Source organism: Lathyrus oleraceus, chromosome 5 (genome assembly GCF_024323335.1).
Source record: "Lathyrus oleraceus cultivar Zhongwan6 chromosome 5, CAAS_Psat_ZW6_1.0, whole genome shotgun sequence".
In the NCBI taxonomy this organism is placed as follows: Eukaryota; Viridiplantae; Streptophyta; class Magnoliopsida; order Fabales; family Fabaceae; genus Lathyrus; species Lathyrus oleraceus.
The window spans coordinates 600,970,144-601,042,232 of NC_066583.1; the positions used below are offsets into that span (position 1 = coordinate 600,970,144).

At 37.2% G+C, this 72,089-nt stretch overlaps 2 protein-coding genes and 1 pseudogene across 2 annotated transcripts; all 3 read left to right on the plus strand.

Annotated features, from left to right (window-relative positions):
• Positions 1-16,482: 16,482 nt before the first annotated feature.
• Positions 16,483-17,109, plus strand: LOC127086882 (histone H4). Its single transcript, XM_051027703.1, has one exon. It carries the CDS (start codon positions 16,661-16,663, stop codon positions 16,970-16,972), a length of 312 nt encoding a protein of 103 aa, XP_050883660.1. The 5' UTR covers positions 16,483-16,660; the 3' UTR covers positions 16,973-17,109.
• Positions 17,110-22,813: 5,704 nt separating this feature from the next.
• LOC127086883 (histone H4) lies at positions 22,814-23,328 on the plus strand. Its single transcript, XM_051027704.1, has one exon. It carries the CDS (start codon positions 22,880-22,882, stop codon positions 23,189-23,191), a length of 312 nt encoding a protein of 103 aa, XP_050883661.1. The 5' UTR covers positions 22,814-22,879; the 3' UTR covers positions 23,192-23,328.
• A 1,361-nt stretch (positions 23,329-24,689) lies between these two features.
• Positions 24,690-27,103, plus strand: LOC127086884 (uncharacterized; annotated as a pseudogene).
• Positions 27,104-72,089: the final 44,986 nt, after the last annotated feature.

Here is a 72,089-nt window from a genome sequence, read left to right on the forward strand (position 1 = left end):
GGGCAGCTGTAGCACCTCAAATTTGCACCTATCATTGTACATACATTTTCATATTAGGCCATAGCATATCATGGTCCATTGCATAGCATTTGCATAATCCTCAGTTGCCTCAAGAGCAAGCAATCAAGAGATTAGGTCAAACTGATCAGGAGATCAGTCAGTTAAGCAAGCAAGCACAATTTTCATTGAGCCAAGGCCTTAGGGTTTGTCCAACAAGTTCACATGACTTGGAGGTCCATTTGAAGTGTTCAGGTCAAGGGTTGAAGGCTCAGAGGTCATCAGTTCATACACAGACAGTCAAAAACCCTAAAAGTCAACTGTTGGTCAACTGTCCATTTAATCAGTGATTTGATGATGGAATTTGGTTTGAGAGAGCTCACTCATGTCCAAATAGGCCTCATATATCATGTCAAACACCATCATGGAAGAATTTGAAGCCAGATCAGAAATTTCCAAAAATGGAAACTGGACCTGTAACTGAAACTTACCAAAAATGGAAAGTCTTGATCCTCAAAATTACATCATGATACAAGCTCCAAATGAATTTTTGCCCAACATGAAAGTTGAAGATCTTGTTCTACCATTTCCAAAAAGTCCAAGAACTCTCAATTCCCATGTGTGGTTGGCAAGTTATGATCGAATCGATTTCAGAAATTCTTGAACTTCAAAAGGCCATATCTCTCAAACCGTTTGGCCAATTTTGGTGGGGTTTTTTCCTACAAGTCACATTTGATCCCCTCTTTCCAAAAATATAAATTTCATGAGCCAAAACTTCACCAATCAAAATGGATTTTTTTGATTTATCTCATTTAAATGCAAGTTTGACCAAGAGTTGACTTTTTGATTTAATCATCTTTAAACCATTTGGCCAATTAAAATAGTTCAGAAATATGGTTTTGGACATGTTTGCAAGCTCATTTCATGAAGTACATAGCCCATGCCAAGTTGCTTGGAATTTTGGAAGAAAGTACCATTTCACCATATCCATCCATACTCCCATGGACCATACTTGGTACTCTAAAGCAGCAGAGTTTACTCATCTGTTTCTGTCATGGCCAGACCTTAATAGCAACCCACATTGCACAGAAAATGACTGTTCCTAAAAAACTTCATTCACCTTGCTTTGGCATTTGAGAAGAAAAGCTGTCAAGACTCCAAAGAAAAGAGCCATGCCTTGTACTGTCCAGCAGACTTTGATCATCATTTTCTGTCAAACCAATCCTAATAGCAGGCACATAAACCACATTGGACAGCACAAACCAAGAGAACTTCATTCATTGAAAATCACTTTGGCCATTCTTTAGAAAACCTGTCAAACTGTCAAGAGAAAGCATGGCAAACAATACCAAACAGCAGACCTTATGCATGATTCTTCTGTCATTTTGAAATTCAATGGCAGCCACATAAACCATTTTGGGCTTAGGCAGAAAAACCTACTTCACTCATTTTCCCTAGAACATCATCTGGGATGCATTTCTTTTTTCTGTCCAAAAACTCACAAAGGAAACCAACCCTGCCTTGCCAACCAACAGCAGCCAACATAACACAACAACACAACCAACTTCACACTCTCTCAAGCTTCATGTGCGTGCATTCCAAAACTCTGTCCAAAACACCCTAAGAACCAAACCCTGCAGGATCAAAAGCAACACAAGACAGCAGAGGATATGATTATTTCCTGTCATTGTGAACCTTACTAGCTGCAAGAAAACCAACCAAATTCACTCATTCTCCAAAAAACTCACTCATTAGCATTTGCTCCAAAACCAGTCAAAAACTTCCAAGGGAACGAAACCTGGCCATTGCTTTTCACCATCTTTTCATCATGTTGAACCACTAGTTGCAGCCTACAAAACACATAACAAAAAACACTTGTGCTCTCATTCATAAAACACTTCATTCTTTGCATTTCCCAATTTTCTGTCAAAACTCCAAAGTCACCAAGCCTTGCTTTGCCCTGAACACAATCCAAGCACCCTTTTGAAACTGCTAGCAGCCACTTTGGAAAAGAAAAAGCAGCAAAAAACTCATATTATCAAAAAGCCATTTTCTGCATTTTTGCATTTTTCTTGAAGAAACATCAAAGAACCCTAGCCATACATATTTGTGCCATCATTCATAACCATAATGGAGGCTATTGCAAGCAAGAAGAGGCAGCTGTAGAGCCATGTTCATGGACTGTTGTGGACAAGCCTCATCAATGACAGAAATTGTTTGAGCTCACTCCAAGCCATTGCAAGCCAAACAACCTTCATCATTCATCATTTGGGACCCTAAGGTGCAACTGTTCCACTTCAAAACAACCAAACAACATCAAGAACACAACTGTCCTTCAATTTTTGGTATGGATTCGACCCCCCCCCCCTTTTGTTTAATCAATACATGCTTAGTGTAGGTCTTTTGATGCTGGTTTCATGGATGGTCTTAGTTTTAAAAATGGTCAAGTAATGGTTGAGTTATGTTGAAATGAACATTGATGATCCAAACTTATTTCGCATATTACTTAATGGATAGCTCGATTTCATGGTTTTTGATGTTAGGATGTTGATGTGTGTTGTTTGATGATCACCATGATGTCTTTGATTTGTATTTCTGGGAATTTTGATTTTTGAACTTGATTGAAGATGATGAATGAAAACTGTATGTGAAACCCTAGTTCCCAATTGCATTTTCCAGATTTTTTCCCTTTCATTCACGTGTGCATGGCCCTTTCCTCCATCAACCAATCAAAACATTTCTTTTCATGGCCAAAACGACTGTGTTTAAGTTAGTGGATTCAAATATTACAAAAATGCCATTCTTGCTTTATTAATTCATTTTACTTCTTCATTTTATTTCATTTTGATATCCAATCTTCCAAAAATCATTGTGCATCCATTTTTGATCCAAAAATCATGGGATTTTTTGTGTTGTGTTCATCATGATCTCTACTTTTTTATCATTATTTTTTCCAGAATTTTTGGATGAGTGATTTTTAAATGGCCTTAGGGTTTGTGACATGTGACCAATTTTTGTACACTTTGCCAAAGCATTTGTGAAATGATGAGAATGTATCCAATGGCTCCCAAATTTTTTGTGCTCAAACTAGACACATTCATGGTGATTTTGGTGTAGAGTTTGTGAATTTATCATTTGTGGTTTGTGAGTTATGATTTTTTGAATTAGGGTGTGACAATTTGTGTCACACCATTGATGACCAACTTCATGATTTTCATTACTATGCTTCTTGACCTCCAATTGATCCAAATTTTTGCATGAATGTACTCTTGTATGTCTAGTTTACATGTGAATTTTCTTGGAATTATTTGTGGCATTTCCTAATTGTTTGGGATTTTCTCCCCTGCTTGGTCATATGTTGACTTTTTGTGACACATGTTCCCATTTCATTTGTGAAATTCTCATAATTTATTAGATGGACATGAAATTTTACATGAGATAACTAGACATCCTCATCTTTACCATGGTTTTAGTCCCATTCATTTATCATACACCATCTCTGATTTATGATTTTTCTAAGTTGATGCATGTTTGGTTGACTTCATTGAGCATGTTCAAAATTGCCTTGACTTTCTGATTTTCATTGACTGCCTTCCACTTGTCCAAATGAGATGAAATTTGACATGCTTACCATGCTATGTGTTGTGATTGATCATGATTTATTTGATGATTTTTGGAAATGTTTAGGATTGCTTTTGATTCAAGTCTTGCTGTTGACTTCTATGAGCTTCTAAATGCCATGTTTTGACTTCTTTTGTTCATAAAATGATGATGATGATTGATATGAATGTGAAACCAATTGGGTTTGTTTCTTAAATGTTTGAACTTGATTTTGATTGGGCATTGCTTGCTGTTTTGACTTTTTCATTCATGTTTGACCCTAGGCTTGCCCTAGTGGTCCTGTTACTCACCTTTGAGCTTGTGTTTTCAGGTTGACCATCAAATGGCCATTGAGACCAATTCTTTTGATTGAGCTTGCTTAAATATCATTGTCTAACTTGTTTGTTTTGTAGGTGGCTTGGCTCACATGCCTTAAGCCTTGTGCCTTGCACATCCATGTGCCTCTAATTGACTGTTGGTGTCTGTTTCTTTTTGCTTTGTTTGAAGTTGCATACTAACATCTGCTTGACTGTTTCAGGTGCTTTTAGTTGCTTAGTTCCTTGTGAACTCTTTGCTTTGCTTTGCTTGTATAAGCAATTTGCATTGAGGTATGACTCCCTAACTTCATGTAGTCTGGAAGACCAGGCCTGTTACTTGGCCAGGCAACTGTCTGAAGTCCTCCTTAAGAGGCAATGTTTGTGGATGTTTAATTTTGTCCTTGCATAGAGTCAAAGACCTCCTAAGTGAAGAGGCAATTGGTGGAAGGTAGGGATATGCAATCTATCCCCCACTATTCAGTGTGTCATCTGCTTTGCTCACACCACTATGTTGATGCATTTCAGATACAAACCCAAGATCTTGTACAATTGTACAGTTGAGTCAGTTTTAAATGTGTAGAAGGGTTCCCACTTTCTGAACCCACACATTCTTGTCTTGAGCTCTCCCAGGCCAGGGATAAGAGCTGTGAAGTCTTATCTTCACTCACCTTTCATCTGCTTCACCTTAGTCTCTCAATGGCAAGGTTAAGAGCAACCTTTGACCCTATTCCAGTTGGCCTCGGTACCTAACCCTTGTTTGAGCCACTTGCTTGTGTATAGTGTGTGCTATCTGTGCTTGTATGTTTGTTTGACTTGCTTCCTGTGCGAGTTAGGGTTAGTTTAGACTTGCTTCCTGTGCAAGTTAGGTTTTGCTTGGCTTGCTTCCTGTGCAAGTTAAGTGTGTGTGTGGCTTGCTTCCTGTGCAAGTCATGACTAGGATAGGCTGGCTTCCTGTGCCAGTTAGCTAGAAACCTTAACTTAGGGATGATTTGCATGATAACATCTAGGCTCGAGTCGTAGTCTCCCTAGTTGTGTCTCCCTCTGTTATCTGGTTAGGCTAGTCCTTTATCCCTGCGTAGGGGAACTACATCGCCCTGATCTTCATACCAGATGAAGTATGTAGGCAGGAGATTGAGCTGATCTCTCCGGGCGCCCTTTTTCTTTTTTGTGTGTGTTGTTTGACAGTTGCTAGGCTCGAGTGCCTGACTCCTTAGCAATGTGTTGTCTGTTTGTTTGAGTGTGTGCTTGACAGTTATAGGCCCGAGTCCCCGACTCCCTATTAACTTGTTGTGTTGTTGTGTGCTTGGAAGCCGATGTAAGTCCATCGAGTGGCAGTTAGGTTCCAGTGTGCGTGTGTTTGGTTCGGATGCTGATGTAAGTCCAGTGATTGGCATTCAGGCTCCATGTTTGCCTTCTTGAGTGCGTTTTGGTTCGGATGCTGATGTAAGCCCAGTGATTGGCATTCGGGCTCCACGTTTGCCTCTGCCTGTTTTGGTTTGTGTGCTTGTCAGCCGAGCTACGAATGCTCTGATTCTTCTCTCGTCCGATAAGATACGTATGCATAGGATGCGATATCCTAGCGAGCATGTGTCGTTTCCCCAGTCCGAACTACTTCGACTCTGATGTCTATGCCTGATAGACTAAGTAGGCCCAGGATGCGATATCCTGCCGAGTCAGTTTCAGTCTGTTTCCTTGTGTCTCTTTCAGCCAGTGTGTGTGAGTATTTGAGCAGCGTTTAGCAACCAATTTTCCTTCCTTTTGTGCGTGGATCCCGTAGAGTACTACGGATGCGTAGGGGTGCTAATACCTTCCCTTCGCATAACCGACTCCCGAACCCATTCTCTTTGGTCGCGAGACCATGTCTTTTCCCAGGTTTACTCTGAGCGTTTCCTTTCCCTCTTTTGGGATAAATAACGCACGGTGGCGGCTCTGTTGTGTCTTGTTTCCCCGCCGGTTTTTCGCGTGATGCGACAATGACAAGTCAAGCTAGATGATCTTGATAGTATATCACTCAACTGGTGGATACAAGTTGTTTGACCCACTAAACAAGCAAGTTTATCAACAAGGATATGGTTATAAACAAGCTTAAGGAATGAGAAACGGCTAAAAAACATCAAAAAGGATTCGATGTGAATTCTAAGTGATGAACCAACTAGTGAAGCTGACAGAGAAGTTTGTCAAGAATAAATCATAGGTCAAACAGGCACAAGCAAGCCTCAAATAGGCCTGCAAGGTTGCATGAATGTGTGATAACACCAAATGATCTGGTAGATGATGAAGGTGAGCTAGTACATTATGCCTTCTATGCAGATATTGAACCAATCAATGTAGTTGAGGCATTAGAGCACTCAAAGTAGATGCACGTTATGGTGGAAGAGTTTAAATCCATAGAAGATAACAAAACCTGGTCACTAGTTGAAATTCCACAAGGTAAGAAGGAAATTTAGGTGAAATGGATGTACAAGGTGAAATTGAGTCTAAAGGGAGAAATGACTATACACAAGCCAATACTTGTAACAAAGGGATTTCTGTAGAAAGAAGGATGTGAAATAACTAGGTTGGTTGCTGGTATAGCAAACATGAATAACTGGTCCATGTGTCAGATGGATGTGAAATATGCATTATTGAATGACCCTCTGGATGAAGAGGTTTATGTAGCATAACTCGTTGGTTTTGTGAAGTAATGTCATGAAGGAAAAGTATACATGATTCATAAATCCCTGTAAGGACTCAAGCAAGCTCCAATGGCTTAGTATAACAAGATAGCTAACATTCTAAGGAAGAAAGAGTTTATAAAGTGCAATAATAAACATGGTGTGTATGTCATAAGAAGTAGGAGTGAGCTTCTTAAACTTTATCTTTATGTAGATGACATGTTGATAACAAGCAGTTGCAAGAAGGAGATCAAAGATTTCAAACATGACTTAAGCAAGGAGTTTGAAATGTATAACTTGGTAAATATATCATACTTTATTAGTATTGAATTCTACAATAGTAGTAGAGGCTTGGTGATGCATCAAAGAAGATATGCAGGTGAAATACTCAAAAGAACTGAGATGGAAGAATGCAATACAACTTCGATACCAACTGAAATAATATTGTAATTGATGAAAGATTAGATCGAAGATGGCGTCGATCCCTTACAATACAAAAGACTTATTGGATCATTAAGTTATCTCTATCATATAAGTCTTGACTTAGCATATAGTGTAGGCATGATAAGTAGATTCATGCAGAAGGCAAATATATCTCATCTTGCAGCCACCAAGAGGATACTAAGGTACCTCAGAGGAATACTAGATTATAGAATTTTGTTTCCTGTAGCAGATGAAGGAAAATAATGAAAACTTATGGGATACACTGACTCTAGTTAGTGTGGTGATGCTAAAGATGGAAAATCCACAATTGGTACATGTTCATGTTAGGCGATGCACCATCTGCTTGGAGTTTAAGAAAGTAACTTGTTGTAGCATTATCATCATGTGAGGTTGGATACATAACTTCCTCTTTATGTCCATGCCAAGCAACATGGATGGTGAATTTGATCGAAGAAATTACAAGGAAGAATCATTGAGCAATGATCATGAAGATCGATAACATGTCTGCGATCAACCTGGCGAAAAAATAGATATCACATCAAATTGAGATTCCATATATAAGATAACAAGTAGCGAATGGAAATTTGAGCCTGGAAGACTGCAAATTAAAAAATCAAATTGTAGACATAAAGACGAAGGTTGTGCAAGTCGAATTGTTCAATAGATTGAGAACAATGATGAATGCAGATAACTCAGGCACAAGGAATTAGATGGTGCATTAAATATGTAATCCTTTGCATTAAGTAATATTGTATTCAATAACATAGAAGGATGTATGAAGTTTTTGAAGAATTTTACTTTGACAGAAGTCTAAGAATGTGTATTTTCAACATAGTTGAATCAGCTAGATTCGACAGAGTTGGACTTAGTTTTGTTTCGTGTAACAACTTGTAAGACCCTAATTTTGACCCTAAGATCCCTAATGGCATCATATCATTTTGCTCATTACATTTTGCCTCAAGGATCATAGCATGTGTGGCTCCTTACCCTTGGGTTGGGACTTGTGTGAGTTGGTTTGAGACCACCAAGCATGCTTGAATTGTATATTATTTGCTTTTCTTATTTTGTTTACTAACCAAAAGCACAAAAATATGTCACTAACCTCTTTTGTTTTGAAGCTCAAGCAATCATGAGATCCCCTGCTCCTAGGAGGCTCTTATGCTCAATGAAGTGGCTAGATGAAGATGAGAACAAGCATGACAATGGTTCCTAAAGTTCCTAATCGTCATATATGTCTCCCAAGTATCTCAATTTGAAATTTTGATCAAGATAAACCGAAGGGCTTGAGGATTGTTTCCCAAGGAAACCCTAATTCAACTATGCATTAACTGTGCCTTGCCCATGAAACAACCTCAACATATGATCAAATAAAGTCAAGGGAAGTTCTTTCGTTAATTATCTTATGCATATATAAGCCTATGTGAGTATCCTAAATCATTCCCAAGGACCTGACTTCCTTATTTTTTATGATTTTGAGGTGAGACCAATTGAATTTGAAAGCTTATGATTTATAATTAAAATGTTATGTTGGAAAAAATTTCATAATCCTAAAATAAACACATGTGATAATACAAAACATTATAGGTCACTTTGGACCAAAACCATTGAATCTTGAAAATGTCCAACTTCAAGTGCCCATAACTTTCTCAACAAAAATACAAATGATGTAAAATTTAAGTCCAAATTTATCATATTGAAAAGATATACAACTTTGATGTTGAAGGTTTTTCCATTTGAGGCTTGCATCATTGAGACAGAAGGCTTGAAGTTGGTCACTTTTAGGAAAAAATTTCAAAGGAAACTTATACATGTTTTGTACCTCCAACTTTAAGGTCAGTTTACATAAATTTCCAAACTCCAAATGGATTTTTTCCCAACATATCTTTTGTTCCTTATGTCAATACCTTTCCAACCATTACGCACATGCCTATGTTTGGATTTTCTATGTGTGACTTTCGAAGAGGTGAATATTTATGTCCAATTATGCATTTCACTTTGAATCTTCATGCACAAGCAAACACAGGGCCAATTGCACGTCCATTTCACTTCAGAATGATATCATCTTGCAAATTTATTCAATCTTGGGCCTCACATGCGCTTGTACAGGCCCATGCATGGAGGACCCAAAGCTTCATGCACACGAGTATTTTCCCTCATTGCGTGTAGCTCAGCTATAAATACAATGCCATGCTCATTCAAAAATCAACCTCAAGGCAACCTGAAACTCTGCTGAAGTGAAAACCTAACCATACTCAAAGGAATTCCAATTTTTATTTCTCAAATTCAAGCTTGAATTTCAACAAAATCAGTTGATCTTCAAGTCTTATTCCTTAGCCTTGCATTCATATCACATCTCAAGATCAAATTGGAGGCAAAAGCTTGGAGGAATCGTGCTAATCAAAGTTGCACTTCAAAGGTTTATCATCTAACTATTTTGATCTGAATCTCATCATATAATGTGAATTGCTTGTATTCAAATGGTTTTCTGAAGTCCTCGAGCAAGAGGCAGGCTAGTGGTGGTCTTGATTTCATGTTTTTAAGCATTTCAGTTTGCATACCTGGATTTTCAAGCTCAGATTTCTCACTTGATAGAGATCTTGAGGACAATCCAAGGTTACAGGGGTGATGTACATCACCCTAACTTAATTTTGGTACCTGACTCGTGCATTTTGGTTGAGGTTCAAAAACCTGCAACTGGTGGCCGGAATCAGTTGGTCCACCGGAGAAGATGGTGGTTTCCACCACCATCCCCACGTGGTTGAACCTAGGCCCTTGGATGAGGCTCACACGATCTAATCTTGGCCATGCATTCAGTTGACTTATTTTAATTCATTTTGTTTCGCGTTTGACTTATGACCATGATACTCCAGCGCTTCTGTGCCATTGGATGTGTCCACGTCATTTAATGAATTCCATCCAACGCTCCTTGTTTTTTCATATTTTCTATTTCTGTTTTATTTTCTTTTAATTCCATTTATTTTTAAAAATTCATAACTATTTTATTTGGAGTCACAAAAATATGAGACCAATGGCAAAAAATTTCTTGAAAAATCTAGTTTCATAATCTGATTTTTAATTATTTTTGTGATTCAATTTAATATTTTTTGTGAATTATTTTGTTTTTAATAGTTTTTAATTCATTTTAATTACTTTTTGATATCCAAAAATTCCAAAAATATTTTCTTAACACATATGGATCATGATGAATCAATGAAAAATAGTCTCATCAATTTCTTAATTGATTTGAGATTCATTTGACATTTTAATTCATAATGTGTTATTCTTCTTTGTTTTTAATTGTTTTAAAATAGTTTCTGTTTTCAAAAATGTTGATAAAATTTGTCAAACCTTGTTTTACCATGTTAGACCTATGATGATTCAATTGGATTTGTTGAAGTTGATTTAAATTGAATTTGAGGTTTGACCATATTTTGACCATTTTAATTTTGCATTTATTTTAATTTCAAAAATACCAAAAAAGATGTTTGACTTGGTTGACCTCTAATCTTCATTTCCCTTCTGTTTTACATTGGTTGATGATGATTTGATTCATATTTGATCATTGTGTTTTGATTATGTCATTTGAATTCTCCTTTATCCATTTCCTTTCATCTGCATCTTCTTCTTCTTTTTATTTTGGGCAATGAGTTAATGATTTGTGGTTGGTCTTGACATATGAGAGGTTTAACCTTCTTTGATCCAAATCAAACTCAACTTGATCAAAGATCAAGTGAGTTGCTTTGTGTCCAAGATAGGTTGCTTATTGGTCAAGCAAAAAACCTAAAATCCATACAAGGCTTTCCTTCTTTTCTTTTGGCATGGCAAGTTGTAGGAGCTTGGCTTACTAGTCATGATCTCTAACTTGTGTTTCTTTTGGCATGGCAAGTTGTAGTAGTTTTAATGTGACTACTGCATTAGTCCACTTACGATTGCTTAACATATCGCTAAATTGTCTTATGACACACTAACATTAACCACTAATTACTAACTTTAATTTGAGCATTTAGTTCTTGCAATTTACTTTAATGCAATTTAATTTCTTGCTCATTTATTCATATTGCTTTTTCCTTTTGCTCACTTGAGCTCATATTTTATGTTTATGCCATTTTCCTTTTGCTCATTTGAGCATATTATTGTATATAAATATATTGTTGTCTTGTGATTGTTTTGTCTTTGTTTGTGTGAACCCAATGCAAAAAGGAGAAAGGACTTAGAATTAGGACCTTACATATGCTTAAAGGAGTTCAAGAGCAACTAGGCCTCATGCCTTTAGAATGCTAAACTTGTTGAAGAGCAACTAGGCCTCATGCCTTTAGAATGCTAAAACTGAAAATTTGACTTCAAAGGACCCCTAATCTAAACTCATTATTTGTCCATTTCTTATTGTGTTATGAACTTTTTGATGTTTGCTCTTGTGTGATAGGGATTCCATCTTGAGATAGTAAGAAGGACCATTGTCATGAGTAGCCAAGTTAAGAGAGACAAGCCAAATGGAGATCCTAGGAGCTTGAATATAATATTTGATTGATTGCTTGAGTTATTTACTAAGTCCAAAGGAAAGGAGCATATTGAATCATCTTTATGATTTCAAGAAAAGGCACTCCAAGGGTTTTATCTCTTCTCTTATCTTTGCATGTTTAGGATTAGCCCTTCTCTTCTTCTCCTCACTCTAACCCAAGCCAAACTCATTTTGTGCAAACTTTGACTTTGTTTCAAATTAGAATCCTAGACCTTATGTCTTTGATTTTTCAAACTCTTTTCATTAAATACTTATTTTGAATGAATCTTAAGTCAACTTTGACCTTATTTTGTGAATACTTCTAACTTGTAAATATAACTCACTTCAAGTTGTTTTTGTGGTTCCAATGGCCACCTTTTGTTAAATTTTTTTCATAAACATTAGCCATAGGTTTGAGTTATCATAGTGGTTGATGTAAACCTCACCTTATCCTTAGTGATTGGACTATAAGTCTTCCATACTTATTATAGGGTTAACCCCTCACTAGTATGTTGAAGCCCTCCTCACATGGTGGATTGTTGGTTTAGGTTGAGTTTTCACCCTTTGATAAAAAAAGACCTTAAGGCTTTTGATAAAATCAATTCACCAATCTTTTGAGATTTTTACCCCGAACTACGAGGTTTTGATCCTACCTTTGCGATGGTACGTAGGCAATGGGTTTATCCATTCAAACAATAAAATTGTAAATATGTATATTCTTTTCTCATCTCCCCAATCATGTTTGCACAAATATTTTCACAAATGCCAACCTACAATACACATTTTGCAAAAAGGGCTCCCTTAGAGTACTAAGGATGTTTTGGGTGCTTAAAACCTTCCCATTTCATAACCAACCCCCTTACCTAGATCTCTGACATTTTTATTAGTTTTTGATTTGATAAAACTTCTTACTTGGTTTTTGTTCGCTTTCTAACCTTTCCTTTGGATAAATAGAAGTGCGGTGGCGACTCAAATTGTATGCTTACTTTTGATTTAGTCAATAAGTCATAAGGTAACGAATACCCCGCTACACAACTGAGTTAGTTATTTTGATATTACTTGGCATGAAAGTAATCTCACTATAAATAAAAACAAACTCATCACCCTGAAAACACCTTTTGCAATACAATTCACTGCAATTGCACAATGCAATACAATATTCTTCTTCATCCAAAATATTGTATTCTCTTACACCTGGATTTATATTTTCTTTTCATCTCTTCAAATATAAGTGAAAAGTAGAATCATACTGCGACCAAGATGTGATTGATTCACTCAATTAAAAGCTGAAGAACAAGAGACACGATCAATTAGAAAGATTGATTCTGGTTTGTCATACCCTAAATTTTGCCCATGTAAAGTCATTCATCTTGATATTTTCATCTGCATATCACTTTGCATTATGACCATTTCATTTGGTCATGAAATCCCGTTTTTCATGCATGGGTCAAAATAAAGATTAAAGTTAATCCTTATTTTAGAGGTTCATTTTTGACAAGTTCATATCATCTCATACATTTGCTATTGCATTTCATTCATACATTATTGAAGTGGGGAATTCCTTTAATCATGATAGTTGCCATCAAGATAAAAGTTTGCATTTTAGATCTTTGGTTTGCTTTCAATCATATTCCATGTTCATACATTTATTCATCCATGCATATTTCTGCTTTAAATTTAGAATGTCTCCAGTGGCACACATCCACTCTTTTTTATGGGCCCAATCATTCAAAGAGTAATGTTAAAATTTTATGGGCCCTATCATCCGTTTCATGTAGTTCATTGAAGTTTTAGTTTTGGTTTGAGATTGGTTCCATATTAGGCTTTATTTCAGTTAGTTTTTTGTACAACTTTGGCTATAATTTAAGTAGAATCAAACAAGGAGGATGAGGACAGGGTTTTTTAAGGTTGTAGGTGGCGGTGATAAGTTGGTCGCAATGACTAGAGTAACAGAGGAAGTTGATGGTTCGAGAGAGAAGGACGAGGGATATAAGAGAGATCTGTTAATTGGGAATGGAAAGAAACTAGGTTTTGGGCTTGTTATTAGGGTTTGAATCGGGCCAGACTTGACTTGGGCTCCCCTTCAGCGTGACGTTTGTTTGGGCCTCTCTTCATATGCTCGGGCCCTTTTCCTTTTCATGTTACTTCCAACGCGTATTTGGGGCGCTACAACTCCAGATTTTTTTTTATAAAAATTATTTATTTGCAAAAGGAACAAATATTTTATAATGAAAAAAAGAAGAGTATAATAACAAAATATTTTCTTTTTCAGTTTTCAAATAAAAAAAAGTAGGAGATTAAAAAAATAAATTAGGTGTATAGCTTAGATTTTTATTTTGTCAAATTGTTTTCAAAAGAGACTAAAAATATTTTCTTGATTAGATTTTAGGTATTATCTTTTGTGTGCTTATTTATGTGAATATGTATGCTTGATCATTCCACTCTTTAGTCGTTTGTTTAGACCATCTTGATTGTTAACAAAATAAAAAGTGAGCATACAATAAAATCAATCCTTTTTCCAATGAGATTTAAAACCTTGATCAATATCAATGAATTTTTCATTTAAATAAAAAACAAAAAACACTTGGTCAACACCAAGTCTCCAACATGCAACTGCAAATCCATTTCAAAATCAATCAGTTTTGCCACCCATGTCACTATCAATCATTTTTAATCCATTCACAATATAGATAAAACACTTGATCCAACGTCAAGTCTTTTTCACAAAATTTCTAAAAATGACTAATAAACAACTTTGACTGTTTCAAAATTGAAAGAAAAAGACTACCTGAGTGAAAAGTTCAGTCATAGTCGTAAGTGTTAGACCCAAATTGTAAGAGCTTACAAGTCATAAACACTTGTCTTTCGCTAAAAATTTCAAATGCGTCTCTCTTTCTTAATAAATTGGAAGAACAAGACTACATGTGTGTAAGATCCAGTCATAGTCCCAAATACTAGGCCCAAGTTGTTAGAGCTTGCAAGTCATAAGTGTTTGTCTTCGCTTCAAAACACTTATAAATTTTCAAACTCTTTCATAACAAAATTGGAAGAAAAAACTACATTGGTGAAAGTTCTAGTCATAGTCCCGAGTATTGAACCCAAGTTATAAGAGCTTGAAAGTCGTAAATCCTCGTCTTCATAACTAAAAAGATATCCAAAACATTCAAAACCATTTTTCCCAAAATATTCAAACCATTTTTCCTCTTGCCCCCCCCATTCCATAATCTTTTTTAAACAAAAGATGTTTTCGTCTCGAGATGATGCAAAATAATGGTTCATCCACGATCGTGTGAGTTAAGATAAGTGATATTTTCTCGTGAATATTGATATGTAGAAATACATTCAATGTGATGCAAATGCCGACTCTTCACCTGTTTTGGATAAGTAATATTTTTTGTCGATTGCGACAAAATAGTTTTTGGTAAAATCGACCAACAAACAAACATTTTCTACCCAGAACTACGTAACCGTGAGTTCTCCATCGCACTTGGAGATACATAGGAGCGTGATCAAAGTCTCGTCAGACACCCTAATAAAAGATAAACCTTTTGGTCATATTCCTTTTCCTTTTTAATAACTCAAGAAGCCAAACATCTTTAAGTAAACACTAACACTCACAACTAACTAAATGATTTCCATTGAGTACAACATATGTGATGAGTGTTAATATCCCCCCTACGTAATCGACTCCATAACCCCAATATCATGTTAGTATTCTAAAGTAGCCGTGCGTGAATAAAGTTGAAGATAAGAAGGCGTCCTTTAACTTTTGAATGGAAAGTCATAAGGTGTTCAAGTAAGTCTTAATAGCCAATCAAAATTTATTGTATTTATTTTTGTATCATTATGTTGATATACATATTATTTGTTAAAATATATACTTTGCATTCTACTTATTATGTTATTTGTATATGACATAATAAAGTCATTAGAATAATTAATTTGCTTAATGATCTATTAAGTATGATTTTATAATGAGATCTCATTAAAGATTAAGATGTTATTCTTAAAATATTTGTAATTAAACTTTACACTTAAATAAGACAACAATAGTGCATATAAACTATTGTGTGAATAAACGGAAGACGGTGCTTCACAAATCATGAATATAAAATATGAAATTTTCATATATATAAATATTAAGAGGAATATTTATAAGAGATTAATTACTATGCATCGTTAGTATAAAAATATTTACACTGTCGATTCATCATCATCACCCGTTTAGATTATTTTATAAATTTTTAAAATAAAAGTCAAACATATTTTAATATTCAACGTCTAGGATTAACTGAGGTTGTAAAATCGTTTTACACTATCAATGTATTTCAATTAAATTCTATTTATAATTAATTGATCAACCATAAAAATACTACTTAATATGTTATATAAATATGATGAATTATTTTCATAGTGGTGTATACCATCTTTGAGTAAACCTAATTTAGATAATTTATTTTATTTATATTGGAGTGATGTAATTGTGGCTTCAAAATACTATTAAGAATCTCATAATATAAGATTCATGAAGTCTTCATAATTACCAGAATTTAAATAGAAAATAACAATAATAATTTTGATACAATCAAGTATATTTAATTATAAAAATATTAATTGAAAAATCACAAAATATTTTTGTATTCAAATACAGTAATACTCATATACATTTAAAATATAATAATAAATTTCTAAAATAAAATAAAATAAAGTAAAGTGAAAAATTAATAATAATCCTAATATTGTACTAGTATTCATATGTTTACGGGATCTTAATTTTGTATTCATATTATTAATTATATATTTATAAAATAATATTTATATGTATTTGACATATAAATACAGCATCCACCAAAAACATATAATATCACATAGGAGTGTTGATCCGCACAAGCGAAACATAAAAAAAATTGACCTTTAAATTTAGTTATCGACGTTCAATGTTATCTTGCACACAATACACGGATCTCAAATTAAGACCATTGATTAAATTGAATCCAACGATGAACATCATAGCGCAAAACTTAATTTCCTCTCTCCTCTAGCTCCCACTCGCTCCGATACATATACTCCGATCTCCTTATGTATTTCCCACTCAAATTTCAAATCCTAATCTTTAAATTTCCTTCTGTTCGTCAAATTTTCTCGCGAAAATGTCAGGGCGTGGAAAGGGTGGTAAGGGACTAGGAAAGGGAGGTGCAAAGAGGCATAGGAAGGTTCTCCGCGATAACATCCAAGGCATCACAAAACCAGCTATTCGCAGATTGGCAAGAAGAGGCGGTGTTAAGAGAATCAGTGGTTTGATCTATGAGGAAACCAGAGGAGTTCTCAAGATCTTCTTGGAAAACGTGATTCGCGATGCTGTTACTTACACTGAGCATGCGAGGAGGAAGACTGTTACCGCCATGGATGTTGTCTATGCTCTCAAGAGGCAGGGAAGAACTTTATACGGATTCGGTGGTTGATGAAGAAGCTTTCCTTTGATAATTTTATTAGATTTAGACATGTTATTGGAGTCTGTGATTGTAATATGAAATCAAAGCATACTCAATTTACGTCGGTTGAAATTGAAATCTAATGAAATCAAGTTTTTATTTATTTATTGTGATCTGTGATTCTGGTTTATCTTTTTGTTAGTCCTGTTTGCATCAAATTTTGAGTTTTTCATTACATTAACTTGTTATGAATCCTATATATTATTAATTGATCCAGCTTAAACTCATCTGTTCTGTTTCAGCAAATAATAACGATTTGCTAGTCTTCTACCAACTTGTGAGTTTTTGTTTAGAAATCTTGTTTTTAGATCTAAAAGTCGGTCAAGTTGTAAGCAGTAGGTGAATTTTAGTGATGGTTTATCCCGTTGTTGCAAAAAATATAAGCAACAAGTAGTTTATTTTTGATAATGTGGTTCTCTTGAGCAATGTGAGTTTTTATCAGGCATGTCAACTTTAGACAATGTGATAGTGGCATAAAAAATTAGCTTTAGTGTAGGATAAGAGGCAAGAAAGGAATGACAACATTGAAAGTGGATGGTAGGAAAATGTATGATATAATTGTGAGAAATTATTCCTTCCATGTCAAACATTTCTTGCATGGTCTAAGACAGGAGATCCACTCTTCCATTGACATGTTAGTTACAAACTTTTAAAAAAAAAATTGTATTTCAAAATATGACATGATGTTTATGCTATGTTCAAGATCATCTTTAATAACAATGGGGAGGTTTGCTGATCGCATCCTTAGCAAGCAAAGCTAACAACAACTCAACAAAGCAATTTGATTTACATGGCAAATCCAGTTTGAAACCTATTTTATTTCGGAATTAGAAATAGATTGAGTTGCGAAGGGTGCAGAGTAGAGTTTCTAATATATGAGTCTATATGCAAGAGTAGAGGGTATTTAAATTGTATTTGAAATTTGTTAACTGAAATTGTGTTATTCTCTATTCAAAGGGGGAGAATAACGATTTCGCTATCTTTTAAACGTGAAGTGCGAATGACCGTTGAATTGCGCTGATCCCTTATAGGAAGGTATAAAATAGTCTTGTGGTAAGGATGTAATCAAATAACTTGACTATCCGATGATGATCCCCAAATAGAAGTTATTTCAAGTCTAATCTTAAATAAACTCAAACAAGTTGATTTAACGAGCTCACCAAATTAAAAATATATTTTTTATTAAGATTATAAAAATGTTAATAATTAATAAATTTAATATAATATGTTAAAAAAAGGTCTCAGGCCGGGCGATCCAATTTCCCCATTATTTTTCGTGATATTAATGGAATACATGAAAAGATGATTGAAGAATCATAATTTCAGCTTTCTTCCAAAATTTGATAAGATAGGAATAACAAATATTTGTTTTGCAGATGACCTCATCCTCTTTTCTAGAGAGGGGATGAAATATCAATGAAGGCAAATCCCATAAAATATAAGGTTTATTTTGGTGGGGTGCATGATCAAGTGCAACAAAGTATTGTGGAAACTACAAAGTTCTGAAATGGAACATTGCCATTTAAATACTTAGGAGTTCCCCTATATATTCGTAAATTGAACATTCATCACAACCGGTCTCTGATGGATAAAATTGTAGCTAGTATTAAATATTGAACTGCTAAGTTGTTGAGTTATGCCGACAAAACGCAATTGATCAAAAGTGTGATATTTGCTATCACCACTTATTGGATGTAAGCTTTCCCGCTCCCAAACAAAGTTATTAACCCAATTGAATCTATATGTAGAAACTTTCTTTGGAGCGACACAAAGGAAATTAGCAAGAAAACACCGCTATCGTGGGATAGAGTGTGTAATTCTAAGGCAGTAGGAGAGCTTAACATCATATCATTAAGGGAATGTAAAAGAAAACTCACGGGTTGGACAAATGAAAAGAAAACGCTCATTCAAGAAACGAAGAAAAAAGATTGGAAACGAAAAATCTTAAAATATTGGTGGAGGAGACAATCTATAGCCTTTGGAGAACTAGAAATGATCATACACTCTCCAAAGCAAATAGATACTATCCTAACTAGCAACATTATCCATGCTATAGTGACTAGGTGCACAATGCATAGGAAGCTCAATATTCGTGTAAATGCTCCTACACTAAGCATTAACTGGTTTTTTTTGGAATATGTTTAGATTTTTTTCCCGGATCCATTAGGATCGGAGGTGTTCATTATTTTGGAAATGAAAATTTTTACTTTTAGAAAAAAAATAATTAATACTACAAAATGAGAATAATCTATTATAGTTAAATAAATGAAATAATAAAAATAAAGAAACTAAACAAATTGATAAATATATTAAAAAAATAAAGATTCTCAAATAATAAATTAACACAATATATCATATTAATAAAAGTAAATAAGTATAAAAATTATACATGCAGTTCGATTAAGTAAAGATTGATTTTGAAAAATTAATATGAAATCTAATCCGAACCCAACAGTTTTTACAAAATAACAATCTAACATATCCAATAATCAAATTAAAATTAAACACTAGTGGACTCTGATAAAATTAATATCCCATTGTATAATCAGACTATTTAACATTAGTGGGCTCTAATAAATTTTATTCATATTTAGTTATGGAAATTTTTACACCATACCCACGTTTATCCCTATACCCCAATAGTTTTACAAATATTCCAAATTTATCGTTGTAAATTTTCTTTTAACTTTTTAACTTTTTACTATTAAGTCATATCAGTAAAAAATTATTGTTGCGAAGCTTACGATGCTAAACGAATAACTTAAGATAAAGAAATATGGTATTTTTTAATCAAAAATCGGAAAACTTAAATGGATGATATCCGATTTTTGAATTCATCACACCAAATAACTTGTTGGTTAGTTATCCGGTTCGCATTATTTAATCCAGAAGCTTCAACCTGAGTTTTCTGGTGTATGTTTTTTAAGTTCTGGATAACTTACAATGAAGAGTTCCGATGTTGTTTTTTTCGTAACGAGATTTCTTAATAACAAGAGATCCGGAACGCATTTTTTTAAAATTTTGTCACACTTATGTTTAGAGGGTATGAATATTCCTTTGATGATATGTGATAAAAACCAAACATGTGTAGATACCAAAGATATTCTCGACTACAGGAAAGTTTGATAAACGAGAATAAGCGACTAGGTGGATTAGGGAGGTTGGAATCAGGAATAGAGTTACTGTTATAATAACCCGTTCGAATACCGAAATTGGCAACAAAGGAAGAAGTGACAAAGTTATATTTGGTAGTGATAGAGTGGAAAATACAAAGAAGGAGATACTGAAACACAAAGTGCTACCAAGAAATGTGGTTTTCCGTTCAAAATTAGGTCAACAACGTCAAAAGATGGTTATGGTTGAAAGATTGATGTAAAATGTGGACTTCACAACCATGGATTACCAAATAGATTTGAAGGTCATTCGTTTGTAGGTCGACTTAATGCTGATGAACAACAACATATTGTTGATTTGACAAAACGTCATGTTCCACCAAGACACATATTATTGTCATTACAAGAACAAGATCCGGAGAATGTGACTCGAATCACCTCAATAGATAAAAATTAGAGTAAGATTCAAAAAGACTTCAAGGGTCCTAGAAAGGAAATGCAATATTTGTTTAAGCTGATAGAGGATTCTGATCATGTTTATTGGTGTAGAAAAAAGATGAGTCAAAAGTTGTGAGAGTTATCTTTTGTGCCCATCCAGAATCACTGAAGTTGTTGAATATGTTTCATAGTGTGTTGACTATGGACAACACGTACAAAACAAATAAGTAAAGGCAACCTTTGTTTGAAGTAGTTGGTATGACATCAACCGAGTTACCATTTGTTGTTGCATTTGCCTATATGGAATATGAGCAAACAAAGATTTTTTGTTGGATATTGGATAAGTCGAAACAATTGTCCACTAAGCAAGGGTTATGGTCACAAGTAATTTTAATGGATAGTGATCTTGCTTTGATGAAAACAATTGAAATAGTATTTCCAAGGACTATCAATTCGCTTTTTCGATTTCACATCAACAAAAATGTGAAAGAAAAGTGCAAGGAGTATGTTATGAATGATATACGAGAGCCGATCGAGAAGCTATGATATGAACTTGTAAGGGCTAATGATGAGGTAAAGTATCATCAACAGTTGCAACAGCTTGAGCACGCCTGTGTGGATTTTAGATCATTTTTTATTATATGAAAGACACATGGTTGACGTCTCACATGCATAGATTTGTTGAAGCTTGGATCAATAAAGTGTTGTATTTGGGTAACACGACGACTAATAGGTAATGTGTTTGATTTTAGCCATAGTTTGTTTATCTTAATATTAAGAATACTGTTTTTTTCCGGGTTGAGTCTATGCATTGGAAACTAAAGAAGATGTTGGAGAACAATTTAGATGAACTAAGTTCTCCAAAAATCTTATAAACCGGATAACATAATGGTAAGTTATCCAGTGAAGAATAAATACGAACTAGATAACTATACCCCAAGTTATCCGGAATGTAAACTTCCCAAATAACAAACCAGATAACTCATTATAAAAATCTCCAGTGTGAAAAGTTAAAGAACCGAAAACAATATATTGTTGATTAAAATATTTTTATCTACAAAAAAAATATTATTATTATAAACGAAAACAACTTTACTACTATCCAAATATTGAATAATAGAAATTTATCGACCATTTTTTTAAATATATAAAAAAAATTAAAGGGCTTATTAAAAAGATTGACTAGATATTTAAAATTGTATTCTCTCATATAAAAAAATTATCTTATATAAGAAAAACTAAAATGGTTGTTTTAATACAACTTTTAATAGTTTTAATCTTTAATTATATTATTCTTGATATTATTGTTTACCTTTCATCTTCTATATGTATTACAATTTCAACTTAAATTACTATTATTGTTAAATTTTTTTAACTTTCAATTTTTATAACAATCTGCAAACAAATGCGCGTCAAAAATTAAATCTCACAAAAAAACGTATTCCGTATGTAGGCATGAATTTGTTATTGAAAATGATAGAAATTATGGAATTAGTTAGATTGGTTCGAGTAGATGGATTTGCGAATAGAATTTTAGAAATTCGATGTCCAAACTGATTAACATTGTATTTCATTGGGTTAGTTCAATTTTTCTCCCAAATAAAAAATGTCACACCCAAATACCATAATTTTTTTAGATTTCTATTTAATTCGTATTTGCCCGAATCAATAAACACCTATAAATTCTATCAACACATTATATCCGTAACTAGGTATCTGATTCATATATCTTTATTTTAAATGTATATACTTAATCAACATAATATTGACATTCTTTTTTTCAGCATTTAAAAAATAAGAAGCATTTGTTAAAATTAATTATCTATGTTTTTAATCATCATATAACTATTAATATTAAAAAGGGACAATTATTAAAGGGGACAATTAGACTTCAAATGTAAAATTACTTTTTTAAAACGAAGATTTAATTTTTAAAATAAAAAATGAAGAGACGAAAAAGATTTATGATCATAATCTATTAAAATAATGATATGTGTTGTTGACAAAGAAATACAGCATCCACCTAAAATACATAATAGCATATAGGAGTGTTGATCCGCATATGCGAAACAAAATGAAATCCCACCGTTTAAACTTAGTTATCAACGTTCGATATGATTCTGCGCATTACGCACGGATCTTAAATCAATACCATCGATTATATTGAATCCAACGATCAACATTAGAGCACAAAACTCAATTTCCTTTCTCCTTATCTCCCGCTCTCTCCGATACATATATACTCCGATCCCCAAATCTATTTCCCCCTCAAATTCAAATCCAAATCTAAACTGTATCTCTCAGTTTCTCAGATTTTCTCGCGAAAATGTCAGGCCGTGGAAAGGGTGGTAAGGGACTCGGAAAGGGAGGTGCAAAGAGGCATAGGAAGGTTCTCCGCGATAACATCCAAGGCATCACAAAACCAGCTATTCGCAGATTGGCAAGAAGAGGCGGTGTTAAGAGAATCAGTGGTTTGATCTATGAGGAAACCAGAGGAGTTCTCAAGATCTTCTTGGAAAACGTGATTCGCGATGCTGTTACTTACACTGAGCATGCGAGGAGGAAGACTGTTACCGCCATGGATGTTGTCTATGCTCTCAAGAGGCAGGGAAGAACTTTATACGGATTCGGTGGTTGATGAAGAAGCTATCATTTGATAATTTTATTAGATTTAGACATGTTATTGGAGTCTGCGATTGTAATATGAAATCAAAGCCTACTCAATTTCCGTGGGTTGGAATTGAAATCTAATGAAAACCAGTATTTTTTTATTAATGTTATCTATGATTCATTTTAATCTTTTATTAGTTTCATATTTGCATCAAATCTTCAAGAATTTCAATTTTCATTACATTTCAGCTTAAAGTAATTTGTTTTCTTGCAAAAATAAACCAGTTTTGCTAGTCTTCTGTCAACTTGTGTGTTTTTATTTTTATTTTTGAGAAATCTTGTTTTTAGATCTAGAGGTCGGTCAAGTTGTAAGCGATAAGTGGATGCTAGAGATGGTTTATCCAGTTCTTGAAAAGATGTAGTAAGTTTTTCAGAAAAATTCATGTATTGGCGAAACATCTTCGACAAGTAGTTTCTTAATGTGGTTACGTTGAGCAATTTGAATTTGTGTCAGGCAGTTAGGTATACTTTAGACAATGTGATTGTGTACGATATGAGGTAAGAAATGAGCGTCAACATTGAAAATAAACACTAGGAAAATGCATTGACAAAATTGACTGAAATTATTCTTGAATGTGAAACATATCTTGCATGGTCTAAGGCAGAAGGTCTACAATTTCATTGACACATTAGTCTCAAACTTTTTAAAATATGACATGTTTTTTATGCTATGTTCAACTTCATTTTTATGACATGCTTTTTATGCTATGTTCAATTTCATTTTTAATAGCAATTAGTTGGTTTGATGATCACATCTTTAGCAAGCCAAGCTAACATCTACTCAACAAAACAACTTGATTTACATGATTGATATTCTTATAAGACACTCGAGTTAGAATGTGAAAATATTTAAATTGGGTTTGAAATTTGTTATTTGAAACTGTATCATTTCTTATACATAAAGAGGAGAGTAAGGATCATGGTAGTCAAAATCGCGATCCTACTCGTAGGATGGTACGATTTTACGATCTTGCAACTATCCACCGTGCCGGAGGACGATCAAAATCGTTTTTTGGTAGGCACGGCCAGAATCGCCGTGATATCACGTGAAAACGGTAGAATCGCTGTTTTTGTTGAAAAATTCCGTTTTTGTTTAAAGCCCCCTATGAATTCGGGTTTGCGGGTCCGGTCTGCGTCCCGGTTTAGAAAAAACCTTAAAAAAATTATTTTTTAATTCTGAAATGATTATTTTCAGCCTAATAACTAGGATAAATGATAATAATTAAGAGTAATTAATACTCAGCTATCAAATAATTATGAATTTATTCCATTTCCCAAAAATATATTATGATTAGGGTAACTTTTCAAAATATATTTATTCATTCCAATTTATTCACATTAAACTATTTCATCTCTCTCCCGTTAAATAAAGTCGTTGTCTCACTTAATATTTCATTCTCTATCTTCTCTTTCACGGTTAAAATAACCTTTGATTCTCTATTAATTTTTTTTTCAACCTTTCTCCCATGACTTCAAGTTCTGCTGTTGGAACTTTAGTTGTTGGTGCTTTCACTGCTCCCCCTGCAATTGCACCACCACCACGCCAGAAAAAACTACCAAAAAAATGCTCCTGGTAACCGAACTGATATGGCATGGAAACATGACATTGCTGATCCTGATAATCCAAGAAAAATCCAATGCAAGTATTGTCAAAAAAGGTAACTAGAGGAGTCTACATGCTAAAGCATCACTTGGCTGGAACTCAAAAAGATGTTGAAGCATGTAAGGCTGTCCCAGATGAAATCAAGAGAGAAATACTGCAGGTTTGTTCAAGATTGCAAGAAAATTCGATAAAAAAACAGAGGCAATGGTGGAGGAAGAGATGTCAGAGGCGTGCTCAAAAAGAATGAGCAGTAACAACTCTGGAAACATATTTAAGAAAATGTGTTTCAGCTCACAACCTAGCATCAATGCAGTTCTAAAGAAGGATTTAAGAGATGATGCATGTCAAGCAATTGCAAGGTTTTTTTTACAATAATGCCATACCATTCAATGTAGCAAAGAGTGAGGAGTTCACTATCACGTGTGATATGATTTCAAGACATGGTAATGGATTCAAACCACCATCTTATCATGACTTGAGAATTAAGTTGTTAAATCAAGAAATTAAGTTGACACATGAAGCTTGGGAAGAACATAGAAAGGAATGGAGGAATATTGGATGCAACATAATGACCGATGGATGGACTGATCGGAAGAGGAGGACAATTTTGAATTTTTTGGTTAATAGTCCAAAGGGTACTGTATTTTTGAAGTCTGTTGATGCATCTAACATATGCAAAACAACCGACAAAATCTTTGAAATGATTGATGCTGTTGTTGAAGAGGTTAGAGAAGATAATGTCGTTCAGGTCGTGATAGATAATGCGACAAACTACAAGGCTGCCGGTGAGATACTGATGCGAAAGAGGAACAAATTATATTGGAGACCTTGTGCCGCACACTGTCTTGATTTGCTGCTTGAAGATTTGGAGAAGAAGATATCGGTTCATGAAGAGACAATTCCAAAGGGTAAAAAAATTACAACTTTTATTTATTTAAGAACTTCTCTCATTTCTATTTTGCATCATCACACGAAAAACAAAGATTTGGTGAGGCCAGGCGCTACTCGATTTGCCACGTCCTATCTTACTTTAGGGTGCTTGTATGAGAACAAGGAAGCTTTGATAAGAATGTTCACTTCCAAAGAATGGAAGTTGAGAAAATGTGCAAAGTTAAGAGATGGAAAAGCCATTGAAGATGTGATTTTGGACAAAAGTTTTTGGAAGAATATTGTTGTTTGTTTGAGGGGTGCTACACCTCTCATTAAAGTGCTTCGTTTAGTTGATTCAAATAAAAAACCAGCCATGGGATTAATCTATGAGGCAATGGACCAAGCAAAGGAGGAAATTCAAAAGAATCTTAATGGTGTAAAAAAAAGGTATATTTGTTTTATTTAATTTTATTCAAGTATTTGTGTCTGTACTTGATATCAAATGTTAAAAATAACTCAAATTATTATAATTTGTAGTTACAAGTCTATTTGGAATATCATTGATGATAGATGGGACAAAATGCTACATAGACCACTACATGCTGCAGCCTATTATCTCAACCCACAGATGCATTACGGTTCTAGATTCAAAGCTGATATTGAGGTTAGAAAAGGTTTAATGGACTGCTTAACTAAAATGGTGGATGATCCTGAAGAACAGGCTAAGATTGAAGTCCAAATGCATGACTTTAAGAAACAATTAGGGTATTTTGGCACAGAATTGGCCAAACGAACACTTGAAAAATCTACTCCGGTAGATTGGTGGGATTCAGTTGGGTTTGAGTGTCCAGAACTGCAAAGATTTGCTATCCGCATACTCAGCTTGACATGCAGTTCATCGAGTTGTAAGTGAAACTGGAGTGCTTTTGAGATGGTAAGACTTTAAGAATTTATAATTAATTGTATAAGGCTTTCATCTTGCTTATGTTAATATTTTTTCATTTACTGTAATTAAGGTCCATATAAAAAGAAGGAACCGCTTGAAACAAAAAATGATGAATGATGTTGTATTTGTCATTGCTAATTCAAGATTGTCCAAAAAAAAAGAAAGGAAGAAGAACATTTGAGATAGAGTTTGATGACCTTGGATCTGATGATGATTGGCTTATGGACGAAGATGGCGACATTGAAATTTCGGATGAAGACTTTATTCAAATGAATCAAGAACAAATTCAAGAGGATGATATTTTTGTTCATGATTTGGAAATTGAACATGATGGAGGGATAGATGAAAATGAATTTGATGATGACTTTGAAGATGAAAATGAAGATGAAGGAGATAATGAAGACAACGATGATCCATTGAATGATTATGAACAACTCCAACATGAATTGTTTGGAAATTGAGTGAATTTTCATTAAGTTTTTCTTATAAGTTTTCAATTATTATTTGTTACTATTTTGAATGTTGTGGTGTTTTAGAATTATCTTGAATTAGTTTTAATGAATATTATCCTATGAAATTTCAGTTTTTAAAAGTAATTTTAGTGTTATTTGAATTTTATTTTTATATTATGTAGTGTTATATGCATATTATTAATCTATATGCAAAATATATGTTAATTTTTAAATTTGGTAGGATCTTTCGGTCCGTGTTACGATCCCCCGATTCACGATCTAATTACCCCAACCCGATCTTGCATAGGATCTCGAGTTTAACTACCTTGGTAATGACATCGCTATCTTTTAAGTGTGGAGTGCGAAGGACTGTCAGATGTGTCTTAGACACTGATCCCCTATAGCAAGGTACATAATAGTCACGTGATAATGATAATTTTCTATAAATATGACCATGTAATCGGTTGATAGGTTTTGGCCCATTAACTGCCTATCCCAGGGTGGTTGGTCTTAGGGGGATATGGTTGACCCCAAAGACTTATCGGGAGCCCCGAATACCTAGGAGTATTTAGTGACTCGGATCGAATTTCCGAAGATCCATCTCCATCATTGCTCTGGAATTAAAATTGCTTAGAGTTTGCCGCAAAAGTGGTGGGGGACAAACACATTTATTCTATTGCCAACACGTCGCCCTAGGTATGCAGGTTAGGGAAAGATTACCCTACCTAGGGTACCTAAGTGTCTTTCAGCCTCAGGTGGATTGATGAGACAAGATGTTGATTACCCTCAGATTTTCTTTCTCATTATCTGATCTGAACTGTTGATCTTCTATCACCATTTCTTGTAAAAGCTAGTTGCTTTACTCCAATTTTATTTTTTCCCGTTGTTACCACATACCCATCTATTCTCCTCATATTACTCTCCCCGCTTTGTGAACTTAAATCTTTGCTTGACTAGTTTTAATGTCGGAGATCACGGTAGGAGATTACTCCTGAGTCGAACTAGATTATTTATCCCATAAATCTACTTTCACTCAAGGAGAAGAAATACCATCTGGTTCTTTGGAGATAAGGGTTTCCTCTGATTGAGGTATTATACTGATTTTGGATGAGAAAAGGATATTCCATAAGTTTGAAGGGTGTTCTATCCTCTTTTACCCTGTATTTTTCAGAAACTAGACGTTTGTATTCCGATAACTTCTTTTGAGAAAGAGGCTCCGAATCATCTTTGCATTCTCTTTTTGCAACTTCATCCACGTGTTTCGGCTTTTGTTCTTGTATTCCAGTATTGGTATGAATACATGGGAAAAACAGGTTCAACTTATCGAGATCTCTTTTTCCACCTTTGTGAAGTATTTCCCGCCCCTAAGGATGTTGTTGGTCACTGGCTTGTTTCTCTTTGTCGTGCTAAAAACGAGATCTTCAAGGTCTATACTGACAAATGAAAGTATTTTAAAATCGATTACTTCATGACTAAACGTATTTCTTCCCTTGCTCATGAGGAATTTTGTGTCGTTCCTCCCACCTCCACCGGGCAAATTGAGTGCACGGATCAAAGGCATCAATTATGGTATATGGACCATTTTTCTATAAGTGCCAAATATCAATGGGTTTCCCTTGAAGCTCTTAACGAGGTAGATAGGTAAATGAAATCAATTTTGCTCTCAATTTTTGATGATTTGATATCTTGTATGGAAGTGGCGAAAGCTAGTTCCACGGAGGTACGTAAAAAGGTGTTTGGTAAGTTATTTCATTTCTCCCTCTTTGTGGGTATATGTATTTATTAAGTATTCATCTATTGATCTTTATTATCTTTTCATAACAGTACAAGAAAAGTCCCATTGCTGCAATTGACCCTATAAAAGAGCCTGGTGTCCACCAATCTATTCCGATTCTTTCAGAAAGTCGGTCCAAGAAGAAACTCGATAGGGCCGATCCGAATTCCCCCGACCAAGGTCGGGTATAGAGGTCGAGACAAGTGAAATTTTTATTCGTGGTTGATGCTGCTAGAAGGGCAGTGAGTGATTCTCTTTATTTGCCTTCCATGTTGGCTGGTCCTTCCCCTTAATAACTGGGGGAAATGAATAACCTTGTGTCTGCCGGGGACTATGCCCTTGTCAACCACCTTTCTCCTTCCGGACGATGTGATACAGTAAAGGAGATAATCACTTGAGTAATGTGGACAATGCCACTCCTTAACCAGTTAGCTATCCGCCCTGGAGAGTTTTTGACGCCTTTTGCTTTATCCCAGAAGGTGGAATTATTATGGGCTTGTTGCAACCTTTTTGGGGTAAAGAAGGTAGGAATTGAGAGGGACTCCTTGGAGAAGTGTGGTCGCCTGGAAAAAACTTTTATCCTTTCAAAAGAAGAACGCCTTCATGAGTGTTCGGTTGAACTGGCTGGACATGTGAAGGATCTCAACGACCAACTTAAGAAGATGGAGGAAGATGTTTACCGTGGTGAGCTCCAAATAGAGACTGTGTATATTGTTGTTCGGGGTACTGTAGAAAAATCAGTTGGATGGGAGGAAAACTTAGCGAAAAATGAAGAAACTCTTTAGGGCCAACATGTTGCGTTGGATGCACAGTTACAAGAATATTTTGATGATAATCCTCTGAAAAAAGGAGGCATTCTGGAGTGTCTTATGCCAATTGGAGTCCCTTGCCCCTCAACTTGTTGCCTTTGCACTTCCTTCCAACTTTTTAATTATCTTTTGATGTACTATGTTATTAAGTACCTGGGCACATAATGTTATATGTGGTTATGTTTGATGTAACATGCATTTTAGATATCTTATTGTATTTAGAATTCTGACTGTTTGTGCTTTGACAATAGCGTACTTGTGTCTAGAGAGGTGGGTTATGCCTTTGTACCATGATTTGCGTCACTAAGGCTCATTCCCTGGCCGAGGATAGAGGATTCCTGTCCCTTCCCCGAGGTATAACTTAGATCGAGTTGAACATCTCCATGCTCTACCACTGACATCCCTTGGATTGTCTAGATTCGAGGTGTGTGTGTGTGTGTGTGTATGGGAGGTGGGGGGGGGGGGGGGGGGGGGGTACATCATCTACGCGCAAATGTGTGTATTTATTTGACAAAGGGTATTTGATTATTATAGTCGGACATGCAAAGCGTCTCCGATAGAACTCATGGGGGAATTGGTTGCTGTAGTCGGACGTGCAAATAGTCTTCGATAGCTCCTATGGACTCTTGAGGCATGCTCGACACTTTGGGTATTTTATTGCTATAGTCATATGCGCTAATTGTCTCTGATAGAACCTTTGGTCTTTGAGACTTCTGACGCCCTAAAGAGGGGAAAATAGACAAATAAAATGAACAATAAAAAAATAACACAAAGGAATTGTATTCAAACATTTGTCAATTTTCATAATGGCGAGGTTATTTAAAGAAAAACGTTGAGCTCTCTATTAAACTCTAATACTATTTCAATTTGGCTATGTTATATGTTCGTAGTATCAACTCTCCTTCCAGAGACTCCAACTGATATGCTCATCGTCGAGTGATTTCGTTTACCCGATGAGGTCCTTCCCAATTTTCCATCATGTGCGTACTTACCCCTGATGTAGGCCTTTCGCAGTACGAGGTTCCTTAACTGAAATCATCTATACCAGATATGACAACTGGAATTTTCTATACCAGGCATGAAAGCTGTTGGCAATAAGAACATCATCATCTTCATCATCTTGATCAACTTCCACACTCCTTTTACTTTGAGCCTCAAACTCTACATTTTGATGGTTCTCATTGAGGATATCATCAATAGAATCTTCAGTGGAGACATAGTTATCATTGAAAACTTCATCAACAAGCTTATCATTGATATGAGTATCAACATGATGACCATCAACCATGACAAGTTTATCACTAGGGTTTGCTTTAACATGTGGTACATTAGTGGATTGAGGTGGTTCACCAACTGGTACGGAAGTGGGTTCAGCCTATGGGCCACTAGATGTTAGAACAAATGTTTCAACATTTGGTTCAACATGTGAATCAACATGTGACTCAACATATGGTTCCTTAATAGTTGTTTCAACATGATCAATAAATTTGTTAATGGGGTTGGACTCAGCTTCTATAGAAACATTCATAGTTTCAACAAAATCATGAACACACAAATGGTTCCTTTTCAGAGGTACTGACCTTTTCAAATGTTTTCTTCTTAATGGTGGCAACACTCTTTGATTTATTTTTTGAAATGTCATCTGGAGAAATCATTTTTCAGAGGTTTTGGGTTTAAAAACATAATAGGTATCATTATAGCTAGATTCATAAACCCTAGTTTTCTTTGATGTTCCTCTCTCACCCATCTTTACTCCTAACATTTTGACCCCATAAGAGTTTGTAACAGGTTTGGGTTCAGAACCTTTATGGATTATTTTAGAACAAGATTGGGGGTTTTGAGAGAGATGAAGGTGGACAAATGTGCTAGCACAATATATATATATATATATATATATATATATATATATATATATATATATATATATATATATATATATATATATATATATATATATATATAGATAGATAGATAGATAGATAGATAGATAGATAGATAGATAGATAGATAGATAGATAGATATATATATATATATAGAGAGAGAGAGAGAGAGAGAGAGAGAGGTTGCTTTTGTGTGTGAGAAAGGAATGACTACAAGAAAATGTTTAATTTTAAGGGATTTCCCTTATTTATGTGTTGCAATGATCACAGGAGACAAAAAGGCTTTTCTTTTAGCCTTGCATGCCTTCCATGAGTTAATTGACATAAGATTTCACACATGAAAATACCAATTACACCACTTAGTTTTTCAATCTGAACATTATCTAAGGTCTCAGTAAAAATATCTCTTAGTTTATTATCTTGTAGACCAAGAGAGTAGGTGAAACTTCCTAGAAGACTCATCTAAACTTTAGACTGCATTTGTTGAACATAATGTTTAAATATACTATCAAACATTTCACTAAACACAAAGTCATAAATGGGGTTTCCTTTATCATTATTCACATATAGGGATTTATTTATTTTTACCCAAGCCTTTCACTTGAATGGATTCCATGAAGTTCATATGAATTAATTCCATAACCTTAGAGAAGGTAGGATGCTGGAGCTTCTTGTGGGTCATCTGGGTCTGCTTGCCTATTTGGCACTCTCTAGTGATTTTTCCTTCTTGAATCTTGAGTTTTGGCAATCCCTTGATAGCATATTCATATATGATATTTTCCATTCTCTCCTTGGATACCAGGCATGATGAGGACTGAGATATCTGCAGATAACAATTGTATTTGAACCTTGAACCCTTCATTAACACCTCTTGATCTTTGCTGTTGACAATACACCCAACCTTATTGAAGTTCACATTCAGATCTTGATCACATAGTTGTCTTATACTGATTAAGTTAGTAGTAAACCTTCTACCAGCAACACATCGTTAAGACAAGGGAAACCTGGACTAACCAATTTGCACATGCCCTTGATTTTTCCTCTATCTCCATCACCAAAAGTGGCATAACTATTTGAGTAGGGCTTAAGTCTTCAATATAACTTTTTTCACCAGTCATGTGCCTAGAACACCCACTACCAAAATACCGATCTTCTCTTGAGAAAACTCCAAGGGATGTATGAGCTATGAGACAAGTGATAACTTCCTTGGGTTTCCACTCCTTCCTTCCTTGAGTTTTCTTCCGTTTCTTTCCATTGAGCCTTGGCTGACTATAAGACTGGGGATATCCATACAATCTATATCAAAAGGGTCTTATATAACCATATCTACCATAATGGTGTCACCTCTAAAATGAGTTTTTATTGCCTCTTTTATGAGGGTACACATGTTGAGTAGGATGCTGGGATATGTAGTCCTTCATCAGAAACTCAATTTTCTTCTAAGGGGAAACAAACTTATTAGTGGGAATTTTGACCTCTTAGTTCATGGAACTATAGTCAAACCCTATAGCCTTCATATTCATAGACTTCTCCCCAACTTCCGAGATCTCATCTTACATATCAGAACCATTGTTCAACATATGTACATATTTTATCATATTGTCAAGTTTAGATTTTAACAATGTAACTTGCTCTTCCAGACCTATAATGGTTGAGCCAAGCTTCTCTTTTTCCAGAATTAGAGCACTTATAGCCTTCCTTTGTTTCTCTTATCTCAAGCAAGCCCGCTTCCACTGTTTGAACAAAATTCTGTATTTTTTAGCTAGTTATTCCTCTATGATATCTTCATCACTAGACTCACTACAAGAGTCATATTTTCAAGTGAAATCCATAACCTTATTAGCTATTAATCCTTCATTTTCATCATCAGAATCAAAACAAGTGATTGACAATCCCTTTTCCTGTTTCTTTAGAAAGGTAGGACATTCAACTTTAATGTGGCAACCCTTCACATTCATAACATCGTTCTCCTTTGCCTCTGTTAGGTTTGTGTTCACATTTGCTTTTTCTTAGAGGACTGATGTCTGAAACCTTATCTACGACATTTGTCCTCCAATTTCTATCCAACCTTCTCAAAGCTTTTATTAAACTTTCTCCTAATAAGGGATCTAACATCTGATAGATTTTCTTCACCTTGATCTTCATTCTCTTCAGTGTTAGAAAAAAAAGATATACTTTTGTTCGTCTTTTCAGACATGTCATTCAAAGCCATCTTAAAGGTTTGCAAAGAACAAATAAGTTCATCAACTTTGATGTTGCTTAAGTCCTGTGCTTCTTCAATAGTTGTGACCTTCATATCAAACTTATTAGGTAGAGACCTAAGGATATTTTTGGCCAGCTTTTCTTAGGACATCTTCTCTCTTAAGGAAAAAGAAGTGTTGGCAACGTCACATAATCTGATGTTGAAGTCAAATATCGATTCATCTTCATTCATTCTCAGATTCTCAAACTTTATAGTGAGGGGCTGCAACCTTGACATTCTAAGCTTGGATGTGCCTTCATCAGCAGTTTTGAGAATCTCTCAATCTTCTTTGGCTTCAATACATGTGTTAATCAATCTGAACATGTTCTTATCCACACCATTGAAAATAACATTCAAGGCCTTTGAATTTCCAAGAGCTTCATCATCTTCAGCATTTGTCCAACCGACTTTAGGCTTTAAGGTTGATGTTCCATCTTGAGAGGTAATCGCAAGATGTTTCCAACCTTTTGAGAAAAGAAACCATATTGGCTTTCCAATAATCATAGTTAGTTACATCCAAAATAGGTTCTTTATGACAGATCCTCCATCTTTAGTGATGTTCATTTGAACATAAAAATTATTCCCTGGAGCTCACCCAAACAGAACAAGGTGCTTGCTCCAATGCCAATTGAAATTATGTTCTTAAGGGGATAAATGTTCGACCAAATACTTAAGCCAATGTGGTCTACATCTATGTCGCATCCGCGAAAAACAACCGGCGGGCTAAAACAAAAACACAAACAGAGCCGCCATTGCGCGTTATTTATCCCAAGATAGGGAAAGGAAACGCTCAGAGAAACCTGGAAAAAGCATGGTCTCGCGACCAAAGAGAAAGGGTAAGGGAGTCGGTTACGCAAGGGGAATGTATTAGCACCCCTCACGTCCTTCGTACTCGACGGGATCCACGCTCTAAGAAAAGAAAAGGTTGCTAAAACACCACACACACACACACACCGAAGACAACACAGGTGGGGTTAAGAGGAAGAGATCTCGATAGGACGTCGCATCCTATGCCTACGTATCTCGTCTGGAACGAGAATCAGAGCTGCCGTAGTTCGGCTCACGCACGCCAAATAAGACACACACAAACTCAGGCAAACCTGGAACCCGAATGCCAATCGCTGGACTTACATCGGCTTCCGAACCAAACAAACACAATCAGGATACGGACAGCCAATCGCTGGGCTTACATCCATATCCTGACACACAAGAAGATTAACAAGCAAACGCACACAAAAAGAAAAAAAAGTGCCCGGAGAGACCTCGCACGGTCTCCTGCCTACATACCTCGTCTGGAACGAGGATCAGGGCGATGTAGTTCCCCTCAAAGGGAAAGAAATTCTAGCCAGAAACCAAGGGGAGACACGCTACCAGGGAGCTGTACTCGAGCCTAGTGTTATCATGCATCATTGCCCTATGTTATGGTTTCTACCTACTTGCACAACTGCAAGCTAATCCTATCCAGGAAAACAAGCATGCAAGCATCAACAAATCAAAACAAGCATTTCAAGCAAGTATTCACATAGCACACACTATATCCAGTCAAGTGAGGCTCAAACAAAGGGTTCGACTGCCGAAGCAAGTCATCTGTACAGAGGTAGTATTAGCTCTTAACCTTGCCATTGAGGGGCTAAGGTGAAGCTGATGAAAGGTGAGTGAAGATCAGACTTCACAGCTCTTATCCCTGTCCAGGGAGAGCTTTAGACAAAGGAGCGTGGGTTCAGAAAGATGGAACCCTTCTACGCTCAAAGACTCTGACACAACTGTACAAAGTACAAGATCTTGGGTTTGTGTCCCAATGCATCAACACAGTGGTGTGAGCAGAGGGACGACTCAACAGAATAGCGGGGGATAGATTGCATATCCCTTGGGTTCCGCCAATTGCCTCATAGAGGTCTTCACCTGCTTGGCACAAAAGTAAACAATCACAAACATCGCCTCTTAAGGAGGACTTCAGACAGTTGCCTGGCTAAATAACAAGCCAGGTCTTCCAGACTACATGAAGACAAGAGAGTCTACCTCAACTGGTTTATACAACCAAGCAGCAGCAAGCAAGTTCTTAAAGAACTGTAAGCGACTAAATGTACCTGAAATCAATCAAGTATCATCAGTACTCAGACAAACCAACAATAAACAGCACAAGTCAATCTGTACAGACAACACAAGTTAATGCACATAAGTGCAAGCCATGAGCTCAAACTCAAGCATCAAACCCTACAACACAAAACCAATGTTAGTTTACAACATCAAACAAACTCAATTTGCAACTTGCATTTATCCTTAAGCCTTTTGCACTTTTAACCTGAAAATCCAAACCAAATGTGAGAAACTAGACCACTAGGCCAAGCCTAGGGTCCAAAGGAGATAAAAAATCCTAAACAGCAAGTGAAATTTATCCAAAATCACATTCAAACAAATTAGAAGCAAATGCAATTGGTCCCATGCTCATATCAATCACCATTATCATTTCATGCACAATTTAGTATCAAACATGCAATTTGCAACTCCAAAAGACCAAATAGAACTATCTCACTCAAAAGCATATCAAGTCAATTCAATTAATTCCACAAAAATTCACACCTAAACAGGACAGATTCAATGTATAGCATGTCAATTTTCAGCTCAATTGGACAAAAGGAAGTAGGTCAATGAAAATCAAAAAGTACAGACACATTTATACAAGCCAATTCATGGCATCAACATAAGCATCAACTTCAATCAAATGCCAAACAGTGAGAACAATTAAGAAATGAATGGGACCAAAGCCAAATTAACAATGAACATGTTATGAATCACTCCATCAAATTTCACATTCATATGATATGGTATGAGCATTTCACAAGACTTGGAAGTCAACTAGTCAAGCAAAACCCTAAAAATGCTAAACAGCAATCAAAAATCTCAATTAAATGGAAAATGAATCAACAGTTCATGCAAAAAATCATGGTGAAGCTAGACATATACAAGACACAGCATGCAAAATTTGAGATCAATTGGAAAAGCCTAGGCATGTCAAATAAATTCATGAAATTGACCTAACCTAGTGTGACACAAATTGTCACACTCAACTTGCACACATCATATCTACCAAACCAGAGATCCAAAATTCACAAACTATACATCAAAATAACCAGCAAGGAGTCAAGAATTAGCATGTGAAATTTCATTCAATTTGGATAAGGTATGAGTATTTCATGAAGGATATGGTGAAACATACAAAAAATGCACACAAGTCAAAGATCCATAGGCAAAGTCAAAAATCTACCAAGCACAACTTGAGTTATCATACCTATAAAAAACTAGGGGAAATTATGAATCTAACAAAAAAACTCCCACTAAATTTGGATTAGAAATGGATTTTATATGATTTTTTGAAGTTTTGTGAAATATTGAAATAATTATTTAAGTTAATTAATGGATTTATGGATTTAATTATGTAACGAGTGGCATTACTGTAATATTTGAAAGCCAGGGTCCAAAACGCACAGCATAAGTAATGCGCTGTCACCACGCTAATGGACGGTTTTGGTGGGAAACAGGAAGTTTGAATTGGCCAGGCGCAGGACGGATTGAACACGGTGAATTTTCCAGAATTTCGCGTTCATCAGCGTGTTCATGTTCATCACTTCCAAATTCGGTTTCGATCAATCCTCAACCAAAATGCACAAATCTTATATGGATGGAAAGGTCTAAGTACGTACAACACGAATATCACTATGAAATCATCCAGAAATTCATGTACAGCAAGAATCGAACGAACTAAGTTTGCTCATCAAAGGTTCAAATCCAGATTTCTCTCACCTCACTCAATCAATTCACAAACTAATCATATCACGATGATCTATGATGAATGAACTACAAAATGCACATAACAATTCAACAAATTAAGAGTTTCAAATTTTTGCACCTTGGATATGGCAGCTGTTGTTCTTGATGCTTTTGCGCGTAATTTTCCAAAACAGATGCGTGTCCAGGTATAGGAAGTTGAATGGAGGAAGATCCTTGGCTCGAGGTTGCTTCAATTGGAAGAATTCTCAAAATGCCATTGATGAGCTCATGATGAACAGTCCACGAATCTGAAGCTTCTTCTACTAATTCACCAAAACAGTTGTAGAGCAATGTATGTGGAGCACGAATCAAGAAGAATCAGCAAAAATGATTGAGAATTGGTGAAGATTTGATGAAGATTTTGGAGAATTTGGAAAAATGGAGGGAAAGTTGGTTAGATTTCTTGGAATGTGCAATTGTCATTAACATTCTGTTACAATTAGTAACTTATACTCCACCTTAATCCAATGTACTAATCTCAATTAGCAAAATTTGGAAGAATTAGCATAATGTGATTTTTGAGTGCAAGTCCAAAAATGCCCTTGCCAAATATTGCACCATGACAGCTCATGACAGCTTAAACAACTTCTATTTGGCATTTGGAGAGTGTTGCAAAAAGTCCCATTTCAAAATTCCATGTAATTTGAGATTTGGACCATTTTGCCCTTGGTTTTTAATTGTTGCACTTGAAAATTGACCTTTTGCATTAACCATTTTTGATGAATTTTGATTATGCACCATGAAAGTACATGTGAAATGGAGTTTGCTCATAAAAAGATCAACCATTTTGGCCATTCCATGTGAAAGTTATGCCACTTTGATTATAGGCATTTTTGGAAAATGAATGGACCATAACTTGCCAACCATACATGGGAATTTCAAGTTCTTGGACTTTTTGGAAAGGTGAGACCAATATCTACAACTTCCATGTTGAACAAATTTTCATTTGAAGCTTCTTTTGGACACGTAATTTTGTGGTGAAAAACTTTCCATTTTTGGAAACTTCCATTACAAGTCACTTTCTATTTTTGGCAATTTTTGTCCTGACTTTATTTTCTTCATTTTTGAGCTTTGACATGTCAAATGACACTTGTTTCAACATGAATGAAGTGCATCCAACTCTCTCCCACCTCCAAATCCATAAAATCAAGCACAGTTGACCACAGTTGACTTTTTCAACTGATAGATGAATTTGGCAATGCACTGATAAAGCTGAGCCCCAATCCTCTGATGAAATGGCTCAATGATGAAACCCTAGCCTTCATAAGCTCAATATAATCACATGATGATCCCCATATCCATTGTAGACCCCATCTCCTTCACAAGCCCTGATTGGCCCAATGCAGATGATTAGGGTTGACCAGTGGTCAAAACCCTAATCTCAAGGCATCTGATCAATCTTCTGAATCTCTTGGATGATATCAAGACCATGATGATGATGATATATCATTTCAATCAAGATGTAGACCAATCTCCTCGAGAACTATGAAACCCTAATTTGGACCTCCACATCCTCAGATGATTAATGACCAGTCCAATGAAACCCTAGCTTGCACCATGACCTCTCCATCTTCTGACCAAGAATTAGGAGGACAACTTGCACAATGTAACCATATGATATGCAATATGCAATGCCTAATGACCTAAAAATGATATGCAATATGTTATGCTAGTCCCAAGAGAGGAGGGCAAATTTTGAGGTGTTACAGCTGCCCCTATTCAATCCACTGTGAACCTGTCGATATGAATAGCCTCGGCTTTCAGATGACCAGGATGAAGAGTGATTGAATACCAAGAACAGACGAACAATTTGCACTCTGATGGGAAATAAATTAACAATGCCTGTCAGAATCGGCGAAGAACACAATCTCGAAACAAAAATCCGTCTGGAACGGAAAAGGTCGGCCCGATCACCGAAACAACAACGTCGACCTGGATACCAAAATAAATGGTAACGCAGGGATAACCACGGCCTGAACACCACATATCCGCTGGGGATTATCATTCCTTTCTTTTTTATGCTTTTCTTGAACCCCGAGATTTCTGATAATCGCTCTTTTTTCATTTTCTTGAACCCCAAAATTTTCTTTCGCGCCAATGATCCCCGATCACTGCATTTGAACCCCGTTCTCCTACTTGCCAAAATAATGAACCCCATTCTCCGGTTTGAACCCCAGTCGCCTGACGATAACTTGCGATCGCCATTGTGAACCCCGATCTCCAGAAAATGTCGCAACATTTCCCTTTCTCCATTTGGACCCCGCTCTCCAGAAAATGCCTCAACATTTCCCTTTCTCCGTTTGAACCCCAATCTCCAGAAAATGTCTCAACATTTCCTTTTCTCCATTTGGACCCCGTTCTCCCATCTCTCGTGATAATTCCGCTGGCAACGTCGGAAATAACACCAAACCACTCTGAGGGCGACATATCAGAGGGTATACCTTCACAAAAGGAAGGTAGCATGTGCATCTCTTCTTCAGAAGACACCCATAAGGACTTCCACTGGCCTCAGCCAAAGTCTAAGGTGACACATGAACAGAAGACAATCCTACGGACCTCATCCTGGATATAATCTTCAACTCCAATCTCTATTTGGACCCCGATCTCCAGAAAATGTCTCAACATTTCCCTTTCTCCGTTTGAACCCCAAATCGCGCTGATCGCGTAATATCCTTTGATTTCATTTCCATTTTCGTCCGACGGAAAAAAGTTTCATCCAGTATCGCACTACTGGAAAACATTGCTAATCTGACATCCAGATGCTAAACTCCTCAGAATAACCCCTTCAACCAGACACTAACTAATGACTGGGAAGAAACTCGACGTTTACTGGACATCGAACGATGATGTTTACCTGACACCAAAGAAAACTCGACCAGACACTTACTGATGACTGGGAGGAAACACGACGTTTACCGGACATCAAACAATGATGTTTACAGGCATCAAACAATGATGTTGACAGGACATCGAACAATGATGTTGACAGGACATCGAACAATGATGTTGACAGGACATCGAACAATGATGTTGACAGGACATCGAACAATGATCGACCAGACATTAGACAATGACTGGGAAATAACTCGACGTTTACTGGACATCGAATGATGATGTTTACTGACACCAAAGAAAGCTCGACCAGACACTTACTGATGACTGGGAAATAACTCGACGTTTACTGGACATCGAATGATGATGTTTACAGGCATCAAACAATGATGTTTACAGGCATCAAACCATGATGTTGACAGGACATCAAACAATGATGTTGACAGGACATCGAACAATGATGTTGACAGGACATCGAACAATGATGTTGACAGGACATCGAACAAGGATGTTGACAGGACATCGAACAATGATGTTGACAGGCATCAAACCAGGATCGACCAGACATTAAACAATGACTGGGAAATAACTCGACATTTACTGGACATCGAATGATGATGTTTACTGACACCAAAGAAAGCTCGACCAGACACTTACTGATGACTGGGAAATACTGTTGCTCCAAACTCACAATGCTGAACTCCTCGGAGTATCGTCTTCACTGTCCGGCAAAACCAAATCTCAAGCGGTAACCACGGCTCGAGCCGCGCTGATCGCGTAACATTTCTATCTCTGTCCGACGGAAAAGTTTCCTCCAGCATCGCACTACTGGGGAATATTACTGCTCTGTCGTCATGATGCTAAACCCATCAGAGTAACATCTTCCAACTTCTGTCGAAACCACCTCTCAAACAATAACCACAGCTTGAGACTAGCCTATGCTTGCAATGATGCATGACTTTTTCTGCGTAATGCTCCATAATTATGGAAATGCTACGCGATTTATTATATCTTTTATGCAATATGCTATGCTTATTCTACATGATGAATGCATAAAAAGCATCCCCCCTCAAGGGACTCCTCTGAGGAGCTCGAGACACCCTGCTGAGGAACTCGTCAATACTCCGATTCCACCCCGCTGGGGGAATAGCACCACTGCTGCTGGGGATAAGGCAACCCTTACTGGGGAAGAACCTCCTTTGCACCCAATCCGCTCAGGAAACTGCTGGGGATAAGAACCACCAACACTCTGTGGGGATATACCAGTCTTTAACTTGCTGGGGATATCAATCCCGACTCCGCTTGGAGGACCTTCACAGATACCTAGCGACTTCACCGGGGAAATGCTCACAGATAGCTCTGCTGGAGAAACAGCAACCTCCAGGCCTGGCAACTGGGGAAACATCGATCTGACACCTGCTGGGGATAACCATCCTGACCCTGCTAGGGAAGCAAATGCCACTCCGCTGGGGACAACCCATGCAATCCATAGGTAGAATCAACCCAGCTGGGGATGCAGATATCAGTCTGCTACGGAAACTCATCCAATCCACTGGTAGGATGAACACTGCTGGAGATATATTTCATTGAAACCCGCTCCACTCGGGGATAGCAACCTTCGGGCCTGGCTGCTGAGGAAACACCGTTTTAAACCTGCCGAGGATAATCATCCTGACTCAGCTAGGGGATCCACAAACCTTTGGATCTGCTGGGGAGTTAGCCCTCACAACTCTGCTTGGGGACCTAGCTGGGGAAATGAGAAAAGTTGGTACAGAACACCCGTCGACTCGTCGAACCACGGTATCCGCCTCCCAATCTCGTATCAGCTTTCCACTTTTGAGAACTCCCAGACTCGTCTGGGCCTTTTCTTTTCTGCTCCATCATCTTGTATTCCCAACCGCTCTGCGCTCGGCGAAGATCGAACTCCTGGGGATTATACAGACTTTTCAATTTTCCGACTTTGAAGAGTCTTCTTGATTAATTCCAAAGGTCGTCATATGCCTCGACGTCTTCTCATTGTCGCTTCTCTACCCATTCATTCGTCCCTGATTGGACCCTGCGGGAAATTTCTACAGACTTTCCAATCTTCAGATTTTGAAGAGTCTTCTTGATTAACATTCCAGGATCGGCGTACGTCTCAACGTCTCTTCGTCATTCCTTCATACATCCGTCCCTGATTGGACTCCCACGGGGATTTGTTTTTTGTCGACAAGCTTCCACATCACAACCTGCAAGTGAGTGAAAATAACTAACAGCACCTGCAAAACAGATCGTTAGATAAAACCGTGCCCCAGGCGTGTCAAGATTTCAACACTTGGGTCACTCAATCCTTCCAAATAAGATTTCAAGTTTCAATCTTATAAACATGCATCGGAAGGGACCTGTATGTCTTAAAATGCAAAATTCTTTATCACAAACAATCTGGATGTTTTTGCAATCAAAGTAGTAATGAAAACAAAAAACAAAATTATTTGACTGAATATGCATTTTATTGATTTGAAGTGTGGCTCAAATTGAGCAATACAAAGGAAGCAATTCCTGAAAAGAGGTAATTGCGCACAAAAGGAAAAATCTATCCTAATGGCAATGTGAAACCCGTGATCTCATCGAGTTCCAACTCGGTTATACCCCATATGTCCTCGGACTCTCCGTGCTTTCTGCCTCCTGAACAAGACGTTTCTGATTGATCCCTACCGGATATTACCCATGATGCTTTAACCAAAGCGCAAACGATCATGCTGGACGCAGTTGTTCGTTTCAATCCCTCTTTTGCCTGGACCGCCCTTTCGGGTTTTCAGTCCACCGGGATACCCTTTTTTGCCCAAGTCGCCTTTTCAGGTTTTCGACTTGCCGGGTGTACAGTTTCCTTTTTATCCCTAATTTTTGCCCGAACCTTTCTTTCTGTTTTTTGGTTCGCCGGGATGCCCATTTTTGCCTGGACTATTTTGTTCTTTTCGTCCAGCGGGTCTCTTTATACGAAGTATTTTTTAACTGCGTCCGCATTCACAGGGGATGGAAAATCCTCGCCATCCATGGTCGTTAACAACAAGGCTCTGTCAGAGAAAACCTTCTTGACCACGAACGGACCTTCATAATTCGGCGTCCATTTGCCCCTTCGATCATTTTGAGGAGGAAGGATCCTTTTCAGCATCATATCACCTACGTGATATACCCGAGGTCGTACCTTTCTGTCAAAAGCACGCTTCGTCCGCTGCTGGTATAACTGTCCATGACAGATGGCTGTCAGCCTCTTCTCCTCGATCAGGCTTAACTCCTCGTACCGGGTCCTTACCCATTCAGCCTCTTGCAACTTCACGTCCATCAGGACTCTCAAAGAGGGAATCTGAACCTCAACCGGTAGCACCGCTTCCATTCCATACACGAGTGAGAAAGGATTTGCCCCAGTAGGTGCACCGAGGTTCAATACCCAGGATACAAGCTTCATTCTCAATCACACCATCGGTGCCTTCAAACGTTATCCGAGCAACAAAAGCTTATTCACCTCAACCTCCCCATCAAACATCAGAATCCGTTCGGGTTCAGGGTCAGGCCCCTCCTCCGGGATCGGTTACTCTCAATCTTTCGATCAGAGCACCTCGAGATGTCCTCATCAGGGAACTCAAACTTCCTTGGTTGATAATCCTCTACGGGTTGCTGGGCGAGGTAATCAGACAATACACTCCCCTTGATTGCTTCCTGAAAGGTATACTGAATATCGTATTCAATCAAAATCATTTGCCCTCTTGCAACCCGTCCGGTCATTGCTGGCTTCTCAGGTACGTACTTGATCAGATCCATCTCGAAATCCACAAAGTGGTATGAATCAGCATATACTGTCTCAGTCGGCGAGCAGCCTATGCCAAAGTACATCAAGTTCCCCGAGCAGTGAATGTATTGTTTCACAGTCGGTAAACTTTTTGCTTAGGTAAATTGCATGCTCTTTTCGACAAGACTCGTCATGCTACCCCAATACACCTCGTAGACCCCTCGAAGGCCGTCAAATACCAGATTAACAATTGTTCCTTTCACAGGAGGCATCAGAATCAGAGGTTCCTGCTAGTCATTTTTTATTTTTATTTTTTCCAATGCCCCTTGGCAATCATTATTTCACCTGACCGTTTGATCTCTTTTTTCTTGAATGGGTTCCCACGTGGCTGTTAGGTGAGATGTGAACCATGACAGGTAGCTCAATCTACCCAGGAGACCACGAACCTCTTTCTTTATTCTCGGTTCAGGCATTTTTCTCTTTTCCCCCCCTTTTTTTTAAGCAGGATCAACCTCGGATTCCTCTCTGACAATAAACCCCCACATCTTACCGGACCGCACTCTGATAGTGCAATTACTTGAATTCAACCTCAGTTTGAATCATTTCAACTGGTCAAACGACTTGCCCCGGTCTGCCAGATGCCCCTCTCCTGTTTGGGACTTTGCTATCATGTCATAGCATAGAATTCAACCTCATGATGAATCATATCATGAAACAAAGTCACCATGGCTCTCTGATATAGGCACTGTCGTTCTGCTTCTCCAGAGGACAGTCTTCTCTCCATGGCAGCTTGTGCACAACGACACCGGTATCCGACCCTGGCATATCCTGACATGACCAGGCGAAGGTATCCACATGTCCCTTCAACAGGACTACCATTCTGCTCTTGACTCGCCTCTGAAGCGGCCCTAACTTTCATTTCCTTTCTGACCTCGGCAGTGCTTGGAATAACAACCTCAACCCGCTCCTCGTGCGGCTGAATCACCTTCTCCTCTTGTTTTGACAACTTGGCTAATTCCAGCAGATCACAATCTTCTTCGCCTTCTTCTTCAGCCTGATTGCTCGGATTGTCGAAGTCATATGAGGTGTAACCAAATTGTTATTAACGAGATCCGGAGAATTATTTTTGAATTCGGAACAAGACAAATAAAAAAAAAAGAGAAAAATGAAAATAAACATTGCCATTTTTATTTGTTTTTAAAACTGCAAAAATAAATGAAAAACAAGGAACACCGCTTTTTGACTGAAAAACATCCATTTATTAATGATGCAGAAGTGTTGCAAATTATGAACATGAGGTGGCCCTTACAATGGACCATTACGTGTCGGGAAACACGTATGGCTTTCATGCAAATAACATTGAGAAACAAGAAACATTACTCTTCCAGATGAGTGACAGTGCTGATTTTTCAGGCCTTCCAGTTCCCTGGTACGCACGATTTTATCCACGATTCCAGCTCGCGGTCGCTGTCACTCTCTTCACCCACTGTATAGGCGTGATCTGAATCTAGCATTCCAGCACTGACAAAGGTGAACGACGGACGACGTCCTCTGTTCTGCTCAGACGAGTCTTGACCTGGATGATAACCAATCCCAAACATATCCGCCTTTACCACAATGCCTATGATCTGTCCCCAGCCTGGGATCCCTCCATTTCTCACCACTTCCACCGCCTGTTTGTAAGAAGAAATGGACGGCTTTTTCTCTTTCTCAACACCAACGGCATTTTCCACCTTGACGGTTTCAGCTGCCAGACTGAGTGCTTTACACCTTGCATCGTCCATTTCTACTTTCATCTTTCTCTGGACCGATTCCCCAATTACTACACACCCCTTTGTGGCGATGGCCGCACAACAATCATCAACACGAGGGAAAGCTCCATTTTTCGTCGGGCGTTTTGGGACCACAGACATGGGCATTCTTAACTGATCCTTCTCAGTCACCTCTATCCCTTTCTTGTCCTTCGCCATCATCTCCACTTTTACAGGACCATGCCTTGTCACGGGGTTAGCACTATCATTTGTCATCGGTGCAAAATTGATTGCCTTAGAATCCACCAAGTCTTGGACCACATGCTTAAAAGCTTTGCAATCCTCAACATGATGTCCGGGTGCCCCAGCATGGAACTCACACCTGACATTCTCATCGTAACTGGCAGGCCTCTGATCAGGTTTCAACAGAGTCAACATCCTCGGCTGCACCAACCCAAGATCCTTCAACTTTTTAAACAGAGAGGCGTAAGTCACGGGCAACTTATTGAAATGACGATCTGTCGTCCTCCTTCTCACTTGGCCCACTGCTCTTTGTGTCCTCTGTTGAGGTGGTGGTTGCCGCTGTTGTGCAGATTGATCACTAGTAGGGATTGTTACCGTATCAGCATATGGGTGATAACGATCCTTACCGCGTTCTCTTTTGGCCTGCACACCACCTGATTCAATCTCCTTCTTGAGCTGACCATTGTCAGGGGGCTTCTTTGCTACAGAGCCAGAGGGATTTGTTTCTTCGGATGACGGAGCCTTTCCCTGAACTTTCTCCTTGATCATCCAGCCCTCAATCCTTTCCAATCTCTCGGCCATGGCTTTCTGCCCCAAGGCAAGCCCTTGCACAACACTGAACAAATCCCTCACCATCTCTTTCAGTTCGAGGATGTCGGCGTTGGGAGAATCCATCCGTTTGGATTTGTTGCCCCTAGCAGGATATCTGAGCAAACAAGCTATGCGCACCGGTTGACACCTACAAAACAACAAATGGGTTAGTATGACTCACGCATGCACCATCTATCCATATGAGGAAGATTCCGTCCTTTGATTCTGGTTTCATCGAGACGGATAATATTTCACCAATAACATTCTGACATCCGGATATCTCTCAACCAGATTCTCAATCCATAATACTCCCCATATGGCTAGATGTAGGTTCGATGCAGATGAATGCAAAATGAGAATGATGCAGATGTATGAATGCAATGCATTGCCATCCTCCAAGTCATCTGAACATCTGCTGCACTGAAGCCTGATCTCTGAACTGATCACAACCATCTGAGGGAATACCTAACCACAAATCCATCTCAAGGGTTCCGAAATAAACGGAAGACAGATACATCATCATCATCATCATCAGACAAACCCTGAACAGATACCTACAACCTCTGAATCGGCCCGGGGAATCCTGAAATAAACGGATCCCCACTGATAAATAACTCGGACAACATTTCGGCGTCTCTGAAATAAACGACCATAAATCCGACTCATAAATACGGCTCTGATCCACGGAACCAATAATCACCATCACAGTCACCATCTGATCATGCATCTGAAAGAATCACCCTCCCCTCACAAATAAATTCTAAACAGGTCATCCTAAGGCGGATAATAGTCTCGACAATCGGGCAGAGATACTCAATGGGTTTGCCCTTTCGGGTGTGCCATTGTAGCTCTCCTGAGATCATCTAAACCAAAGATCCGGGAAATGATCGGTCACCAGAGTCAATAGTTCAGATGAAGTAACTCAACCAAAGTGGAGTACCCCACAGAGGAAAGCACTATCAAATGAACCTCGTCTGGCTTGTGGTATGTCACGTTGCAACAATATGCTGATAAAGCAAATGAGGAACGTGAGACCACACTAATCCTAGGTGTACACTCGGGCCTGGGTTTTAGCCCCACTCAGAACACCCACCCCAAAACAGAGGAATCACCTGCACAGAGGACGTCGCAACCTAAACTATCCTAAAACGGTCAGAATAATAAATGCAATAACTAATAGCACAAGCAACCTAAACTATCCTAAAACGCTAGGAGAGACTCGCCTAGGGAAGATGGACCAGCACAGGTTAACATATGATAAATCCCCAGCAGAGTCGCCAGCTGTCACATCCGCGAAAAACAACCGGCGGGCTAAAACAAAAACACAAACAGAGCCGCCACTGTGCGTTATTTATCCCAAGATAGGGAAAGGAAACGCTCAGAGAAACCTGGAAAAAGCATGGTCTCGCGACCAAAGAGAAAGGGTAAGGGAGTCGGTTACGCAAGGGGAAGGTATTAGCACCCCTCACGTCCGTCGTACTCGACGGGATCCACGCTCTAAGAAAAGAAAAGGTTGCTAAAACACCACACACACACACACCGAAGACAACACAGGTGGGGTTAAGAGGAAGAGAGCTCGATAGGACGTCGCATCCTATGCCTACGTATCTCGTCTGGAACGAGAATCAGAGCTGCCGTAGTTCGGCTCACGCACGCCAAACAAGACACACACAAACTCAGGCAAACCTGGAACCCGAATGCCAATCGCTGGACTTACATCGGCTTCCGAACCAAACAAACACAATCAGGATACGGACAGCCAATCGCTGGGCTTACATCCATATCCTGACACACAAGAAGATTAACAAGCAAACGCACACAAAAAGAAAAAAAAGTGCCCGGAGAGACCTCGCACGGTCTCCTGCCTACATACCTCGTCTGGAACGAGGATCAGGGCGATGTAGTTCCCCTCAAAGGGAAAGAAATTCTAGCCAGAAACCAAGGGGAGACACACTACCAGGGAGCTGTACTCGAGCCTAGTGTTATCATGCATCATTGCCCTATGTTATGGTTTCTACCTACTTGCACAACTGCAAGCTAATCCTATCCAGGAAAACAAGCATGCAAGCATCAACAAATCAAAACAAGCATTTCAAGCAAGTAATCACATAGCACACACTATATCCAGTCAAGTGAGGCTCAAACAAAGGGTTCGACTGCCGAAGCAAGTCATTTGTACAGAGGTAGTATTAGCTCTTAACCTTGCCATTGAGGGGCTAAGGTGAAGCTGATGAAAGGTGAGTGAAGATCAGACTTCACAGCTCTTATCCCTGTCCAGGGAGAGCTTTAGACAAAGGAGCGTGGGTTCAGAAAGATGGAACCCTTCTACGCTCAAAGACTCTGACACAACTGTACAAAGTACAAGATCTTGGGTTTGTGTCCCAATGCATCAACACAGTGGTGTGAGCAGAGGGACGACTCAACAGAATAGCGGGGGATAGATTGCATATCCCTTGGGTTCCGCCAATTGCCTCATAGAGGTCTTCACCTGCTTGGCACAAAAGTAAACAATCACAAACATCGCCTCTTAAGGAGGACTTCAGACAGTTGCCTGGCTAAATAACAAGCCAGGTCTTCCAGACTACATGAAGACAAGAGAGTCTACCTCAACTGGTTTATACAACCAAGCAGCAGCAAGCAAGTTCTTAAAGAACTGTAAGCGACTAAATGTACCTGAAATCAATCAAGTATCATCAGTACTCAGACAAACCAACAATAAACAGCAAAAGTCAATCTGTACAGACAACACAAGTTAATGCACATAAGTGCAAGCCATGAGCTCAAACTCAAGCATCAAACCCTACAACACAAAACCAATGTTAGTTTACAACATCAAACAAACTCAATTTGCAACTTGCATTTATCTCCTTAAGCCTTTTGCACTTTTAACCTGAAAATCCAAACCAAATGTGAGAAACTAGACCACTAGGCCAAGCCTAGGGTCCAAAGGAGATAAAAAATCCTAAACAGCAAGTGAAATTTATCCAAAATCACATTCAAACAAATTAGAAGCAAATGCAATTGGTCCCATTCTCATATCAATCACCATTATCATTTCATGCACAATTTAGTATCAAACATGCAATTTGCAACTCCAAAAGACCAAACAGAACTATCTCACTCAAAAGCATATCAAATCAATTCAATTAATTCCACAAAAATTCACACCTAAACAGGACACATTCAATGTATAGCATGTCAATTTTCAGCTCAATTGGACAAAAGGAAGTAGGTCAATGAAAATCAAGAAGTCCAGACACATTTATACAAGCCAATTCAAGGCATCAACATAAGCATCAACTTCAATCAAATGCCAAACAGTGAGAACAATTAAGAAATGAATGGGACCAAAGCCAAATTAACAATGAACATGTTATGAATCACTCCATCAAATTTCACATTCATATGATATGGTATGAGCATTTCACAAGACTTGGAAGTTAACTAGTCAAGCAAAACCCTAAAAATGCTAAACAGCAATCAAAAATCTCAATTAAATGGAAAATGAATCAACAGTTCATGCAAAAAATCATGGTGAAACTAGACATATACAAGACACAGCATGCAAAATTTGAGATCAATTGGAAAAGCCTAGGCATGTCAAATAAATTCATGAAATTGACCTAACCTAGTGTGACACAAATTGTCACACTCAACTTGCACACATCATATCTACCAAACCAGAGATCCAAAATTCACAAACTATATATCAAAATAACCAGCAAGGAGTCAAGAATTAGCATGTGAAATTTCATTCAATTTGGATAAGGTATGAGTATTTCATGAAGGATATGGTGAAACATACGAAAAATGCACACAAGTCAAAGATCCATAGGCAAAGTCAAAAATCCACCAAGCACAACTTGAGTTATCATACCTATAAAAAACTAGGGGAAATTATGAATCTAACAAAAAAACTCCCACTAAATTTGGATTAGAAATGGATTTTATATGATTTTTTGAAGTTTTGTGAAATATTGAAATAATTATTTAAGTTAATTAATGGATTTATGGATTTAATTATGTAACGAGTGGCATTACTGTAATATTTGAAAGCCAGGGTCCAAAACGCACAGCATAAGTAATGCGCTGTCACCACGCTAATGGACGATTTTGGTGGGAAACAGGAAGTTTGAATTGGCCAGGCGCAGGACGGATTGAACACGGTGAATTTTCCAGAATTTCGCGTTCATCAGCGTGTTCATGTTCATCACTTCCAAATTCGGTTTCGATCAATCCTCAACCAAAATGCACAAATCTTTTATGGATGGAAAGGTCTAAGTACGTACAACACGAATATCACTATGAAATCATCCAGAAATTCATGTACAGCAAGAATCGAACGAACTAAGTTTGCTCATCAAAGGTTCAAATCCAGATTTCTCTCACCTCACTCAATCAATTCACAAACTAATCATATCACGATGATCTATGATGAATGAACTACAAAACGCACATAACAATTCAACAAATTAAGAGTTTCGAATTTTTGCACCTTGGATATGGCAGCTGTTGTTCTTGATGCTTTTGCGCGTAATTTTCCAAAACAGATGCGTGTCCAGGTATAGGAAGTTGAATGGAGGAAGATCCTTGGCTCGAGGTTGCTTCAATTGGAAGAATTCTCAAAATGCCATTGATGAGCTCATGATGAACAGTCCACGAATCTGAAGCTTCTTCCACTAATTCACCAAAACAGTTGTAGAGCAATGTATGTGGAGCACGAATCAAGAAGAATCAGCAAAAATGATTGAGAATTGGTGAAGATTTGATGAAGATTTTGGAGAATTTGGAAAAATGGAGGGAAAGTTGGTTAGATTTCTTGGAATGTGCAATTGTCATTAACATTCTGTTACAATTAGTAACTTATACTCCACCTTAATCCAATGTACTAATCTCAATTAGCAAAATTTGGAAGAATTAGCATAATGTGATTTTTGAGTGCAAGTCCAAAAATGCCCTTGCCAAATATTGCACCATGACAGCTCATGACAGCTCAAACAACTTCTATTTGGAATTTGGAGAGTGTTGCAAAAAGTCCCATTTCAAAATTCCATGTAATTTGAGATTTGGACCATTTTGCCCTTGGTTTTTAATTGTTGCACTTGAAAATTGACCTTTTGCATTAACCATTTTTGATGAATTTTGATTATGCACCATGAAAGTACATGTGAAATGGAGTTTTCTCATAAAAAGATCAACCATTTTGGCCATTCCATGTGAAAGTTATGCCACTTTGATTATAGGCATTTTTGGAAAATGAATGGACCATAACTTGCCAACCATACATGGGAATTTCAAGTTCTTGGACTTTTTGGAAAGGTGAGACCAAGATCTACAACTTCCATGTTGAACAAACTTTCATTTGAAGCTTTTTTTGGACACGTAATTTTGTGGTGAAAAACTTTCCATTTTTGGAAACTTCCATTACAAGTCACTTTCTATTTTTGGCAATTTTTGTCCTGACTTTATTTTCTTCATTTTTGAGCTTTGACATGTCAAATGACACTTGTTTCAACATGAATGAAGTGCATCCAACTCTCTCCCACCTCCAAATCCATAAAATCAAGCACAATTGACTTTTTCAACTGATAGATGAATTTGGCAATGCACTGATCAAGCTGAGCCCCAATCCTCTGATGAAATGGCTCAATGATGAAACCCTAGCCTTCATAAGCTCAATATAATCACATGATGATCCCCATATCTATTGTAGACCCCATCTCCTTCACAAGCCCCGATTGGCCCAATGCAGATGATTAGGGTTGACCAGTGGTCAAAACCTTAATCTCAAGGCATCTGATCAATCTTCTGAATCTCTTGGATGATATCAAGACCATGATGATGATGATATATCATTTCAATCAAGATGTAGACCAATCTCCTCGAGAACTATGAAACCCTAATTTGGACCTCCACATCCTCAAATGATTAATGACCAGTCCAATGAAACCCTAGCTTGCACCATGACCTCTCCATCTTCTGACCAAGACTTAGGAGGACAACTTGCACAATGTAACCATATGATATGCAATATGCAATGCCTAATGACCTAAAAATGATATGCAATATGTTATGCTAGTCCCAAGAGAGGAGGGCAAATTTTGAGGTGTTACAATCTAAAACCAAAATTAATAGATAATTGGCAAACAAGATGATAAATTATAAAGCAATAAAAGAACACAAAGAATTGTTAACCTAGTTCAGTGCAAACAACACCTACGTATATGAGGCTTCCAACCCAAGAAAGGAAATCCACTTTTCAATATAATTAGTACAAAATGTCTTAGATGAACAACCCCTTGTTCAATGCCCCTCTTCTTAATCTACTAGTGTATTTCTATTTAGGACTCCCCTTAAATACGAGACCCCTCTCACTTTCTCTGAATAGTTAACCTTAGTAATCAATATAATAATAATATTGATTGTTGAATTACAACTCAAGTAAAAAAGCAAACTCTATACCTTTGGATATGAATGAAGGCGCTAAAGTGGTGCTCAAACAACAACATAGATAAACGACTAAAAAAAAGAAACCCTAACACAATGATCTTCAATACTTGCACACTTCAAATATTAGGTTTGAGTATCCTTAAATAACAACGTAAACTTATGGGTTTTTCTCAAATGGTCATAAGATATGAGATAATGTTCAACTTGGTAGGAGATTTATTTTGATTTTTTTTCAAAAACCTCCAAAAAGATTTGATTGTTTGAATTCAAATTTAAATCTCTAACTGATTTAATTTGATCATTTTAATCTACCAAACAAATATAATTAATGCATTACTAAAAAATAGCAAAAAAATCTGATTGAAACCCAACCAGAAATTACGCTCAAAACAACATGCATCAATGCTTTCTAACAAGGGCCAAATGTTGCACACATGCTGGAACATCTGGTCCCACATGTGTCTTTTCTTCACCAAAACATCTTGTACACTCCATGTTATTTTGTGTAATATAGTTAATATAAAATAAATAACATTCTCCATTGTCCGATCTGAAGGTAGAGAAAAACAAGAAAGGGGGGTTTGAATTGTTTTCACTGACAATAAAAACTTTTGGCAACACTATACACACACAAAGATAATAATAAACAACATATAAGTTTATCCTGGTTCAATTGAAAATCAAAGCTACTCTAGTCCACCTGGCCAAGGTGATTTCGCCTTCAATAAGGACTTAATCCAATAATCTAGAAAGATTACAACAAACGTCTAAGAGTACAACAATCTCTTAGCCCTCTCAAGTATACAAACTTCATAAGTCACTTGAGGAATTTACAATAATTATTGAGAATTACAAGAATGTGTTTGGTGCTTCTAGATAAGCAATATGAACACAATTAAAAACAATGATCAATGATCACACTTAGAGCAATAACTCGTGTGTGATAACTGAAACATAAAATAACAAGAATTTAGTATATGATCCAAATTGGATATTCAGAATTCTTGTGATAGCCCCGTGTTATGGTATGATGATAGTTGGGCATTTTTATAGTGCTTGGAGATGATACCATTGGATAGAGCATTGATGCTGATATCTTGCCAATTATGGGACTTAATGACATTAATTTTCTTGTCCTTTCCATAGTAGTCTTGGAGTGTATTCAATATTATCCATATAGAGATTCATACCATACTTGGAATACTTCTTTGTTAAGTTATTGATTCTGATTGGTCAGATGATCTGTTGGGCGTGATTCAGAGTGCGCAGAATTCATATTCTTTTCTCAGATCTTGTATTCTTCAGATAGTTGTCTGTTGTGTCTTCTTCAGATAGTTCTTTGACTGATCTTCAAATAAAATGTCTTCTGATGCAGAGTTTCCAGAGTCTTCAGATGAACTTCAATGACAGATTCTGTGAGTGATTCTTTTGGGCATGCTTATGTTCAACGTCAGATAGGATTTCTTTAACTCTGAGTCAGTTGTTCTGGACTTTGTGTGATGTCAGATGTTGTTTTATCAGATTCAAATTTGGCACCAAATTATTTCACTCTTTATTATCATCAAAACTTAGAGATAAATTGCAGAACTAAAATCTTGTTCTAATAATCTCCCCCTTTTTGATGATGACAAAAACTTCAGACCTTTGATGAAACAATGATACTTCACAATATGAAGAGGAAAATAAATTAGAGTTAGATAGAGTAAGACTTCCCCTGGGATTAGCAAGCTCCCCCTAAATTTGATACTTAGAGAGTTTATAGTTTCTTACCCGAGCCTCTTATATTGCTTAGCTTGTTTCTCAGATATAAATTTGGTACATCCTGTAAGAAAACTTAGACTGCGCAATTAATTTAATGTATTGGAATGTAAGCAATGCATTATGAGAGTTAGATATTTATTTCATCAGAAAGCTGTTTATTTGTTTCTCTCCCCTTTTTGTCAGACTAAAAAAGAACAAAACAGAGAAAAACATGTAGAGCAAAAGAGATTTTAATTAGATAAGATAAGAGAATACAAATAAGAAGGCCCTATAGGCAAAAACACTTAAAGCAAAAACAAGAAAACATAAAGCCTAGGGTGCCTAAGGGTTTGGAGGAGGAGGAATCCTCTGAAGTAGATGGGTGAGAAGGTTCTGGATGCTTGGGTTGACTGAATCTTACTTGTCGAGTCTGGCTTTGACAAGTTGTTGTTCTTTCTGAAGTTCTTCCAAAGTCTAGAGCACCAATGGAGAAATGTCAAATGTCGATGACTCACCTCAAGTTAGAGAAACTTCAGTAGACTTACCAACTTTCTCTGCAGCAATATGTGCTACCTCTTCAGCGTCCGCTTTAGCTTTTGCTTCAGTTTCAGCAGTAACAACCTTAACGACAACTTTTTCCTCAGCTTCCTTTCTCGCCTTCTCTTCAGATTCCAGCTGTCGCACCTCGAAAAATGATGGGGATACGACTTTAAAGCGAAGCGCGATCGCACGCTCGCAATGATGGACTGAACAGAGTCGCCACCGAACTTTATTTATTCCTAAAAAGGAAAGGGGAAATATCGATAAAACCCAAGACAAATGAAAGGATAAGATATGGTCATCGCAACCAATATCAGGGTTCGGGAGTCGATTACGCAAGGGGAAGGTATTAGCACCCCTCACGTCCGTTGTACTCAACGGGAACCATTAGGTCAGTTGTGTGCGTTAGTGTTAGTTGAAATATTAGGCTTTTCAAATTATTGGGTGGGAAAGAAAGAATAAAAGAAAGGAGAATATGTTTTTGGATTTTTTTTAACGAAGGACTAAACCTAAGTTTTTTATTAGTGGGCCTGACAAGATTTAAAAATCCTGCTCCTACGTATCTCAAAAGAGAAATCAAGGCTTACGTAGTTCTGGGTAGAAAAATGTTTGTTTGTTGGTCGATTTTAGCGAAAGCTATATTGTATTAATCGACAAAAACATCGTTTTACCCAAAACAGATGAGGAGTGAACGCATACCACACATCGAACAGATTCATAAATCTACATTCGGAAAAGCGTCACTTATCTCTACTCAACAATCGTGGCCGAAACATTATTTTGTATCACTTAAGACAATATATCTTTCATTTATGAAAAAAAAGGTTTTTGATTAATCGCACGGCGGCGAGAAAAGAGTTTGATTGGTTGGATGTATTTTGAGTGATGGCGAGAACTTGGATGAGCGAGATATACATCTCGAATCCTAGCCTCAGGAGTGCACGGTATACACCATGTTCCATTTCCATCTTTATTGAAAAAGTATTAAGGTATGAATTAGGTATTTTGAAGTTTGAAAGACGAGTACTTATGACCTACAAGCTCTTACAGCTTGGGTCTAATACTCGGGACTACGTCTGGACATTCCACCCAGGCAGTATGTTTCTTTCCAATATTGCTAAGAAAATGATTCGAATATTTATGAGTGTTTTGGAGAGAAGACGAATATTTATGGCTTGCAAGCTCTTACAGCTTGAGCCTAATATTCGGGATTACGACTGGATATTCCCTCCAGGTAATCTTTTTCTTCCAACTTTATTAAGAAGACGGTTTGAGATATTTACAGGTGTTTTGGAGAGAAGACGAATATTTATGGCTTGCAAGCTCTTACAGCTTGAGCCCAATATTCGGGATTACGACTGGACATTCCATCCAGGTAATCTTTTTCTTCACATTTTATTTAGAAAATGATTTTGAATATTGGAGTATTAAAGAGAAGACGAATATTAACGGCTTGCAAGCTCTTACAGCTTGAGCCTAATATTCGGGATTACGACTGGACATTCCATCCAGGTAATCTTTTTCTTCACATTTTATTTAGAAAATGATTTTGAATATTGGAGTATTAAAGAGAAGACGAATATTAACGGCTTGCAAGCTCTTACAGCTTGAGCCTAATATTCGGGATTACGACTGGACATTCCATCCAGGTAATCTTTTTCTTCACATTTTATTTAGAAAATGATTTGAATATTAAATTAAAACAATTAAAGTACCGAGGTTTGAAATTATTGAAAGTTAAGTTGATGTTGCTTAAGAGCTCATTGTAAGAAGGCCCAAGAGTAAGCCATGAGAGGTTGATGGCGATGCTTAAAAGCAATCGACTTACAAGGGTATGAAAATGGGCTCGACGTTGAATCGAGAATTAAGTGATATTTATCATTATTACCTTTTTTAATGTTTTTTTTTATCAATGAAATTGAGATGATTTATCATGATCGGAGCATACTCCACACATAAAAATAAATAATTCACATAAATCCCAAAGAAAGAATAATCACCTAAGTTACATTAGGAATAAAAATGAATAAACGAAAGAAACATATTAGTTATGTAGTAATTAAATGTGAGGATTAAGGGAAATATGAGAATGTCACAAAAAATGCTGAAAAACCAAAACAACATGCCCAAGTATCGAACCCAGGACCAAAGAGGCAAAGAGCTATCCCCATCTCCACCAGGCCACTAATGGTCAGCTGTTATACTAATAGCAAAACAAACATATGGCCCAGAGTAAATGGAATAACAAAAACTAACTAAAAAAAGTGAAATGGGCCGTAGGAGCTTGGGCTAAGACAAAACCAAGTGCCCAACAGTCCCTTAGACTGACTGGGTCCGGGTCGAAGGAAACCCACTTGTTATTATAGTTAGAAACAAATTAACATTTTAAGGATAAGAAACTTTTAATAAAAATAAAACCATCTTATCTAAACAATTTCTTTTCCTTTTAGGCTTAAAGAAAAACTAGTTAGAAATAAGATATTAAACCCCACCATGTGTCTGTTTTTTAGCAGTGAGAAAAAATATTAACTTTTAAAAACCTGTAACACTTAATTGCCACTTATTCAACAATATATCAACAAACTCAACCTAATTTCTACAGAAAGAAAAGCAATATTAAAAAAGAAAAAAACGAGAGAGACATTCTTCAATCCTCTACAGTAAGAAAAACAAATCCAAGGTTAAGATTGGTATACCGTGTTTTCAAATGATTTCCGGTGAAGAAGTAGCTACCGAAACCGAACGGCGTTTTGTACGTGGTGGTGTATTTTGAGGTCGTTTGTTGATGCAGATCGGAGAAATGTTTGTCGATGGTTTGTTGATCGCACAGAGGTCAGCTTTGGTGTTTACGTGGTACTGTAGACGGAGGGTAAACCGCGATGGTCGCCGACTGAAGGAAGACGGGAACAGAGGATGTGCGGCGGCGTGCCGAAGGTTAGAAGGGAGTTTGTGAAGGACCGACGGTTTTTGTGTGTGTCGTTTTTTGGGATTAGGGTTTCCTCTCTTTGGTCGCCTCCTTTTTCCTCTTTTTATATCAACAACTTAGGGTTTTTTGAGCTGTCTCCAGGAAATCCAAAAGGCATCTTCTGTATTGCTTTAAGGTGCTCAGACTTTGGTCTGCCTTATTTGGCGCTTGACATGAAAACGGTAATGTGAACCTTCGCTTTTCTCGCTCTCTTTTGTTTTAATTCCGTTTTGGGTTTTTTTGAAATTTTACTGCAGTGCTAATTACTTGGTTTTACTGCAGTGAAGATTGGTGAAAATAAAAAGCTCCAATTATCACAGGGGTTCTGGATCGTGATTTTGGGTTGAAATTTCTTCAGGGGAAGCATCGTGATTTCCTGATGATGACTTCTATCAGTCATCAAAAATCCACAGGTATGACTGTATCTCCTGTTATGTTGCGTCAAGCTGGCATTAGCCTGGACTCAGCTTGTTTTAACGACTCAAAAAAACTTATGGCTTTGGTATAATTTTGTGTACCAATTGGTCTTTCTGCAGAGCCAACATCACATGAGTTGCTCCCCGCTTCCCACATGAAAGGATTAGAATTACGAGAAAGAAGAGCTGGTACACAATAAGGCCGAGGACTAAAGCACTGTTTCGGGATATTTTCAGATGCATCTCCATTGCTCGACTTCAATGTGTTTCGCTTGACTGGTCTTTTGTTGTCATTGCTGTGCTGTTTTCTTCCTTTTCATATTCTAGGATTTGACGTGTTTGGTGGTTCGAAAATGAACTGTTATTGCAGGATGATCGGTTTGGTGATTGATTCCAAGGGTTTCTCGGTTCAATTTTATGTGTTGTGGATTGCAACGTCATCTCCAAGAATTACTCCTGATTGAAGGTTCAGAGTAGTCTTTGTTAACATGGCGACTGCTATGATTACGTGCGGTGAAACCATTATCAATACGCTTGGTTGGTTTTATTGAAGGAATACTGCTGCTATATAAGTAGTCCTTGCAGTTGGATTGATAATTCCGGGATGACGAGCCTTCCGCCTTTCTGAGCTTTAATCGCTAGGAGGAATATGAAGACAACAGCTAGAACACTATCAATGCTGGACCTCGAACCGTCAGACATGAATTTAGGAACTGAAGCTGTTGTGGATGCCACTTAAGACCAATTAGTAACAGAGCTGGCTGGGGAATATTAGAAGAAAGCTTGTTGACAAGTATCAAACTTGAGAGACTAGATTCACAGGTTCCAATTTATTACCTTTGTCATTAACTTCATTTTTTGTACTTGCTTATCTAAAAGACTCACAACTTCCACAAAGTATTTCCTTTCCTCAGCCTTTGAAGCCAGCATATCTTGGCTTGCTTTTGCCACATTTGTAGCTGCTGCTGCTAGCGTATTAATGCGTTTGGGCTGTTATATTTAAATGCAAGTGGATTGTTTGTGAGCTTGCTCCTATGATCATGTTAACACACAAAAATGGTGGTGTTTTCCTTGTCATGTACGTGGCTTGTTATGTTATCAGGACTGAGTTGTATCATGTGATGCTAAGTGGAATTTATGCCATGTATCTTAGGAATGTCATGTAATGGATTTTTTCATTGCAGAAAGCAAGTTGCAACAGTTCTGAACCGTTGGTCTCGTGGCAAGGTATCATTGCAGCTTTGGTTATGAAGATTTGAGGTTTAAAAGTTGTCATCAAAGTTTGTTATTTCTATTGGTTTTTTGTTTCAGTTGTCGGGTGCTTCCAAGAGCTAGTGAGGATGACGAAGTTCCCGTCGTGATTAGCGAGGCATTATGGTTATAAATTTCTTGTTTTTCTGTTATGAACATTTCAGTTTCTGCTATGGCTTTTGTAACTGAATTATGGGTTGCTGAAAATTGCAGGTAGCGTATAGGATGGTTATGTTCAGCATTGCAGAAACCTTTGTTAAACTCATTCATCAGAAAGATGCCTGCATTGCCATGTATATGATAAAAGAAATGTATTTTATGGGAGCTCCAGTCTACACAGTTCGCGAGACCTCCGTCTCTGATTATGTTTGTCTTGCTGAAATTATCGGTAGCTTTGAGGATATCAACCAAAGTTAATTTCAAAAGAGGCTGCTCAGACATTGCCGCGTTGATACTCAAAGGTTCCTTTAATTTGCTACTGCTCAAAAAGTAAAGATTTTGATCCAAATAACTATTCAGTTTGGTACCGCCGAGTTCCTCGGGATCGTGTTGCTTCCTGCTAATCCATCTATGCAGAACAAAGCAAAGATCAAGGTTATTAATATGACCGTAATGGCAATTCCACCAAGCCTCCGTGCCTTAAACGATGCATATCTACTGATGCTTTTGACCTCACAATTTGTACCCAACATCTGGAAATATCTTTTGAAGATAGAATAGAATAGATATTCCATCTTCATTCTCCTTTTGTACTTCAGATGTACTATAAAGCACGGTTTCACTATAGTATGGAGTGAAAACGCTGAATGGCAATGTTTCACTAACAGGTCCTGCTGATGGCATATCCATAAATAATGAATTTGCAAAAAAACTACAGTCTTCGCCTAGCTTCTAATTTTTTTGAACATTAGCAGCAAGGTCCTTTTGGAACCATACTCTCAGCAACACAGTGGGCAAATATTTTTAAACATTTGTTCAACACTTTTTACTCTTCCACATTTTGCATACATGAAAATCCGAGCATTGCTAACAAACCAATCGTTTATATAGCCACTTTTCAGAATGAATTCATGGAGTCGCTTCCTACTTGCAAAGCAGCAAGATTAACACATGCACTGTAGTAAGAAAATTCCAAGAAACAACATTTCTCTCCACCATCCTCTCGAAAAACCGCATTGCCAAACTCATTTTCCCATTCCTTCTTTGCATAACCCACAATCATCGCATTCCAACAAGCGATGTCCAATTTATCTGGAGCCAACTCAAGAAACTTCCTAGCCTTTTCAAACTTCCCTTGATGCGTATAGCAAATAATCATCGAAGCCCATGAACAAATTGTCTTTTTCAGACATTAATTCAAACACTTATTGGCTCGTTCAACCTTGTTGTTGTGAAGCTACCCAACAATCATGGTGTTCCATGAAATAATGTTTCTGTGAGACGTTTTATCAAACAATTGTTGTGCCTTAATAACTCTACCATTTTTGCAAACATGGTTATCATGGAATTATATGTGGCATGGTTTTTGTGAATGACATTTGAGAATACCCTTCTGGCTTCTTCAACTTTTCCTTGTTTTTCTAGATGAATGACTTCATAGAAATCATTAAACATGAAATGGTCATGAAGCGAAATGCAAATGACTGATCGATGGAAAAAAAAATTTCAGGGCCAAAATCGGGGTATGACACCAGCCTAGCCTTTTCTTCAGCTTTCTGTTGTGCTTTCTCTGCAGCTTCCTTGACCAGACGTGCCTTTAGTCTCTCCTTATCTCCTATGATATAGTCATTTCTGACTTTTTCAGAGAGTCCTTTCAACTTGAAGACCTTAGATGTCATCCATCTAAGAAATACATTCCGGCGAGTCCTTACTTCAGAAGGATTGTCACTTAGATTGGATTGTTCAGACAACGTTCTGAGCTTCACAGCTGATCATTCTAAAAATAAAGAAAATGACTCTTCCAGGGTTGGGAAGATTAGTTCGGCTTCAGAGGTTGGATTAATGGGTTCAGAGGGAATTGAGGTGGTTTTAGAAGGTTCAGTGGGAGGTTCAGAAGTTGGTAGGTTTATTGAAGGTGCTTAAGGAGGTGAGGAGGGAGATGGTGTAGGTTCAGAGGTTTCTAGAACAGATAAGATCTATTCAGAGATTGGTGTGTCTTGGAGTTGAGCGAAGGTGGGAGATGAATGGTCGGGAATTTCTGACTGATCAGCGTCAGAGGAAAGATCGTAGTATGGAGGAGAGGAGGGAATGAATGAGGGAGGTGAAATGGATCCGTTAAGGAGTAGGGCCTCAAATACAGGAAGTGTTGTGGTGGTGAGGTCGAATTTTTGTAGAGGGGGTGAGGAAGTGTTTTTTTCCAGAGTTGTGAGGTTTGGAGGGAGTTGGAATGGAGATAGTGGGTTCAGAGGGAGTGTATGTAGTAGATGATTGAGGTAGAGAAGAAGATATTTGCTTTAAACTAGAAGTTAAAGGAGCTTCAGGGAGAATTGACTTACTTGGAGCGGAGGAGTCCAGAGGCGCAGGCAACTTCTGCGTTGATGTAGATTCTCCAAGATTTAGAGTCTTCTTCTTCGACTTCCTCTCAGAGGGCTCTTTGATCCTCTTCATAAAGTTGGATGGATGTTCTGATAGCCAATCCACAGTGAAGTCTGAAATATCGATACCTTGAGATGTCAGGTCTTGAAGGTAATGAGAAATAACCTATGAGGGATCTATCTTAGAGAAAAGATACATTGCATGAGGTATCTTCCTCTGATCCTTTAGAGCATCCCAAGAGGTGTCTATAGTGGGTTTGACTAAGACTCTGTCAATGACCCCCATGCTCTTCAGATTTCTGGCATTCAGAGGCTTGCCAACATCCACGGTTACATCTTCCATCATGTTGATGGAGATCAGATGTCCCACCATCCTACTTTCTATTAGGACGTCAGAGATGAGGCTTCCCAAATGTATGTAGTTTCTGGGCTTCACGTTGTTTCTTGTATCCCTGACTGAATCCCTCAGATACTTTAAGAGTAAGGAGGGAAAATTCAACTTCAATAACTTGTGGAGGCAATACATGATTGACTTCAGATCCGTATTGATGTAGTCAGATGAATTTGAAGCTGGACGGTGGTGGATGGTGCCCAGAATAATCTTCAGCCAAACCCTCAGATTCTGGTGAAGTTCCTTGTTCTTAGAGGTTTTCCCTTCTGGATTTTGTTTGAATATACTGGAGACTATCTCCTGGGATATGTATTTTGCCTTAGGGTTGATGTTATAGATCATTCTACCCCTAATTTTCTCCATGTTCAGAAGCTTGGCTATGGACTTTTCTGTGATGACCATTTTGACTCCCAGGATGTAGGAAACAATGCAATGATCGTCGCAATCTGCAAATCTCCAGAATTCCTTTACAAGGAAGGTGTAGACTGAACCATAGAGTCTCTGAAAGTAATTTCCCCAGCCTTGTTTCTCTAGTTCTGTAGTGAGATAAATGTCGTTGCGCTTTAAGTTGTCAAAATCCACTAGTGATTCACAGAGAACTTCCATCTTTTCAAATGGCGTGGCAAGGTTAATGTGAGGGGGGAAATCAAGAACATGTGGTTCCTTGTAAGCTGTTGTTGAGGTTGTAGCAATTTGAGTAGTAGTTTATTGTGGAGCTTCAGCAAGTTGTTCAGTAGCTTCCATTTGCTGAGAATAGTTGTAAACTTGTTGTTGCTGAGAATCCATTGAGTTGGAGTAGATGAAGATTGTTGTTGTTGATGAAGGTTGAAGAATGTTGAAGAAATTGTAGAGAATACGAGCACAAGAGGGTTTGTGTAGGTTTGTGAGTGAAAAATGTGAGAGTGAGAAATATGAAAAATATATATACACAACCACTTAGCATGCAAAACGATAACATAATAAGAGAATAGGAAAAAACAAAATTAATTAGTCCAGAAATTTGAGTTGACACCCATGGGGAGAATTAATTGCAGCTAATGATGGTTGTCTAATCTTAAGAATATGCACATTGCTCGAGGAGATCTCAATAGTTTGGCTCTTGAGTTCTGAGCTAGACAATTGTTTAGAAGATCCAAGGCCACATGTTTGAGAGATCACGTGTTGATGTTTCTGACATCAAGAATACCAAAGGGTTTCTGATTCAGAAGGATTCTAATCGAGATAACGTCTAACTGGTAGAAGTATCAGAACCAGAACCAAATGAACAACAATGATTAAGTCAGAGCCTATTTTAACAAATCAGAAGAGAAGCACGAGTTCAGAATCATTCTGGGAAATCTGCCATGTTTAAATGTTTTAGAATGAAGGAAAAATGATCTTCAACTAAGGGTTTTGTGAAGATATCAGCCCATTGATGGTTTGTATCTATGAATTTTAAACTTATTACCCCTTTCTGAACATAGTCTATGATAAAATGATGTTTAATTTCTATGTGCTTCGTTCTAGAATGTAAAATAGGGTTCTTACTTAAACATATGGCTACAGTATTGCCATAAAAGATAGGGATGTTACTCTCATATATCTGAAAGTCCTCAAGCTGTTTTTTCATCTAGAGCATCTGAGTGCTGCATAGTGAAGTTGAGATGTATTCTGCTTCTGCAGTTGAGAGTGCAATGGTTGATTGTCTTTTGCTAGCCCATGAGATGAGGTTTCCTCCCAGAAACTGACAATTCCCAGATATGCTTTTATGTTCCAATCTGTCTTTAGCGTAATCTGCATCACAATACCCAGAAAGCCTATACTCTGATGTTTTCTTATACATCAGACCCAGATTATGTGTTCCTTTCAGATACCTTAGGATTCTCTTAACAACAATTAAGTGAGATTCCCTTGGATATTACTAGAATCTGGCACAAAGACACACGCTGAATAATATATCTGGACGTGTAGTAGTCAAATAGAGAATTGGACCTATCATACCGCGATAAAGTTTCTGACAAACCTTTTGACTTACCTCTTCTTTCTCCAGAATGCAAGTAGGGTGCATATGAGTCTTTGCTGGTTTGATTTCTGATATTTCAAACTTCTTCATAATGTCTTTTATGTATTTGCTTTGATATACATAAGTAGCATTTGATGTTTGATTGATTTGAATTCCCAGAAAGAACTTTAGTTCTTGCATTAGACTAATTTCGAATTCAACCTGCATTAGCTCAGAAAATTCTTGACAGACAAATGGGTTAGCAGAACCAAAAATTATGTCATCAACATATATCTGATAGATTATAAGGTCGTTTATGATGTTTTTACAGAAGAGAGTGGAATCGAATTTGCCTATGATAAAATCATTTTCTAGAAGAAAAGAACTTAGTCTTTCATACCAAGCTCTTAGAGCTTGTTTCAGTTTAAAAACATGTTCTGGACATTTTAAGTTTTCAAAACCAGGAGGCTGATGAACATACACCTCTTCAGAAATATATCCATTCAGAAATGCACTTTTGACATCCATCTGATATAGTTTGATGGAGTAATTTACAGAAAAAGATACAAGCAGACATATAGATTCTAACTTGGCGACTGGAGCAAAGGTTTCATTGTAGTCAATACCTTATTGTTGACCGTAACCTTGTGCCACCAGTCGTGCTTTGTTTCTGACCACTTCACCCTTTTCGTTGAGTTTGTTTCTGTACACCCATTTGGTTCCAATCACGTGGGTTCCCTTGGGTTTTGGTACAAGATCCCAAACACCGTTCTTTGCAAATTGATCAAGTTCTTCTTCCATTGCCAAAATCCATTCTTTTTCTTGAAGAGATTCTTCACAGGATGTTGGCTTTATCATAGATACTAGTCCCAGAAGTGTTTCTTCAGAACCTTTGAATGTTGATCTTGTTCTGACAAGTTCATTTTTGTTCCCCATAATTAATTCTTCAGAAATTTTTTGTGTATTTCTTGATCTTTTATGATTGATTATGACTTCAGGTGCTTTTGACGTTCCCTTTTCTTCTTCTTCTTCTTCTTCTTCAGATTCTTTAGTCTTTTCATCAGAACCTGCAAGTGTTATCTCCAATTCCGCAAAATTCTCAACTAACTTTGACTTTTCAGAGTCAAGCTTATCATCAAATCTGACTTGTATTGATTCTTCCATAATTAGTGTTTTTGTATTGTATACTCTATAACCTTTAGAGCATTCTGAGTATCGCAAGATAATACACTTTTGTGATATAGAGTCAAACTTGTTCAGATTATCTATAATATTTAGGATAAAACAAGAACATCGAAAAGGATGAAAATAGGAAATGTTGGGTTTTCTTCCCTTACACAGTTCATAAGAATTCTTCTCCTGAATAGGTCTAATGGAGATTCTATTCTGAATATAACACGATGTATTCATAGCTTCAGCCTAAAAGTGCTTAACTATATTTATTTCATTGATCATGGTTCTGGCCATTTCTTGGAGAGTCTTATTCTTCCTTTCTATAACTCCATTTTGTTGTGAAGTTCTAGGACAAGAGAAATCATGGGATATTCCATTAGAATCAAAAAGCTTTTCAAAAAGTTTGTTTTCAAATTCGCCGCCATGACCACTTCTGACTATGATGACTTTAGAGTCAAATTCATTTTGTACTTTTAAGCACAAACAAGTGAACACAGAATGTAACTCATTCTTGTGTCTTAGGAATTTTCCCCATGTCCAACGACTATAATCATCAACAATGACAAGTCCATACTTCTTACTATTGACTGACGTTGTCTTAACAGGTCCAAACAAGTCATTGTGTAGAAGTTTCAGAGGCTTAGAGGTAGAGGCAACATTTTTATTTTTGAAAGTTATTTTAGAAAATTTTCCCTTCTGACATGCCTCACAAAGAGCATCTGAAGAAAACTTCAGCTTAGGTAGGTCTCTGACTAACTCAAGTTTATTTAGCTTAGAAATCCTCCTCATGCTAATGTGACCCAAGCGTCTATGCCACACCCATTTCTCTTCATTTACAAACATTAAACATTTTACATTTTGATCTTTTAAATATGAAATCTTAATTTTGTCAATGTTGTTTTTCCTCTTACCAGTAAACATGACTGTGCCATTTTTATGATTAATAGCTTTGCACGTTTTTTGATTAAATATTATATCATAACCATTATCACTTAATTGACTTATGAATAACAAGTTATGCATTAATCCTTCAACATAAAAACATCAGAAATAGACGGAAGAGATCCATTACCAACCATTCCAGATCCTCTGATTCTTCCTTTCTGATTTCCTCTAAAGCCTACGAAGCCATCGTCTTTAAGTTTTAGGCTTTGGAACATATGCTTTCTTCCCGTCATGTGTCGCGAGCATCCAGAGTCCAGGTACCATGATTGATGTTTTAACTTTGCTGCACAAGATATCTGCAACATATACTATTTTATCTTTTGGTACCCAGAATCGTTTGGGTCCTTTATGATTAATTCTCCCAGAGTTTCTGAAAACTTTGGGTTTTTTGGCATTATTAAATTTTTGTGTTTATGAATGCGTGTAATGATAAGAAAAAAGAGATTTAGGTTTGTCTTCTGTAGAAGCTATTAACTCATCTTCATCAGAGTCATATCCAATTCATCTTTTCTTATTGTGACTAACACCATAAATCATAGAAGCCACTTTGCTTCTTTCAAGCCCATTGTTCAGAAATTTCTGAAAATCTTTTTCATATTTATATATGATGGTGTCAGAAGTCGGTGGAGCTTTGGAAAGAGTTTCTTCAAGTTTTAAACATTTTTTGGTTGAAAATTAATTTTCTTTTCAAGGATAAAATTGATTCCTTTAAGTTCAAAAACTTCTTTCTCAAGCTTATCATACTCTCCAACAGTTTCTTCATGAACCCTTTTTAGGATCTTGAATTTCTGTCGAACCTTCTGATAAGAGCTTAGAGATTCTGATAAATAGGCTTCTAAATCAGAACGAGAGAAATCAGAAAATACCTCTTCAGAGTCAGATTCCTTTTTGGATGAACTTCTAGATGCGGTAGCCATGAATGCAACATTTTCCTGTTCCTCTTCACAGTCATATTCTGAAGCGTCAGATTCAGAGTCATCCCAGGTTGCCATGAGCCCCTTCTTAGTTTTGAAGGAGTTTTTCTTGAATCCTTTTATTCTGGAACTATCTTTCTTGAGCTTTGGACATTCATTTCTGTAGTGTTCAGGTTCTTTACATTTATAGCAGGTTACCTCTTTGTTTGGTCTGCCTCTGGAAGTTGACTCTGGACGATCTCCCTTCTGTCTGGGTCTTCTGAAGTTGTTATTACTTTTTCTCCAGAGTTGTTAGATTCTTCTGGATAAAAGAGATAACTCTTCTTCATCATCAAAATATTCCTTTTTAGAGTCAACACCGTCTTCTTCTTCAACTTGAAAGGATTTGTTCCTTTATGGCTTTCTTCTTTCTGACCTGGACTTCAGAGCCACTGATTTGCTTTTCTTTTGAGGTTTATCTTCCTCTATTATCTCATGACTTCTGAGGGAGCTGATGAGTTCTTCAAGGCTTGCGTTGTTCATATCCTTGGATAACTTTAAAGTAGTACCCATAGGTTTCCATTTCTTTGGAAGACTTCTGATTATCTTTTTTACATGATCTGCAGTTGTGTATCCTTTGTCCAGAATATTGAGTCCTGCAACTAAAGTTTGGAATCTAGAAAACATTACCTCAACAACTTCATCATCCTGCATTCTGAAGGCTTCATATTTTTGGATTAAGGCCAGAGCCTTAGTCTCTTTGACTTGATTATTGCCTCCGTGAGTCATCTTTAGGGAATTGAGGATTTCTTTAGCTATTTCCCTGTTGGTGATCTTTTCGTACTCATTATAGGATATTGCGTTCAACAGAATAGTTTTGGCTTTGTGGTGATTCTTGAAGTCACACTTCTGATCATCACTCATTTTGCTTCTTGCAATGACAATGCCAGGAGTAGATATATGTGGTTCATAACCATTTGTAACAATGTCCCATGGGTCAGCGTCATAGCCTAGGAAGAAGCTTTCAATTTTGTCCTTCCAATAATCAAATTTCTCTCCATCGAACACTGGAGTTTTAGCGTTGTAGCTATCTCTTTCGTTGGTGTTAGCCATGGTGTTTTTCTCACACTGGATCTCTTTACACTGTTAAGTGTTTGATTAAAAAATAATTAATAGAGTCGAAGCTATGATACTAATTAAAGGTAGGGAAAAACAAGAAAGAGGGGTTTGGATTGTTTTCACTGACAATAAAAACTTTTGGCAACACTACACACACAAAGATAATAATAAACAACACAAAAGTTTATCCTGGTTCACTTGAAAATCAAAGCTACTCCAATCCACCCGACCAAGGTGATTTCGCCTTCAATAAGGACTTAATCCAATACTATAGAAAGACTACAACAAACGTCAAAGAGTACAACAATCTCTTAGCCCTCTCAAGTATACAGACTTCATAAGTCACTTGAGGAATTTACAATAATTATTGAGAATTACAAGAATGTGTTTGGTGCTTCTAGATAAGCAATATGAACACAATTAAAAACAATGATCAATGATCACACTTAGAGCAACAACTCGTGTGTGATAACTGAAACATAAAATAACAAGAATTTAGTATATGATCCAAATTGGATATTCAGAATTCTTGTGATAGCCCCGTGTTATGGTATGATGATAGTTGGGCATTTTTATAGTGCTTGGAGATGATACCGTTGGATAGAGCATTGATGCTGATATCTTGCCAATTATGGGACTTAATGACATTAATTTTCTTGTCCTTTCCATATTAGTCTTGGGGTGTATTCAATATTATCCATATAGAGATTCATACCATACTTGGAATACTTCTTTGTTAAGTTATTGATTCTGATTGGTCAGATGATCTGTTGGGCGTAATTCAGAGTGTGCATAATTCAGATTCTTTTCTCAGATCTTGTATTCTTCAAATAGTTGTCTGTTGTTTCTTCTTCAGGTAGTTCTTTGAATGATCTTCAAATAAAATGTTTTCTGATGCAGAGTTTCCAGAGTCTTCAGATGAACTTCAATGACATATTCTGTGAGTGATTCTTTTGGACATGCTTGTGTTCAACGTCAGATAAGATTTCTTTAACTCCGAGTCAACTGTTCTAGACTTTGTGTGATGTCAGATGTTGTTTTATCAGATCCATTTTTTGTTAGAGTCCTGCACACTTAGAAAATTTATTAGGGTACCAAATTGTTTCACTCAATGTTTTCATCAAAACTTAGAGATAAATTGCAGAACCAAAATCTTATTCTAACATGATCATGGTATTTGCATTTAATGTTTGGGTTGTACCACTGAGGACATGGAAATACCAATGTCCTGAGTGGCCTAGGAACTTCTATGGCATTTTGGATCAGGTGTGGCAATAATTGGTTGTAAGTCAGAGGTATTGGATCAAAATGGACATATCTTTTTTCTTGATTATTCCGAGGTCTGAATTTATTTTGATGCTGATTATGACTCCATTGGTTATGTGTAGGAAACAATAAAGGTTGCTGAAGCGGAGACTTGGGAAATATTAGTTGTGGATATTGTCTTAAGGATCTATCATATGGTATGCGAAACGAGGGTTCTCTATCGCACCTTAAGGACAAGATGGCCAACTGGTACATTTGAGTTTTTTTGGGACAAAATGTACTTCTTTCATGTTGATTATCGAAATCTACACAAGGCGGGTATGTGATGGACAACTATCCATGACGCTTGCCAAAGGTGGAGTATAACCTGGGGGTAGACCATAGATCGGGATTTGGACATTTTTCGTTAGACTTGTTGATGTTCTAGAGTGAAGCCTGATGGGTGTGACAGGGTAACCGTTTATGTGGGTACAACAAGCTGCAGACGATCTTCCCTCATTTCTAAGACTTTCAAGGTTTTCTAGGATTTGATCCATTTTTCTCTTGAGCTGATCAACATCCTCTCTTAAAACCTCATGTCCTTGTTAAAAATATTCCATTATCCAATTGGAGTTGTTTCTTTATTCGATAAGGATGCCGGGGAATTAAATTGTATGATTATTTACTGATGAAAAAGGTGGAATGAGTTTTGGATGAAAAAATGGATGCACGAAAATGCTATGAATGTGGATGCATGACAATTCATTATTTTTTTTAAGGAATGCAACATGCTAAGTATGGATGCAATATGCTAAATTTGAAAAATAAGTTTTATTTATTTGATATTATGATATCCTAAAATATTTTTTATGAAGATGAATGCAATGTCTTGCGTGGGCTTAAGAAGGCATGAATTTAGGATTTTATGGGTAGTTGGGCGACAAAACAACCTAAATGTGAAATCTCCTTGTGATAGGATAGTTCTAAGTGCTTTCTACCTGAATAACTCATAAATGTTGGCTCTAGGGTTTTTGATACGGTACCTAGAGTCATGGATCTTAGTCAGAATTTTTCTGTAATAACGGGCTAGCCATTTTACGACAATGCTCATAAAGAAACTATTCTAGGCGGAATCTTCATGTCAACCATACAAGGTGTGCACCTTGGGGGCTTTCACCACGTAATCTCCATACTAAAAAATAGATGTAAAAAGGTTCCTAGAGTCAAAGACCTTAGCCGAAATTTTACCATAATAACGGGCTAGCCATTTTATGACAAGATTCATGAAAAAGTTCTACTATAGGTGGTGTCTTCATGCGAACCATACAAGGTATGAACCTTGGGGGCTAACACTACATATTTTCCTACCTTAAAATTAGGTTTCTTCTCCAGGCTCGGGAGTAGAGCCTCGCTTGAGTAACAATTCCAAACCCATAACATGATGAATATATACAAAAAAAATACAAAACCTACAATTACTAAAAACAAGGCAAGATAATAGGAAAACATAAAAACACAAGAAGAAATATAAGCAAAGATAACATTTAAACCCTAAAACTAACTAAACTAGGCTTAACCCTCTAATAATCCCTAATGAAGTCTTCAGCTGTTGCGGCGCAATTTTTTTTGAGCAAG

Coding starts and splice junctions, on each gene's coding strand:
- LOC127086883 (XM_051027704.1), top strand. CDS start 22,880: ATGTCAGGCCGTGGAAAGGGTGGTAAGGGACTCGGAAAGGGAGGTGCA.
- LOC127086882 (XM_051027703.1), top strand. CDS start 16,661: ATGTCAGGGCGTGGAAAGGGTGGTAAGGGACTAGGAAAGGGAGGTGCA.